The 69,498-nt window shown below is 48.8% G+C and overlaps 5 protein-coding genes across 7 annotated transcripts; 2 read left to right on the plus strand and 3 right to left on the minus strand.

Moving 5' to 3' along the window:
- Nucleotides 1–1,068: 1,068 nt before the first annotated feature.
- On the plus strand, nt 1,069–9,961 carry GFAP (glial fibrillary acidic protein; the record flags this gene model as incomplete). Of its 2 annotated transcripts, XM_082861395.1 has the most annotated exons (10): nt 1,087–1,535; nt 3,616–3,676; nt 3,872–3,967; nt 4,919–5,080; nt 6,252–6,377; nt 6,581–6,801; nt 7,366–7,409; nt 7,772–7,897; nt 9,164–9,249; nt 9,880–9,961. In XM_082861395.1, 10 exons carry the CDS (start codon nt 1,087–1,089, stop codon nt 9,919–9,921), a joined length of 1,413 nt encoding a protein of 470 aa, XP_082717521.1. In that variant the 3' UTR covers nt 9,922–9,961. The 2 variants fall into 2 exon arrangements, with proteins under 2 accessions (XP_082717522.1, XP_082717521.1); XM_082861396.1 differs by lacking the exon at nt 7,772–7,897 and having other exon boundaries at nt 1,069–1,535.
- A 2,300-nt stretch (nt 9,962–12,261) lies between these two features.
- Nucleotides 12,262–13,506, minus strand: FAM187A (family with sequence similarity 187 member A; the record flags this gene model as incomplete). Its single annotated transcript, XM_082861397.1, has 1 exon — nt 12,262–13,506. The coding sequence occupies one exon, from the start codon at nt 13,504–13,506 to the stop codon at nt 12,262–12,264; it is 1,245 nt and encodes a 414-aa protein (XP_082717523.1).
- Nucleotides 13,507–14,533: 1,027 nt separating this feature from the next.
- DNAAF19 (dynein axonemal assembly factor 19) lies at nt 14,534–17,783 on the minus strand (the record flags this gene model as incomplete). The annotated part of the gene is made up of 4 exons (XM_082861409.1): nt 17,759–17,783; nt 16,173–16,324; nt 15,640–15,772; nt 14,534–14,965 (listed from the first exon to the last, which is right to left on the minus strand). The coding sequence occupies exons 2-4, from the start codon at nt 16,313–16,315 to the stop codon at nt 14,534–14,536; spliced, it is 708 nt and encodes a 235-aa protein (XP_082717535.1). The 5' UTR covers nt 16,316–16,324; nt 17,759–17,783.
- Nucleotides 17,784–18,134: 351 nt separating this feature from the next.
- EFTUD2 (elongation factor Tu GTP binding domain containing 2) lies at nt 18,135–51,383 on the plus strand (the record flags this gene model as incomplete). Of its 2 annotated transcripts, XM_082861378.1 has the most annotated exons (28): nt 18,135–18,203; nt 21,241–21,349; nt 24,039–24,204; nt 24,840–24,918; nt 27,425–27,500; nt 27,982–28,047; nt 28,810–28,845; nt 29,983–30,073; nt 31,002–31,084; nt 33,071–33,237; nt 35,873–35,997; nt 39,449–39,512; nt 39,897–39,987; nt 41,444–41,579; nt 42,604–42,731; nt 43,629–43,822; nt 44,789–44,900; nt 45,311–45,451; nt 46,100–46,201; nt 47,388–47,470; nt 48,010–48,096; nt 48,312–48,438; nt 48,644–48,731; nt 49,331–49,449; nt 49,588–49,682; nt 50,145–50,298; nt 50,469–50,576; nt 50,908–51,383. In XM_082861378.1, exons 2-28 carry the CDS (start codon nt 21,245–21,247, stop codon nt 51,001–51,003), a joined length of 2,919 nt encoding a protein of 972 aa, XP_082717504.1. In that variant the 5' UTR covers nt 18,135–18,203; nt 21,241–21,244. The 2 variants fall into 2 exon arrangements, with proteins under 2 accessions (XP_082717504.1, XP_082717503.1); XM_082861377.1 differs by lacking the exon at nt 50,908–51,383 and having other exon boundaries at nt 50,469–50,681.
- Nucleotides 51,384–51,420: 37 nt separating this feature from the next.
- On the minus strand, nt 51,421–53,447 carry HIGD1B (HIG1 hypoxia inducible domain family member 1B; the record flags this gene model as incomplete). The annotated part of the gene is made up of 4 exons (XM_082861413.1): nt 51,421–51,548; nt 51,862–51,972; nt 52,588–52,722; nt 53,348–53,447. The coding sequence occupies 4 exons, from the start codon at nt 53,445–53,447 to the stop codon at nt 51,445–51,447; spliced, it is 450 nt and encodes a 149-aa protein (XP_082717539.1). The 3' UTR covers nt 51,421–51,444.
- Nucleotides 53,448–69,498: the final 16,051 nt, after the last annotated feature.

Raw genomic sequence — 69,498 nt, forward strand, 5'->3', positions numbered from 1 at the left:
CCGGGGGACCAGATAGAAGGTGTGATTGGATCTGAAATCTCAAGGGGCAACAGGGCCCAGGCCCCAGGCTCCCAATTCAAACCCACTGGCTCCTAGGTTCCCAAACCCACCGATTCCCCAGAAGCCTTTCCCAGCTTCTCAGCTCGATGTGTGGGAACTTGAAGGAGATATATCTCCAGTGTGAGAGTGAGGTGGCCAGGGAAACGGGGTGTTACAGGAACAAAGATGGGAGTTGCGACAGCCAGCTCATTCATAAGTGCTTTGTGGAGCTGTCAAGGCCTGCGCTCTGGGAGGGGGTGTGGGGAGGCTGGGCAAGGAAGGGGTGAGCCCGATGAGGCCGAGGCTGGGGCTTAAGGGTGACCCAGGGGGAGGGCCAGAGAGTACAGCGCCTGCCTCCACTTACCCTGTAAGGGGCTCCACGTTCCTTCCATCATTCCCCCACTGCTAGACAGAGGCCTCAATTGACTGACCCTCCAGACAAAGGGCGGGTTCTAATTCCGGCCCACAGCCCCGCACCTGCAGATGGGGAGAAAGCAGGAATGCAGAGCACCTGTATTCAGAGGGGCGGACTCCAGGAATCTGTTGGGAATGAGGCTGGCAGGAAACTGTAACATAGGCTGCTCCTTGAAGATGTGGAACAGGTTTGTCTTCCACCAGATTCCCAGCATCTAACAGGCACTGAGTGTGCCTGAGAATGCTGAGTGAGGAAAGGCCTGGGTCATAGGATCTAAAAGTTAGAAGATAGGTCAGAGGTCATCTGGTCCAGCCCTTCCTTGACCCACTGTCCCAGTGAAAGGGTCTCCTTGTCCAGTGGTCAGGGTCCCAGACGCAGCATCGGCCCCGGAAACTGCCCACTAGCACCTCTGTCTGGAGCCAGGCTGGGGCTGGCATGCCCAGGAGGCTCTGTCTCTGGGCACAGTGACCTTGGTGGGCATGAGAGGCACTCTCCCCATGGCTGGGCTGCGGCCCAGCCCCACCCACTTAGGCTATGCCAGGGGGTGTTGCCAGGGGCAGCCTGGGCCGGGCCAGGCCAGGTCCTCCTCCATAAAGCCAGCACATCCCAGGAGCAGGCAGAGCCAGGACAGGATGGAGAGGAGACGGGTCACCTCAGCGGCTCGCCGCTCCTATGTCTCCTCCTCAGAGATGGGGGTGGGGGGCCGCCGCCTGGGTCCTGGCACCCGCCTGTCCCTGGCTCGAATGCCGCCTGCACTCCCGGCCCGGGTGGACTTCTCCTTGGCCGGGGCGCTCAACTCCAGCTTCAAGGAGACCCGGGCCAGTGAGCGGGCGGAGATGATGGAGCTCAATGACCGCTTCGCCAGCTACATCGAGAAGGTGCGCTTCCTGGAACAGCAGAACAAGGCGCTGGCTGCCGAGCTGAACCAGCTGCGGGCCAAGGAGCCCACCAAGCTTGCCGACGTCTACCAGGCGGAGCTGCGCGAGCTGCGGCTGCGGCTTGATCAACTTACCGCCAACAGCGCCCGGCTCGAGGTGGAGAGGGACAATCTGGCGCAGGACCTGGGCACCCTGAGGCAGAAGTGAGGAGGGGGCCGCAGAGGGGCGTCACGAACAGGGAGCACTGAGCCGCCCCCCACCCCCAGAGAGGGAGCACCTGCAGGCCTGCAGGGTCTCGGGCAGGGGCTCTGCCTCCCTGCTCCCCAGTTTCCCACCTCTGGGAGGAGAGGGTGGCCCTTGCTCCCCAAGATGAGGGTGGGCCCGGGAGGAGGCCCAGGATCTCAGGGATAGGATTCCCAAAGACCTTCGGGTACTCTCAGCACCTCCCCGCTGGGGCAAGCTGTGTGGGACAGTCAGGGACCCCCAGCGGGGCGGGTCTCTGCGTCTCACTCACTGCAGGGCCTTGTTACTGTGGTCGGGGAGCGCACCTATTCTGAGCCTGGGTCTGTCTAGAGGGGGAACCGGAGGGGAAGATTGGTATGCACCAGAAGGACTGGGCTGGGGCTACAGGAAGAGAGGGAAAGGGCAGGCAGAATACCGGCTTCAGAATACAGGAGACTCTGCCTGTCACCAGCTTCTGACCCTAGTCAAGACACTTCAACTTGCACAGCTGTAAAGCGGAGATCTTAATAAAACCCATTTCCAAAGGTCAGAGGAAACCCCAGGGGCATAGTCCTTGCTGGGCTGGCAGGGCATGCGTGTGTGACTTCCAGTGCGGGAGGCCGTGTGTGTGTGTGTGTGTGTGTGGTGTGTGTGTGTGGTGTGTGTGTGTGGTGTGTGTGTGGTGTGTGTGTGGTGTGTGTGTGTGGTGTGTGTGTGGTGTGTGTGTGGTGTGTGTGTGTGGTGTGTGTGTGGTGTGTGTGGTGTGTGGTGTGTGTGTGTGGTGTGGTGTGGGTGTGTGTGTGTGTGGTGTGTGTGTGTGGTGTGTATGTGGTGTGTGTGGTGTGTGTGTGGTGTGTGTGTGGTGTGTGTGGTGTGTGGTGTGTGTGTGGTGTGTGGTGTGTGTGGTGTGTGGTGTGTGTGTGGTGTGTGTGGTATGTGTGTGGTGTGTGTGGTGTGTGTGTGGTGTGTGGTGTGTGTGTGGTGTGTGTGTGGTGTGTGTGTGGTGTGTGGTGTGTGTGGTGTGTGTGGTGTGTGTGGTGTGTGTGTGGTGTGTGTGTGGTGTGTGGTGTGTGTGTGGTGTGTGTGTGGTGTGTGTGTGTGGTGTGTGGTGTGTGTGTGGTGTGTGTGTGGTGTGTGTGTGTGGTGTGTGGTGTGTGTGGTGTGTGTGTGGTATGTGTGTGGTGTGTGTGTGGTGTGTGTGTGGTGTGTGTGTGGTGTGTGGGGTGTGTGTGGGGTGTGTGTGTGGTGTGTATGTGGTGTGTGTGGTGTGTGTGGTGTGTGTGTGTGTGGTGTGTGTGTGTGTGTGGTGTGTGGTGTGTGTGGTGTGTGTGGTGTGTGGTGTGTGTGTGGTGTGTGTGTGTGGGGGGTGTGTGTGTGGTGTGTGTGTGGTGTGTGTGTGGTGTGTGTGTGTGGTTTGTGTGTGGTGTGTGTGGTGTGTGTGTGGTGTGTATGTGGTGTGTGTGGTGTATGTGGTGTGTATGTGGTGTGTGTGGTGTGTGGTGTGTGTGGTGTGTGTGGTGTGTGGTGTGTGTGGTGTGTGTGTGTGGTGTGTGGTGTGTGTGTGTGTGTGGTGTGTATGTGGTGTGTGTGGTGTGTGTGGTGTGTGTGTGTGTGTGTGGTGTGTGTGTGGTGTGTGTGTGTGGTGTGTGGTATGTGTGTGGTGTGTGTGTGGTGTGTGTGTGTGGTTTGTGTGTGGTGTGTGTGGTGTGTGTGTGGTGTGTATGTGGTGTGTGTGGTGTATGTGGTGTGTATGTGGTGTGTGTGGTGTGTGTGTGTATGTGGTGTGTGTGCAGCAGTGAGTGTACATTGGTGGAAGCGCCTGTGTGAGCAGGAGCAGGTGCGGCAACCCTGATAAGGCACCTTGGTAATGAGTTAGAGCAAAGGCCCTTGTCTGCTCACCCACCTGGCCAAGTCCATCTGCCCCTCACTCCTCTTGCCACTCACATTGGTCCTGGGAGGGAGCGGGGGTGGTTCTCTGGCAGCCACCTCCAGGGAGGTTAGGGCAGGGGTCCAATAGTCCTCAGAAGAGCCCGGACCCAGGAATGTGTCCCCCTACCCCAGGCTCCAGGATGAAACCAACCTGAGGCTGGAGGCTGAGAACAACCTGGCTGCCTATCGACAGGTCAGGGTGGTAGAGGGGAGGGGCCGGGGAGGGGGAAAGTGTTGATGGCAGCCCACCCAAACACAGCCCCCAAGCCCAGCCCTCCAGAGCAGTGTGCTGCTCCCCGCAGCCACAAAAGGAGGGATCAGATAAGACTAGGGAGTGGGGAGGAGGAGTCTGGGGTCAGAGGGGCCCTTTGCTTCCTCCCTACTCCAGGAGGCAGATGAAGCCACCCTGGGCCGTCTGGATCTGGAGAGGAAGACTGAGTCTCTGGAGGAGGAAATCCGGTTCTGGAGGAAGATCCATGAGGAGGTAAGGCCAGGGCAGAGGGAGGAAAGGCCAACACAGAGATTGGAACTGAGGAAAAGAGACAGAGAGACAGAGACTGAGACAGAGATATTCAGACATAGAGAGGAGACAGACTGACAGAGAGAGAAAGAAAATGAGAGAGAAAAGACAGAGAGAGATAGAGAGAGAGACTAAGGGAGATAGAGATAAAGACAGGGCCTTCCCTGGTGGTTCAGTGGTTAGGACAGTGTGCGTCCACTGCAGGGAGCACGGGGTCCACCCCAGGCTGGGGAATTCACATGCCTCGTGGTGCGTCCGGGGTACAAAATGATAGACAAGAGAGCATCTCCCGCCCCTGGTAAAATGCACACAGACACACACTCCACTTACTGAGAATTACAACGGGCCTCGTTGCCTCCTGTTTTTCTTCACTACAGCCGTGTGAGATAGGGACCGTTCCAGTGTTATCTCCTTTTCACAGAGGAGGACACTGAAGCCCTGAGATGTTAAAGAACTTGCTAAGGTCACACAGTTAGTCTCTCTGACTCCATTCCCTCTGCCATCTGTCTCCATTTAAATGAGAGCCATACATAAAAACACACACACAAACGAACAAACCCCCTACCCCCGCTGAGCTCTGACTTCAGATAATGGATGCGGAATCCAGGGCCTCAGGGAACCTGGGAACCCACAGGCACACCCACACCACAAGGACTCAGTCACTCTCCCACGAGAACACAGGCACACTTTCAGTGCTCCTGCCTTCCAGGCCTGGGAGGAGGACACCATGAGACCCCCAAACTACCCCCGCCTCCCTTAGCCTGGGCCATGCCATTTCCTCCAACTAGGAATGCCCATCTCCCTTAGCCAACTTCTGTGTCCGAGGGACAGACAGAAGAGGGCATGATGCTGTGGGGAAACCCCAGGTGCAGCCTGGTCCCTGAGCCCTGGCATCCCTTCTCTCACCCTGGCCAGGAGGTGCGGGAGCTCCAGGAGCAGCTGGCTCAGCAGCAGGTCCACGTGGAGATGGATGTGGCCAAGCCCGACCTCACAGCAGCCCTGAGAGAGATCCGGACACAGTACGAGGCAGTGGCATCCAGCAACATACATGAGGCGGAGGAGTGGTACCGCTCCAAGGTAGCCCTGACTTTGGGCCAGCCTGCCTCCTCCAGGCAGCCCTCCTGGCTCCATACAAAAGAACTGGGGAAGGAGGGTGGAGGAAGCTGGGGGAGGATCCTCTCTGAGTGACTGACCTTCACCAGAGAAGTGAGGTGACTTGCCCGGGGCTACACAGGCACTATTATTTCCAATAAGTACTTATTAGTACTTATTGCTATTACTATTAGCCAACACTGCAAAGCCAACCCTGTGCTTTGCATGGATTATTTTACCATGAAGTAGGTACTGTTCTTTGATAGATGAGAGAACTAAAGTCCAGAGAGGTTAACCAACTTGCCCAACGTCACACAGCTCCTAAGCAGTAGAGCTGGATTTCTAACCCTAGCTATCTCACTTGGAAGCCTGCATTCTTGATGTGTCTGTATCCTGGGTTATTGAGCATCTACTACATCTCCAGCTCTGCCCAGGATACAGAGACATGTCTGACCAGGGAGATGTTATGTCACTCAATAATGAGGTCTACGGAGAACACAGCAGGGCAGAGTTTATATACAATGTGGGGACAGGAAGGATATCATAGAAGGGAGGGCACTGGGGCCAGGCAGGACTGGAAGCCTGTGAACATAAAGTAAAGAGGAAAGGGGCGTTCAGAGTGCAGGACAGAGCCTGAGTAGCGGCCGAAAAGCACAAAGAGGTAGGGGCCCAGAGATCCTGGGCCAGGGCGTGGAGCTGAGGAGTGTAAGTGGCAGAAGCCAGTGATAGTTCCGAGCAGGGCAAGACGTGATGGAGCCCTGAGGGCTTCACTGCAGCAGGGCTATTAGAATACAGAGCTCTGCTCCAGAATCCCCTGTGTAAGGTGGAGAAGGACAGGGTTCGGTCACGCGGATGGAGCTGCCAGTGCTGGAGATTCTGGATTCCGCGGCAAACACTGTTCATTCCTGCATTCCCTGACCAGTCATTGTGCTATGTGCTAGAGGCGTAGCAGTGTCTTCTGTGTCCCCGGTCCACGGGCCGCAGTCGCTGCGAATAATCCCACCCAGGGCCATTGGCTGGGGTGAGCTTAACAACAACCCTGGGGTCCCGCCCATCTCCCTGATCCTCCAGACATCTTCCTCCCCACGGGCCCGCACAGCTCCAGCCATAAGCGTCCCCAGCCCTCCCCTCAGCATAAAGCCCTCTCCCCATTTAGTTTGCGGACTTGACGGACGCCGCTGCCCGCAACGCGGAGCTGCTCCGCCAGGCCAAGCACGAGGCCAACGACTACCGGCGCCAGCTGCAGGCCTTAACCTGCGACCTGGAGTCCTTGCGCGGCACGGTGAGCGCGGGCAGGGCCAGAGGCGGGGCGGAAGGGGTCCGCGAGCGGAGGCTGGCGAACCGGAGGACGGGACCTGCCGCCCTAGGAGGTGCTGGAAAAGGGCCAGGGTCTGGGACCAGGGCTGGGGGCGGAGCTCTGAAGTTACTCGGGGCGGGGCGGGGACGGGGGCGGGGCCTCGAGAAACCAGCCGACTCCACCCACAGAATGAGTCCCTGGAGAGGCAGATGCGGGAGCAGGACGAGCGCCACGCGCGGGAGGCGGCGAGTTACCTGGAGGCGCTGGCCCGGCTGGAAGAGGAGGGGCAGAGCCTCAAGGACGAGATGGCCCGCCACCTGCAGGAGTACCAGGACCTGCTCAGCGTTAAACTGGCCCTGGACATCGAGATCGCCACCTACAGGAAGCTGCTGGAGGGCGAAGAGAACCGGTGAGGCCTGCCTAGCAGCCCTCCCTGCTGGCCCCTCCCTGGAGTTGCTTTGCTCCCTTCAGGGACTGTCTCATTCAGTCTTGCGTCCAGCTCCCTCCTATCCCAGTGCCCAGCACAGTGCTTGCCTGACACACAGTTGGTATTCAATGAATGTCTGATGAATGAGTGAACGGATTCAATTCAGCCCATGTTGATTAGGTCCCAGAGTAAGGACTCGGGTCACCTCCCAAACTGAGGCTCACTCCCCACCCTCCCAACAAAAATCGGACTTCTTTTCCCCTGACCAGTGTCTTCTGCCTCCTGGGAATTCTCTTCGCCACTCTTCCCTCCTCTCTGCCATCCTCCAGGCATCCACTCTCTTTTGAAAAGAGATGTTCCCCTCACAATATCCAGGCCCCTTGCCGGCTTTGGTAGCTCCAAGGAGTGTGTTTGCTGCTGGGGAAGCTAAAAGATGGGGTCGGCCTTTCCTGGCAAGGAAAAAAGCCTCAAAGCTGTCATGAAATCCTGGCCTGGGGATATCCTCGGGCAGCCTGGTCACCCCTCTCTCTCTCTGCTGTCTTTCAGCATCACCATTCCTGTGCAGACCTTCTCCAACCTGCAGATCCGAGGTCAGTAGAACAGGATCTTGTGGGCAGAGTGTTGGATTCCTGCCCCCTCCCCCAGGTCTGTGGGTTGCTGTTCTGGCCTGGGGCCCAGGACCAGGGCAAACGGGCCTGGGGCTCTCCATGGGGACCTTCATGATTCACCGCAGAACTTCTAGCCAGAACACACCATCACAGAGCATTCGAGGTGGGCCTTGCAGCCTGCTCTGCCCTTTGTCCCACCCCACACCCCCATCCCCACCCCCCATTCCATTGCAGAACTGGGTGACGGTCTCAACCTCTGTCCTGTCTGCAGATCCCTGATTAAGCTCTGCCCATCCAAATGTTTGATGTTTGTGTGTTTTTTTTTTAACTGCTTATCACTACAGGGGGCAAAAGCACCAAAGAAGGGGAAGGTCACAAGGTCACAAGACACCTCAAAAGACTCACAATACAGGTTATACCAATACAGGCTCACCAGATTGTAAATGGAGCCCCCGCCGGCTTGGCTCTCGGTTAGCTGCCTGCCCTGCCTGCCTTCTAGACACGGTGCTCTTCCCAGCTTGATAGGGAGCGAGCCTCACCAAGCCCACTTTCCCCATCCTCTTGGGCTCCCTCCTCCCAGGTTTCCTTAAAGGGCCAAGCCTGTGTCATTTTCCCAGCAACCTCAGCACCCAGCCCAGGACCTGGCACAGGGTAAATGTAGGTTAAAGTAGCAGAGTTGGCCGGTGTTCAAGGTGATCAGTCCTCGGATGCACAGATGAGATACTCTGGGGCCTCTGAGCAAATGCCAGCCTCTGCCTCACCTCTTTCCCATCCCTGGGAGGGCCCCTAGGGTCTCGCTGTGCCCGGCAGCCAGGCTCTCTGCCTGATTCGTCTGTCCCTGAGGCTCCATTGCTCAGCTCAGTGATGATTCAACCTAGAGAGTTATTTCCCCCTGGACTGCTGCTCTTGGAGTGAATAAAGTTTTATGTCCCCTGCTCTTAATTTTAAATATTAGTGAGTGTGACATGTTATATTTTTCTCTCTGAGGAGGGGAAAAGAGAGTGTATGTGGCCCTCAAATGATTCTTAGCTAAGGAAAAATAAATTCTTCTTTCTTTTGGGCTAGAAATTTAGGAACACTAGCTATGCATGTCCCAGGGCTTAGTTCAGCATCAGAAGGGTTAACCAGGCAGACCAGGTAGAGGCAATACTGCCAAATGCCAGATAGAAAAGGGTCACTAGGGCCCAGAGAAGCGGCAGAGAGAAGTAGGAAAGAGAAAGGGGGACAGGAAAGGGACCCACGTGTATTGAGCACTAATGTGTGCCCGTTGTTTAACAAACATTATTTCAGTTAACTGACTCCTCACTCCCACGTAGAAAAGTAGACAACAGCATCCCCATTTTGCAGATGAGGACACTGAGGCTGGAAGAGGTAAATTAACTTGCCCACAGTCATGTGGCTGAGCTGGGACTCAAGTTCTGGCCTGCCTGACTTCAAAACCCACGTGCTCCTTCCTTGGTATGGCGCTGGGTCATCAGGAAGCCAGGGGCCAGGTGAGGGCTTGCAGAGGGGCTGAAATGCAGCCAGGCCAGGAGAGTGAGCAGGGCAGCAAGGACTTGCCCAGCACCATGGGGACTTAGGAGGTTGCCAGCCCCTTTGGAAGAGCCTATGCCCTCTCTGCCTGATTGGCTAGGCTTTTGTACTCATGATTGGGGCTTTCATGGTGAAACCGAGGGTGGGAGAGGATGTCTAGTGCCCTGAAAGCCCATGGAGGCCTCCTCTCCTCATGCCTGCAGAAACCAGCCTGGACACCAATTCTGTGACAGAAGGCCACCTCAAGAGGAATATCGTGGTGAAGACCGTGGAGATGCGGGACGGAGAGGTGAGGAGGGTGGATCCCAGATTCTGGCCCCAGCAGACTCTGGAAGAAAGCCTGACTGGCACATAGAAGGTTGTTGATGATTCACAAAGCGCTCCTCTGGGAGGCTCTGCAAGAGGGGAAGGAACCCGGATGTAATTCATTTCCCCAGCCCCTCCACTGGCAGTTCTAAGGGGAGCCTGGGTGCCTAGACCACTGGATGGGGTCCTGACTCCAGCTTTCTCCCTGTCTCACCCTCAGACTCAGGTGCCCCCATGCCAGGCCTGGGGGAGAGAGAAAGAAAATTAAAGTTAGTAGCTTTCACTCCCAACTTTCAACTTGCAGCTTGGTGAAAGGAACCTGGCAGAAGAATGGGATGGGGGGATTGGTCATAACCCTCTCCCCATCACACCAGCAACAGTACCAGCTAATCTTACAAGATCAGCTCACCATGTGCCAGGCACGGTGCTAGTTGTTTGCCCGTGTTACCTCATCTCCCCCTCTGACTGCTGCATGGGGGTGTTCCGGCTACTATCATAGAAAAGATGACCCAGGAAGGCGGGGGACTTGTCTAGGTCCATAGCCTAGCTGTGGTGGACCTGGAGTCTGTGTGAGCTCCTAACCTAACCGTGGCACCTTCTCTGTCCCCTGCAGGTCATTAAGGAGTCCAAGCAGGAGCACAAGGATGTGATGTGAGGCAGGACCCACCTGGTGGTCCCTGCCCCACAGTATGAGGGGCCTGCAGCAGGAGTTGGGGTAGTTGCCTCTCCTCTGCTAGTTAATTTCCCCAGACTTGAGTTCCCACCCACCCCAGCTGCTCCTTTTCCCCCTCAGTCTCTATGTCAGCTTGCTGCCCTAGGCTCCATCAGCATTAAGCCTATCAGACAGCACCCACCCAGCACCCAGCAACTCTAACAGGGCACTCACTCCAAAGGGGCAGCCTGGAGGGGCATGGCTAGCAGCTTGGGTTAGAATTGGGAGGGAGGAGAGAAGTTGGGGAGGGCAGGGAGACCTAATAAATCACCCTCCGTATCCCGAATCCCTGTTGTCATGGCAACTGTTGCCAGAGCCGGAGGTGTCTGGGGGTATCTGGGAATGGGGCCTTTGAATTTCCTCAGGCTGGTGGAGGAAATCCGAGACTCTGAGACAGGCAGGGGAATCCCCACAGGCAAGGAGGCCTTGGCCAGGGGCTTATTCTTCTAGACTGACTCTGACCAGTCTGAGGATGGGTGGGGCTATCCTGCCACCTGGAGTAGTCGCCGGACAGAATTCCTGGGCTGCCCAGATTGCAGAGGGGCCTCCTGAGTGATGGTTCAAGTGGTTCAGCCCCACTGAGCTGCCACGTGGGCATGCCGTGGGCATTTGGGGGAACTACAGTGTAAGTGGTGAGGGAAGGGGTGCTGGGAGGGAGTAGAAGGGGGCCTGGCCCCGAGCTGTGGGCACAGAGAGGTCAAGCCCAGGAGGACCCCCCCCACCCCATACAGGCTGGAGGGGGGGCAGGTAGAGATGGTAGAGGAGGCGGTTGGGACGAGGCCAGACCTCAGAGTGGGGGGCTGGGAGTGAGCAGTTACACTTGGCCTCTGGGTCGTGGGAATCAGGAAAGTGACTCATCCTCCTGAAGATGGTGAAACAGGAAAGAAAGAGGCTGCTGGTCCTGGGGACAGGGCCCACTTTGTCCCAGCTCTAAAGGCCCTCTCCTGGCTGCGTAATCCCTGTCCACCCAGGCCTGGGAGCCGCTGCAGCTGCCGCCTGACCCCAGCAAATACTGCTAGGCAAAGCCTCTGCTGCACGCCCGAGCCCCTCCTCCCCACAGTGACCGCTGCTCTCTAAGCCAAGGCCCCTGTTGTCCCCTCGTAGTCAAATACAAAACGTACCCCCGTGTTGTAGGTAGCACCCTATTTCATAATTTGGGAACCCGAGACGCACGCAGAGTGAAGACACTGGTTTGTGTTCCTGAAGTCTAGAGGCAGGACAGCTTGGGGCAGAGACTTTCACCCCGAGCACCTGTTCTGCGGCCCACGGGAAGACTGGCGGGCACGAGATGATCAGTGCCCACGAGTGGAGCTCAGAGGCCCGCTCCAGGGTCCCCATCTCCCTCTAAGGCAGAGGGAGGGAGAAGTAGGAGTCCCTCCCTCTTTCCAAGACTGGTGCCCTTCCCCTACTCCCTCCTGCCACCCACTGCTGCTAACCTTCGGGGCACCATTGCTGCCTTTAGTCACTGACATAAATAAAGACAACTGCTGTGGCTTTCCCCAGAGTGGACTCTGATCTGTTCGGCAGAGGCTGGGGCTGGGGGAAGGGGGCAGGAAGTAGCCTTGGACAAGACACAACTTGCTTCTTATCACTGATCATCTTGGGACACCCAGCCACCCCCAGCAGTGGCCATATGACAAATCCCATCTCCAGCCCTGCTCTGCCCTGCAGCCCTGCTGCCGGCCCCCCACAGCCTTTGCTTCCCACCCCTCTTCTCACCCCCAGCCCCCAGCCTGGGTGCAATCTGGCAGGAAAGTCCTGAATTCAGTCTCCAATTTCCTCACCCATTTCCCCTGTTGTAGTCTCTACCTGTATTCCCAAACTCACCATTTCTACCTGCCAGTCCCAGGATGAGGCTGGGAAAGAGGATACACACCAGGTACCCCGACTCTTTTCTTCCTCCCTCTGCTACCCCCAATTCAAACCGCCCACTTAGCAATCCTCGAAGGCAAGAAAATAAAGCACGTTAAACACTGTTCAACACCAGACAGGTGATAAATGTTAGGTTCACAAGAATTCTTCCTTCTCTGAAGTCAGAAGACACGTGCACCCTGGCTACTTCCATCTCGCTTCAGTCCCCCATCTCCCACCAGCCTCGGGCCTCCCCACTTCCCAGATTGGGTCTCAGACTCGCTCATGACAGCAGGGAGCAGGTTATAGCTAACAACTTTGTCCACATGCCCTGCCACACATCCCAGCTCAGGATGCCTATCCAGAAGCATCTGGTACCATTTAACAAACACATTTGAGCACAACTGGTCTTCAGAGCTGGGAAGAGAGAGCCTAGGGGGAGAAGTTGGGATAACAGCGGAATAAGTAACAGCAGCAACGACAGAGGTGAATAGTGATGAAGACTGCCGTGATGAGCAGGTAGCCTATCAGGGTGAGCACCAGGGCAGCCCGAATCTCGGGGTTGGAGAACGAGACTGGGTAGCGGCCTCGAGATGTCACGCCCAGTCGGAGCCCAGCGACGCGCACGCCCTGCCGCCAGCAGTAGTAGATGCCCCGGTCTTCCAGCTGGGTGAAGCGGATGTGGAGATGGTTGCCGTGGTCGATGAACACCCTCATGGACCTGTTGACGCCCTTTAGGTACTGCGTGCGGTAGAGGTACTGTTGGTCCTTGTCCCAGGCCACGGCATGCTCCGGCCGGGCCCCGGGACAGGAGATGATTAGCCCATGGCCCAGCCTCTGCTGGTGGAACTGAATGGGCACCGGGGGCAACCAGGGCCGGCTGCCCACTTTGGCCACGTAGCTGAAGAGGGCCATCACACCCTCCTGGATTTTCTTCTTCTCCTCGCAGGGCACCAGGCAGCTCCGAAGCAGCAGCTCGGGGACGTGGTCTCTGGCCTTGGCCCGGAGCTGCCTGGGCACAGCCCGTGAACCACAGGACACCACGTCGGGCAGTGTCTTGCGGTAGCGGGGGGAGAGGCCTGGGCTCTGCAGGTAACACAGGCCAATGCGCCACTGCTCCCCGCGCACCCCGCAGCGGTCGCAGGGGGTCCACTCCCAGAAGGTGGTGAAGACACGGAGGCTCCCGTGGTACTCATCTGCGAAGGGCTCCTGGCCCTGGTCCTCGAAGGTGGCCACCATCCTCTCACTGCTCTGGATGTCCACGTCGTAGGCGTAGAAGTAGTCCCCCTTGTGGGTGCCGCAGAAATACAAGCCTGAGTCCTCGGGCTGCGCCCGGAAGACCAACAGGCTGAACATGTGGATGCTGAAGCGGACCAGCATGTCGCTGCCCACGCGCACCTGGGCTGCCTCCGTCAGGACCCACCCATCAAAGTCCGTCAGCACTTTGGTGTGGCCGCTGCCGAGGTGCTTCTGATAGTACCAGACGACAGCGGACACCTCCTCGGGCTTGCAGTGGCAGGGGAGCTCGAAGCTCATGTCAGCCAGGTAGGCTGCATTGTCAAACATCAGGAACGCTGGGCAGGGGGTCCTCTGAAAAATGTTCTCCTTCTCCACGATTTCAAAGGCCTGGAGGCTCCCCAACACCCACAGGAGCACAGTGGCCTGGGCCAGGTTCATGCCTGCGCGAGGGAAGAGTCAGAGGGGGCGGGGCAGAACCTAGGCACTAAAGGCCTATGGGGCTTCTAGAAATCACTGCTGGGAGGAGGCATGTAGATGACGAAAGGATTCAGCAGCCAGGAAAAGAAGCAACAATCTGCAGAAGAAGCTGCCACAGACAAGGCAATTTATTCCCAGTGGATGTACAAGATGCCCTTCTAACGTTCCGGACGTGATCTTGAGGGAAAACCATTCTAGAACCTGGCCCTTTGTCCCCTTTCTAGAACACTGGCACTCACTCAAGAATGGATCAGGGGAAGCCAGAATAAGAAGCGAGGGCCAGGTAGCAGGACAGGGGAATCTCTGCCTCTCTGTTCCAGGCCCTGCCCTGCCTGCCCGGTGGAAAGGTCCTCCCTTTGGTTAATCCAGGAGTTGAAGGCAACCCTCCTACCTGCACATCTGGCCACCCGAAAATGCCTGGGAGGCTGGCCAGGCCTGAGCTGATGGCTTGGGGTTTTTCCAGGCCCAACCTGCACGGGAACTCAGCCCCTGGAGCTGGAGAAAAATACTGCACCTCAAATGAGGTAGCATTTGATCATTTATTGATTAAATGTCCATTCTGTTGGTTTCCAGTTACAAATACTCTTGTTAAGAGCTATGGAGATCAGTATTAATTTATCATGGAAGATTAACAATTTTGCTTTTTCCTTTTTTTGAGTGGAGGCTATAACTGGTGGTACCGGTGTTTGGTTGGGTGCTCACCCACCTCTCAGGGCCATGGGCCAGCAGACTGGCAGACTCTAAGGGTGGGAAGCAAACGTCTTTCAACTTCTTGAGCCCTTGACCATCCTATGGATCTACACAGTTCAGAATATGGAGCCCCAAGAGGCTGGAGGAAAAGGGAAAATTCAGTTACTGCTTTTGTTGTGAAACTTCCAAGACCAGAGGGAGTTAGGTGTGGGCTTTTCACCACAGTCTTGCAGAGCCCTCGAGACAAGGAAAAATGCCTCCAATGACCACTGGGGGCCTCTGAAGGTAACTGGTCCCATCAGTCCACATGGTACAGCCTCAGCAGCTCTTGCAGAAGACTCTCCTCCTCCTGAAGCCCACCAGGCTGCTCCCCCAGATCCCGCCCCTCCAGGCTGGGGGTGCCCATGGCCTGCAACTTCTGAAACAAGGCTCTGCAGCTCTCTCTCTCCGCATGGCTCATCAGGCTCAGGTTCAGGGTGAAGCGGCCGGTGCCGGCCAGGCTGTGCAGGATTCCCAGCACCACCCACCGGTCAGCTGGCCTCACGTGATCAGCCAGCGCCATCAGCATCTCCCCTAGAAGTCCAAACCCCACATCCATCTGGAAGAGGCGGCCCAGATTTGGGCCTCCGAGCTGCAGCAGGGCCTCGTAGCGCTCTGACCCACTCCGCAAGTATCGCCGCCAATCACGGTAGAACTCAGCCGAGGTCTCGGGCTGGAGGAGTGTTTTCTCCTGGATCGCAAAGGAAGGAAAGAGAGTACAGAGCTCCTCCAGCTGCTCTGTGACAGTGAGAGTGAGGGGAGCCTGTGGATTTTCATCTGAGCTCTAGTATCACTCTCTGAGCGCTGGCAAGGCTGCGGTCCCTGTGGGCCTCATTTTCAGATGAGGGAACAAGGGATGGGATGGGGAGGGAGGGTCCCAAGGAACCCAGGCTGTGATTTGAGACTCTCAGTTGTACCAGACTTTTCCTACTGATGAATGTGGACATAGCCCTGCTCTGCAAGACTAAGTCAGAGTTTACTCTGGGCAGGTCAGGAGAGGGGGTAATTGGAAACCTCGGGAGGAGAGAAAGGAACTCAAGATGAGTATTAAGGATATGACAGGCTGGATCTCCTTCCCGACACCGCCAGAGGATCATAGGCTCTGTACCATATAACTCGAGGCAGAGCAGCCCAAATCTGCTCTGGGAGTGGGACAAGGACTGACTGACAGGGGCCTGCCGAGCCCACCTTTCTGACTTGTTCTGGTTGGTTTTGGCCTCACCACCCGTTGGTTGCTTTTCTTTCTGGGATTGGAGGCAGAAACCTGCCTCTGTTGGCTTTACATGAGAAATAAGGAAAACATATGTGTTATAAGAAAACAGGGTTGGAGGTTTAAGGCAGAGAATCCTGCTGGGCCTCACCTACCGGGGAGATTTCAGTGGTTTCATCCTGGGAGGGCCTTCCCTGAATAGTGTGACAGTTCCAGGGCACAGTCCTCTTTCCTCCTATCTTGTCCTTCGGCTCCAGCGGCTTCAGATGTGATGCAAGGACAATACCCCTACAGGCAAGGGACAGAGATTAGGGGATGGACCTAATGCCATCTGTAGGTGTGAGGTGGCTGGACTTTGCGTGATACCGGCTGAACCTGTTGGCAGGCCAATATGACAATGATAATAACAACAACAGCAACAATAGCTGACAACTTTTGAGCACTTTCCACGTGCCAGATATTGTGCTCAGAATCTTATGTGCAATAACATTTAATCATGACAGTGGTTACTCTCTCTTACGGATGAGGAACAGAGGCTCAGATAGGTTAAATAACTTGCACAGGATCACACAGGTAGCAGAAGGTACGGCCAAGATTGAGCCCAGAATTGTCTGACTTCAAGTGCACGCTCTTATCCACTATGGTAAACCATAACAGGAGAGCCTGAGAAAAGTGGCAGTAAGCCGACCTGAACTCCTCATAGGAAGCCACCCTCTGTTCCACTGCCCGTAACTTGGCAGCATTTTCCCGTTTGTACTTCTCATCAGCAGTGAGTGCAGCCTGCAGCTCTTTCTCCAAAGCCTTGAAGTCAATGATGTCATTCCTTTTCATGGCCTGTGCCTGGGAAGGCAAAGGGAATGAATGTCAGCAGAGGGTGAATATCAGGGGTGGGGGGTTGCATCTGGATTCTTTGCCAGCCCACAGAATGACCCCAAAGCACTCTAGATGTCTAGTCACTTATCTTGAGGGGGGTGTTATAAAAATCTAGCTCTCTATTTTACAGAGGGAAGCTGAGTTGCACAGTGAGGTCTTGCTTAAGATTTGTTGCCACTGAAAAGTCTTGACTTTCAATTTAGTGCCATGTCTTAATTTTGCTCTCTGCCTCTGAAAATATTTTTTTAATTAAAGTATAATTGACATACAATGTTATATTAGTTTCAGGTGTACAACATAGTGATTCGACATTTATATACATTACAAGATGATCACCACAATAAGTCTTGTTACCATCTGTCATCATTTAAGTTTATTACAATAATATTGACTATATTCCCTATTCTGTATATTACATTCTCATATATTTTATACCTGGAAGTTTGTGCTTCTTAACCTAGTTCATCCACCCCACCACCCCCTTCCCCTCTGGCAACCACCAGTTTGTTCTGTTTTGTTTGTTCATTTGTGTTTTAGATTCCACATATAAGTGAAATCATACAGTATTTGTCTTTCTCTGTCTGACTTATAATATCCTGTAATGCTGTATAATACCTTAGCATAACACCCTCTAGGTCCATCCATGTTGTTTTAAACGGCAATTTTTCATTCTTTTTTATTCTGCCTCTAAAAATATTTTAGCATTGGTGCTTTGGCTGAGGAAGCACTTGGATTTCAGAATTCAGCCCCTTCACATTTCCACATGGACTCACTCTATAGCGAGTTGTGATAGAGGCCCTCACACAAAAGCAGAACTATTGTAATCTACTCTTGAGCCCTGGGATAAAATTCCACTCATTGTTAAATGTCTCTAACGAGGAATGATACTTTCCACCCAAACCAGATGCAGTGACTGAGCAGGAAATCAAGTAGAGGTGGCAGAAGAAGGGGCTCAATGATCCCCGTTTCCAAATCCCTCTGTCCAGCCAGGGCTGGAGCACAGATTCCTAGGTTCTTGGGCAACCTCTTTAGCTCTGCCACTGTACTTCTGCAGCCTCCGCATATCTGAGGCTGATTGACCCGTTCTACACGGAGATCACCTATATGGGTTCTAGTCTTGGCTCTAGCATTTCCTTACTGTGAGACCCCTTTGACCATCAGACTCCTAGTGCACTAAGCTAGATTACGTGGTGAAGTCATCATCAACAGCCCTAGGGCCGGGAAGCTTGAGGTCTACAACCAACCCCGTGCCCTCCCCCTCCACCCCAACATGGGTAAGCTTGAAGACCAAGAAGGAGGCTGGGTTGGCCAGGAACTGAACTCAGGTGTCCTGGCTCCTGTCTAGTTCTGAGCCCTTGCCAGTCACTGAATAAATAGAACACCTAATCCTCCTACCCCGACCTTCACCCCAGCAGCCAGCGCCCTGGTTTCCTTTCTTTGGGGATCCCCAGTTACCGCCAGACCACGTCTGCTCAGCGTAGACCACGCCCAGCAGCTGTGGTTGCCCAGCAACTGCTCTAACAGCCTGCCCACGTGACCTCCCCGAAGGCCCCCGTCAGGGTAGCCCCGAGGCGCCTGATCAGATTCTCGCCTCCTCGGGCCTTGTTTTCTTTGGAGCAGCCCACGCCTTTGTTTGGGGACCCACAACTCCGCCTCGCAGGTTCCTGTGTCCGCGGCCGGCATTCTTCCGAGCTGGTCCACAGGCAAAGGGCTGTCCTCCGAGGTAGAAACGCGACCGCGGCGCCTGCGGGGTCCTTCCGAACAGCGGGCGCAGGCGGTGCGGCGGCGTTGGACGGAAGCGCGGTCTCCGGCGGCCTACTCGGAGTTTCTGGCTGAGCAGCGGGAGGTGAGTTGACGCGGGTCCACGGCATGGGAAGGTTGCTCCTGTGGGATGGGAAATTAAATAATGGCAGATGTGGAGGAGACGTTATATGCTATCTCCTCCTTTCACTTTACAGATGAGGCGGGAAAGGGAATGAAGGCCCTACCACACCGCCCTCACACACACACACACACAGATTCCGGGGTTCCCTCCTGTCCATCTTTAAAACCCTTTCCCGGGGCAGGGGTCGTTCTTGCACTGTCCATGCACCTGTCTCAGTCCCTCTTCCAGCTGTGCCGCCTTCACCCTTTCTCTACCAAGCTCTCTCCGTCCTTACTCTGTTTTTCTTGGAGAGCCTGCGTTGTAGCGGGAAGCTGCGGTGAAGTTTGGTACCGAAATAAACTAATTTGTGCAACTGTGGGCAAGTCAGCTATCTTCTGGGTGCCTTGTTGGAGTCACTCATTTAGTCATTGAGCAAATACTGATTGAGGTTCTATTTTGTGCCAGGCACCGTTCTAAGTGAAAAAAAACACTCCTTACTTCAACTGTAGTTGGAGAGATGACAGTAAATACACGAATAGATACGTGTCAGTTAATGATAAATGTTAATAAAAATAATAAAACAATGAAAGTGGGGGTTGGAGAATGTGTGTATAGGTGGAGCTTTTTTTTTTTTTTTTTTTTTTTTTTGCGGTACGCGGGCCTCTCACTGCTGCGGCCTCTCCCGTTGCGGAGCACAGGCCCCGGACGCGCAGGCCCAGCGGCCATGGCGCGGCATGTGGGATCCTCCCGGACCGGGGCACGAACCCGCGTCCCCCGCATCGGCAGGCGGACTCTCAACCACTGCGCCACCAGGGAAGCCCAAGGTGGAGCTTTTTTTAGAGTGACAAGGGAAGGCTTCTCAGAGAAGGTAACGTTTTATATAGTAGAGACCTGGGTGAGATGAAAGAACAAGGTATACATGCCCAAGGGGAGAGCATTTTGGAAGAGAATAGTAAGTGCAGTGGCCCTGAAGCAGAAATGAGGTGGGTTGTTCCATGGACAGCCTTCTGTAAAAATTTCTGCAGTCATTTCATGGGTGTCTTGGGAGAATGAAATGTGCACAGATGTGGTAGCTCTTTGGAAGTAAAAAGAATCTCTATGCATATGAAAGTTTCTGTAATAATTTACATTTAATTATTAGTGCTTGGAGCTCTTAATTCTCTATTTTATCCACAGTTAGCACTCAACAGGGGCATTGAGGGAGGTGGCGGGATTAGCCTCATGAAAGAAGTATCAGTATTTCAAAATTAAACATTCTGTTCAGTTAACATTTATCCAGTTTCTACTTAGGTGAAGCGCTGTCTTGGTCATTGGCAGGTGGGCACAAGGAACGCAGGGTTCCTGTATTCAAGAATGGCCAAAAAATAATGCTAGCTGACATTTATTGAGCCTGGAACTGTAATAAATTGTTTACACAGCCTATTTTGCTTAATTCTCATAACCCTTTATGCAATGGGGATTAATCACTTTATTTTCCAATTAAAGAAACAAGCTTGGAGAGGTGAAATAACCTGAAATGACATAGTTATTAAGTGACAAAGTTGGGATTCAAATCTAGGTCTTCCAATTCCAGAGCCCTGACCATTAACCCACACTCTGGTCTGTTGCCTATTACTGTAAGCTGTAGAGGTGTTGGTGAGGGTAATTAGTACAGTTAACTACCATTCATGACAGAATTAAATGCTGATAAAGACACGAAAGGCTACAGCAGTATAGGAGAGTGAGAAATTGAGGCTATAGGAAGGCTTGAAGGAGGTGGTATTTGACCTGTTACTTTGAGTAGAATTTCTAGAATTGAAGTGGAGACAACCCACAAAATACTTACTAATTACAAAGAGAAAGCATGTAACTTTACAATGGAAAGGCCTGGTAGGCACCACCATAATCAGTGGTGAAGTTAACATCACCACTGATGGGACAAATTAAAATCATATGCCACTTGTTAGAAGATGCACTGAAAAGAGCACAGCATCACTTCTGTGATATTCTTGCCAAAAAATGCATAACCTGAATCTAATCATGAGGAAACATTGGCAAACTTAAATTAAGGGACATTCTACAAACTCACTAGCCTATAATCTGCAAAAGTGTCAAGTCATAGAAGTCAAAGGAAAGACCAAGGAACTGTTCCAGATTGAAAGAGACTAAAGACATGACAGCTAAATGCAAACATGGAATCCTGGATTGGCTCCTTTGCTGTGCAGGAGATTACTGGAACAGTCTGTGAAACTTGAATGGGGGCCTGTGGGTTAGGTGGTAGTAATATGTCAGTGTTTTCTGATTTTGATGGTTGTATTGTGGTTATGTAGGAGAATGTCCTCGTTTGTAGGAATCACATGCACTAAAAGCAGGGGTTGGCAAACTTTGTCTGTCAAGGGCTAGATAGTAAATATTTTAGACTTTGTGGGCCATATGGTCTCAGTGGCAGCTACTCTGCTCTGCTGTTACAGTGTGAAAGCAGCCACAGACAATATAAAAGAATGAGCATGGCTATGTTCCAATAATGCTGTTTTTATAGACGCTGAAATTTGAATTTCATATAATTAATTTTCATGTGTCATGAAATATTATTCTTTTGATTTTTTTCAACTATTTAAAAATAATAAAAAACATCGTACCTTCAGGACTGTTTGAAAACAGTTGGCAGGCCAGATTTGGCCACAGGCTATAGTTTACCAACTGCTGCACTGAAGTATGAGGAGGCGATGAGACATTGTGTCAGCAACTTATTTGCAAATAATTTAGGAGAAAGAAAGTTATGTGTACTATTTTTGCAACTTTCTGGTATTTAATTATTTTAAAATTAAAATTTGTTTAGTATTAGAAAAAAGAAGTGGGTGAAGTATATGTAAACAGAAACAGGAGTGGAACAGACAGGAGGGGAAGATACAGGACTTTGGAGGAGCAGTCAGTGGGTTGATATAACTGGAGAGGAGACTGTGTGTGGGATATGGTCAGCCACAGGCTAGGGCGGAGGCCTTGATTACCTTGCCAGCATCTAACTCTTCTTGAATTTTAGCATCATGGATACTGACTTGTATGATGAGTTTGGGAATTATATTGGACCAGAGCTTGATTCTGATGAAGATGATGATGAATTGGGCAGAGAGACCAAAGATCTTGATGAGGTAAAACAAATATATACTTTTTTCATCTCTCTTTTTTAAGAAAGCAATAAAGTAGTAATCATAAATTTGTTTTCTGTGTCTGTGAGTCTGTTTCTGTTTTGTATATAGATTCATTTGTGTTGTGTTTTAGATTCCACATATAAGTCATATCATATAATATTTGTCTTTCTCTGTCTGGCTTCACTTAGTATGATATTCTCTAGGTCCATCAACACTGCTGCAAATGGCAATATTTCATTCTTTTTTATGGCTGAGTAATATTCCACTGTATACATGTACCACGTCTTAAATCAGTCATCTGTTGATGAGCACTTGGGTTGTTTCCATGTCTTGGCTGTTGTAAATAGTGCTGCTATGAACCTGGGGGTGCATGTGTCTTTTTGAACTAGTGTTTTTGATTTTTCCATCATCCCTTCTCATTTACTCTAGATGTTCACCCCAGCAATTCTCCCCTCTCTCCCATGTCATTAGTTTTCTCTCTCTACTAGGTCATCCCCATCAGCATACAGATATGCTGTTGTTTCATCATAAAATCCTTTCACGACCCTATAGCCCCCTGTCGTTACCTCCCATTTCCCTGTTTCCCAATGCGGCACATCACAAAAGAGTTGTTACTTGCTGTCTCCAAATCCTCTCCTCCCATTTTCTCTGAATCCAAGTTTTGTTGTTTTGCCTCTTCCATTCCACACAGACTGCTCTTGTCAGGGTCATCGGTGACCTCTGCCCCAGACCCAGTGCTCATCCTGCTTGACCTGTCTGCAGCATCTGGCCCAGCTGATCCCTCCCTCCTTAAAATACTCTCTTGCCTTGGCTTCCAGGGAATCCCCTGGTTTTCCTTCTCTTCTCTGGCCGGTCCTTCTCAGTCTTTGCTGCTGGTTCCTCCTCATCTCCCTGACCTTTTAACTGTCAATGGGCCCCAAGACTCCATTCCTAATACCTGTTCTCTATCTACACTCACTCCCCTGGTCATCTTATCCAGTATATCAAATCCCTTCTATTCCCTGAGGACTCTCAGATTTATATCTCCAACCTGGACCTTTCTCTTGAACCTCAGGTTTGTATGTCTAGCTTTCTACTTGGCATCGCTACTTGATGTCTAATGTGGCATCTCAAACTTAGCATATCTAAGGCTAAACACAGAGCTTCCCCATCCCCTGTCCCCTGCTTCTGCCTCCAACCTCCTCTTACAGTCTTCCTCATCTAGTAAAGACAGGGCCATTCCCCGGTTGCTCAGGTCAAAAACCTTGTCTCTTTTTTTTCACTCCTACTCTGAATTCACTAGAATACATTTTTTACTCTTTTTAAAATATATGCAGAATCCAATCTCTCCTTCCATCTTCACAGCTACTCCTCTGGGCATAAGCCACAATCACTGCCATCTCTCTCCTGTATCACTGCAGTAGCCTTCCAACTAATCTCTCTCCTTTTAGTATATCTCAGTATGGGAACCAGAGTGAGTCTTTTAAAACAAAAGCCTGATCATATTACTCCTCTGCTCAGAACTGCTAGAACAGGACTTCTTAGCCTCGGTACCATTGAGGTTTGGGGCCAGATAATTCTTTGTTACAGGGGCTGTCCTGCGCTTTATAGGATATTTAACAGCATCCCTGGCTTCTACTCACTAGGTCCCCCACACACAGAGCCAGCTGTGACAACCAGAAACGTCTCAGACATTGCCAAATGTTCCCTGGGAGACAGAATTGTCTTTGGCTGAGAAGCACTGTCATAGAGTAAAGTTAGATTACTTAGAATGATCCAGAAGATCCTACATGATCACCTCCCATGAGATCTCAGCTTATACTGTTCTCCCCATTATTTACTGAACTGGCTTCCTTGCTAATCCTCAAAGTTGCCAGCGTACCCTTGACTCAGAGCCTTTGCATTTGCCGTTTCAGCCAACTAGAATGCTCTTCCCCACTTACTTGTAGAACTTACTCTCTCTTCCCTCAGATTTTTGCTCAAATGTCATCACCTCTCTTTTTTGCATTGCTATATTACCAATACCTAGAACAGTGCCTGGCACATAGTAAGTGCTCAGTAGATATTTGCTGAGCGAATGAATTAACCAGGGTGTTTTGGAACATAAAGGGTTATGTAGTAGCCACTTCTAATCATTTGAAAGACTTTTTAGGAGAAGAGGGCATAGCTTTGTTCAGTGTTGCTTGTGACTGTGGGTTTTAATTTATAAGGAGGTGAGTTCGATGTCATTTACGAAGACTCACTTTCCAACAGGGAACTGGGCTGTCTTGTGAGTGAGTACTGTTGTTATTGGAAGTATTCAACAGGGACAGGAATACGTAGAGAGAGTTCATTCATTTAACATGCTGTGTTCCAAGGACACAGAGATGAATAGTGCTCAAAGAACTCCCGTCCTATGGGATTCCTAATATGTGAGGCATAGGGCAATATCCAGAAAAGTGCCTCCAAGCTTGATCCATTTGTGACCAATGGCCTGCATTTAAGAAAGGGTCCATTTGAATCAGGAGAGCCGTCCATACCCATAGCTTACAGTCTTCTCTTTGTGAAGGATCATGCAAGAGTGGAACCTGCCCCACTGACGGTAGCACAGAACTCAAAATAAGAAGCTGTCAGGCATGTGAAGTCATTGCTCTTAACTTGTGTAGTGTATGAGTCATTGAGCAGGAAAAGTGCATGCCTCTTCCAACCTCCTTCCGTCTCTTGCTTTTAGGTCGATGATGATGATGATGACGACGAGCTGGGAGATCATGATGAAGACCACCCTGGGATGGAGGTGGTGCTGCATGAGGACAAGAAGTACTACCCCACAGCTGAGGAGGTATATGGTCCTGAAGTGGAGACCATAGTTCAGGAGGAGGACACCCAGCCTCTCACAGGTGAGTCTGGAGGCACTGGGCTGTGAGAGGTGAAATCGAAACTAGAAAACTTCATTTCATAGCCATCAGCAGTCTTGAAAGTTCAGTGAATGAACTGACTAGTTTTTCTTTCAGGTGGTATTTCTGGATTGAAATTCAATTAACCCTGTTTTGATATTCAACAGAACAGCTTGTTACCAAGCAAATAAGTGTTACTTCTTTCTTTATCTAATACTTGTTTGGGTTCTTGAAGACTGTTTTTAAGTTCTCCCTCTGGTCTGATACGTTTTTCCATCCAAATAATACCAGTTTCTTTAACTAGTCCTCACAATGCTTATTTTCCACTTCCTTAATAATTTTCATTGATCTTCTGGGAAGGAGAGATTTTGAACTGACATTGACCTCATCCTATATCCAGTCCCTCTCCCTTCCTCCCACAAAATGAAGTCCAAACACCTCAGTCCACAATTCAAGATCTTTCAGTGTCTCATGCCAAGCAGCGTTCCCAGAACTTTCTCAACCTGAGTGGTCCTCGAGAACAACATAAATTGATGTCGTATATCATCCATTCTGAAAGCTCAGTCTAATGGAATAGGGCTCTGTATTTTTATGCTTTACGCCTACCTGCACATCACTACTTTTTTTTTTCCTCCTAGAACCCATTATTAAACCGGTGAAAACCAAGAAATTCACTCTGATGGAGCAGACATTACCTGTCACGGTATATGAAATGGAGTAAGTTATAAGGTCTTGCAGCCTCTCTGCACGAATATTGTAGGTTCAGTTTGTTCATGGAGGTAGGAGGTGGTTTGTGGTTGAAGTAACCAGGGAATTTTTGGGGCGGTGGTGGTGAGAGCAGTGGCATCCGTTTGTGCCTGAGTCATTTTGCCGACTTCTCTCTATGACCAGGTTCAGCTCTGTCGCTGCCTGCTGCCAGATCTAGTCTGACAGATTTCAACTTTATTTATGTATTTATTTATTTTGGTGGGTAAAAGGGCATATCCCTGAGCTCTTTATTATTTATTTAATTTTTAAAAGTTGAGGTATAGTTGATTTGCAATGTTGTGTTAGTTTCCACTAACTAACTAGTTGTACAGCACAGTGATTCAGATTCTTTTCCCTTATATGTTATTACAAAATATTGAGTATACAATATACAAATATTACAAAATATTGTATACAAATATAATATACAATATACAAATATTGAGTATTTGTATATAATAAATTGTATATAATAAATTGTATATAAAAATTGTATATAATATACAAATATTACAAAATATTGAGTATACAATATACAAAATATTGAGTATAGTTCCCTGTGCTATACAGTAGGTCCTTGTTGGTTATCTGTTTTATATATAGTAGTGTGTATATTTTAATCCCCAACTCCTAATTTATCCCTCCCCTCCCCTCCTCTTTCCTCTTTGGTAACCGTCAGTTTGTTTTCTCTGTCTGTGGGCCTATTTCTGTTTTGTAAATAAGCTCATTTTTATCTTTTTTTTTTCTTTTAGATTCCACATATAAGTGATATCGTATGATATTTGTCTTTCTCTGTCTGGCTTACTTCACTTAGGACAATAATCTCTAGGTCCATCCATGGTGCTGCGCCAGTGAGTTATTGTGAAAGCAAAAATCTCTTCCTACAATTTGCCAAAATTTTCCTTCAGCTTATATCGTTGCTGAGATATTTAGGCTCAGTCTTAACTTTCTTCTTGGCTCTCATCCGGATCTCAGCCATTTTCTCTTCTTCCAAACCTTTAGTTTGGTATTAGAAGCCAGCCTTTGAGACAGAATTGGGTATTATAATTGTCAGTGTTGGGGCCACCAGAGCCTGTTTTGACACGGTATGGTTGCTAAGTGTTTTGGGAACATAACAACTCTATTTTGAAAAGGAGGCACAGGTAGGTAGATATGTGTAGATTAATTTAGACTCCTCAAACTGCAAACTGTTTTTGAAAATATTTTCATTGATGAAATGCACTTATAAGGCCCTCATATATTGAGGAGCTTGTGGCCCGTTATTAGATAATGAAACTTTTTTTTTTTAAACATGTTGACATCTTGTATGTCCGAAGGAGTAAGGTCCCTTCTGAAATGGTCAGCTCACCTGCCATCATTCACACTTTTTTTTTCTTTTTTAATATTTATTTATTTGGTTGCACTGGGTCTTAGTTGCAGCTCACGGGCTCCTTAGTTGCGGCAGGTGGGCTCCTTAGTTGTGGCATGTGAATCTTATGTGGGATCTAGTTCCCTGAGCAGGGATCGAACCTGGGCCCCTTGGGAGCGCGGAGTCTTAACCACTGTGCCACCAGGAAGTCCCCCATTCACACTTTTTTTTTTTTTTTTTCCCGGTACGCGGGCCTCTCACTGTTGTGGCCTCTCCCGTTGCGGAGCACAGGCTCCGGATATGCAGGCTCAGCGGCCATGGCTCACAGGCCTAGCCGCTCTGCGGCATGTGGGATCTTCCTGGACCGGGGCACGAACCCATGTCCCCTGTCTCGGCAGGTGGACTCTCAACCACTGCGCCACCAGGGAAGCCCCATTCACACATTTTTGAAACAACCTTTCAGTTTTCTTCAGAACTTGCGTCACATTCTTTTGTGTTCTCAGTGGTGATTTTTTAAAAAAATCTCCAGTCTTTGAAAGCAGGCTTGATTTTTCAGAGCCAAAAGTCATCTGAAGGCTATTTACCATAAGTAATGCGGATGATAAGCAAGAAAGGCAGGGTTGGTTTTGATCAGAATGGAACTCCTCTGCTCATCATTAATGAGATGAGGTTTTCTTTTCTTTTTTTTTTTGAGATGAGGTTTTCTTGAAAGCCTTGTTAACCAGCTGTGACGGCAGTTTCAGAAGCAAAGCTCCCAAAGTGATTTGAAGTCCCCTTGGCATCAGTGGTATAAATGTATAACATCTAGCCTGAATGTTTTGAACTGACCAGTACTCATGTGTGTGTGTGCTGGTATTTGGTTTTTTCTTCTTGCTTGCTTTTCAAATTTCATTATTTTACTGTTGAAATCTCCATGACATTTCACAGGTCGTGTCTCCTCATGAATAAGTCCGTTCCGTTCCCAAAGACAGAACCGTATAGAGGTGGAAACTCACTTCTGCCTCTGAGCATTCTCCAGTTGGTCTGAAAGTTGTTCCTGGCCGAAAATACCTAAAACACCTTTGTACCACCCCCCCATTTGAAAACTTTTGGCAAAGTCCCTTTTGCTCTTTTCCCTTCTCCTTTCAGTTTCTTGGCAGACCTGATGGATAACTCGGAGCTGATCAGAAATGTGACCCTTTGTGGTCATCTCCACCATGGCAAGGTGAGAGAGCTTTCGGCTACTTGGAACAGGGTTGCTCTTCGTTTCTGCTCATTTTTTCAGCCCTCAGAGTCACACGTTGGGGTCTGAGGCCATAAGACTGGACCTCCTCACTCTGGGGGGCCTCCATGCCTATTGTGAAACTGAGCTGTGAAATTCTAGCCTTTCCTGAGCGGCAGATGGAAAGCTAAGCCACTTGCATGCCTGAGCCTTGTGTCTACATCTGGACAGAAGAGGGGAAATTGAGCCTTACTCTGATTTTATAAGTTTTCATTTCCTGGGGGATGGTTGTCTAAGAAAGATTTCATCTTTCATTTGAAAATAATCCTGTGGCTTCATGTTAATTCTTTGCTGTCCCATAATCCTCCCTGCTCTCTTCTTCCTCTCTTTATCCCTAAATTATGTGGTGTAGTGGGAACTGGGAGAAGGGTAGAGTAGATTTTTCTCTGTGGTTTGCAGAACTTAACTTTCTCTTCCCTTTCAGACATGTTTTGTAGATTGTTTAATAGAGCAGACTCACCCGGAAATCAGAAAGCGCTACGACCAAGATGTGAGTAGAAATTCTGTTGAAGGTTTAGGATGAACCATTCAGAATATACAGGGATGGGTATCTCTGTCCTTCCCCTTTCTTCTACCTTCCCACTCTCGCTGTAAATAATGATGCATATAATACGCTGCTTTATAATTGTAATTTCTGTTAATAGACCTTAAGAAAATAACTTCAACTTTCTCAGAAACATAAAAATACTAGTGTGCAGTATTTTTGGATGATCTGTTCTGTGCTTGGGATCCCTCCTCTGTTCTGATATATCCTGACTTCGATAGCCTATTCTTTCCTGTCATAGTATTAATAGCCTCTCTATAAGTATAATACAGTTGGACCTTGTTTTCATGATAAAGTTAAGCGCCTGTGAATGAGGCCAAGTGGGGCTGCAAGTCTCAGTGCAATAAATGTTCAATCTTGGCCAGATTGACTGTTTTGACGTTCAGGGTCCCATGAAGGCCGGATGTGTCTCCCTGTACCACCGTGAAAAATTCAGTGCATTTGATATAATTTAGCTCTTCCGTCATACCTGGTCTTTAGCGACTTCCTCCACTCCCCAAAAAACCACACACCCAGGAGCATTTTCCATCTGGGAGGGTGCTGGTCTCATTGTCTGAAATTTCTGTAGGGGTACCCTGTTTTCTTCCATCTATTCTCCTCCTGAGGCAGAGACCCTTGAGCTGGGAGGTGGTGAGGGAAAGTGATTGATGGTTTGTGTGGGAGAGGAGTCTGAATTCAGGAGGTAATTACAGTTCTTTTTTTTTTAAGCTGTGCTACACTGACATCCTCTTCACAGAGCAAGAGGTAAGTGTGCCTTTGGAAGTCTGATTGTTGTCCACAGCAGGCCCAGCGGTAGTAGTTTTGTAGGGAATGTAGAAGAGCTTTACGGTAACATTTTGGTCTATACCACACACCTCCCCACCCTCACTCCCACCCTTCATCTCTTTATCTCCCTGCTTCTCTCGGTCATCCTATGATCTATAACTTGAAAGAGAGCTGGGTAGGCAAACTGTAGGGTAAAAGGGGGGACCCTCCTGTCCTGGGCTGGATTTAATTTAGCCAAGTAGGGCAAATGCTAAGAGGTCATGTGTACGTTTATGCTGTAAGTTCTGCAGAAGCTAAACATGATTTTTAAAATGACATCGTCCTTAAAATCTGTAACGTGACTCCATCCATATGTTGATCTTTCTGGGAGTAGCTTCTCCTGGAGAATGGGTTCGTCTGTCTTTGTGCTTCTCTTCTGTATAAAGGAGTGAGCATACATTTTTGTCTTTCCCATTCCTACTGGTTGGTCTTCCTTTCCATCTGGATCTTTGTCCCTCCCCTCGAATCCCTTGTTTCCCCCTCTTCTTTATTTCTGTCTCTCTTAAATGACCACATGGAAAGCACAAGAGTGTAAGTACTGTGATTAACCAAAGGAGCCTTGAATGGTGCTGGCATATGTTAAGCACTCAACAGATACTAACTATTGTTTTTTTATTTATATGTTTGACTGGAGTTGTTTTAATACTTATTTTCTGTTACAGCTTTTATAATATATTTTTAAGAAAACCTAAAGTGCTGCAGATTGTTTCTTTTTACTTGTACCGTGCTAAATTATTTTTGTTTACAGTGTATGAGGAGGATAAGATTTTAGGACTCTGGATTCTCTATTAAGGTTTAATACTGCTTTGCTAGCTTGTTCATTTTTTTATTTTTACTTTTTTGTATTTGAACCAAATCCCCACCCTGCGCCCCCGCCGCCCCAGTGCTTTTTAACATCAAGATTGTTCATCTTTAAGGTCATTCTGGTTAGAGACCTAGGTAAAAATCATACCCATTACAAGGAGAGACATCAGTGTAATTTACTAGCAACTGGAAAGATCCAAGAGCAGAATGAATCCCTCCTGCATAGGAAGAAGCCTTGATCACTCTCACCCTCTTTCTCTCTGCGACTTTCAGAGGGGTGTTGGCATCAAGAGTACTCCTGTGACAGTAGTCTTGCCAGATACCAAAGGAAAATCCTACCTCTTCAATATCATGGACACTCCAGGTAGGACATTCCTTGACTTTTTACCATCAGAACCCTGTCCTGTTTGTTTCTTTTGCTTCCAGAACAGAGCAGAGCATTATGTCTTTGTTTTTACATTCCCTTGCCTTCATTGAGTTAATTTTCTTTTTTAACTGTCTCCTTTGCTTCTAACTAGTTCATTAGCCAGCAGTGTACTGCAGGCCTTCTATTTTGTTCCTCTCTTGACTCTGCTGTAGAAGATTTAAATTGGGGGGAATCTTATTCACTTACTCATTTCAGCCTGTGTCAGCCCATGCTAGACATTGGGGCAACAAAGCTGAGTTAGACATGGTCCCAGCCTCAGGCAGTCTCAGTCTTTTGAAGGAGACTATGGGAGCACGCACCGATGGCTGAGGGACATGCAGGTTACCATAGAAGCAGCATACCTCACCCTGTGGCTGACTTTCTCTTTGGGAAGGACCAACTCAGGGTTCCCTTTTTTTAAATAGGAAAATTTGGGTTTTGACAGATTGGCCTTTGCCCCATCAGATGCCCGATGCCCTCGTACCTCTCAGCCCCTGACCCCTACCCGCACCCACCAGCACCACCTTGCCAGGAACTGGCTCACGTGCTCCAGGCCCTCCTTTGCCCTGTTTCCTGCTTCCAAATTGTCTTCTGTCCCGCAGAACTCTGTTCACTGCTGATTAGACTGGTTTAGTCTGCGAGTTGAATGTGTTGTGTCCTCCTTGATAAAATGCTTTCTTTATGTTTGGGGGCCTCCTGTATAAAAGCGTAATCCAAGGATGTGACTCTAACTTAGAACTTGGCACACTGCAGGGAGCTGTGGGGAGAAGAGAAGGCGGTATTTGTGGGTTCACATGCTTTGCAGTGCCCCACAGACCACGTACAAGTTAATCGTGCCTCATCCTGCCACCACACAAGTGGCAACTTACTTGGTATTTGCTTTCAGGACACGTGAATTTTTCTGACGAGGTCACAGCTGGCTTGCGCATCTCAGATGGAGTGGTCCTTTTCATCGATGCTGCTGAGGGCGTAAGTCTGCGTCAGTTCCCTCAGGACCCCTCTTCCCTGTCATGTTTGCCGCACACAATGCCCAGAGCTCTGAGTGAGCTGGGAATTAGAGAACGTGAGAGTCTGTGGGATTAAGGCTCACCTTTGCTCTAAAATTAGGGCAACAAATGAAAGTCAAAATTAGTTCTCAGTGAGTCCCTCACTCCCTGCCCAGTGAAGCTCAAAATGATAGGACCCATTGTCATTCAGAAACACAAAAATGACAAAGGTAAATAAAAGGGAGGGAGGAGAGTTTTAAATGTTAATGAATTTGTCTAAGGTAAAGAGAGATCAGAGTTAAAAGGCCCAAAGATTAGGTAATTTGGCTAACCTCATTCATGTCATCGGTGAGATAGCCAGCAGAGGGAGCCAGGGTTACCTTTTTAAAAATTGACTTCATCCTGGAGTAATTTCAAACTTACTGAAAAGTTGCAGTAGTACAGAGAACACCCTTATTTGTAATTCTGTGTCTGTACATGTACATATGCACTCAAACGTATGTGTTTTCCCCTTGAACCATTTGAAAATAAAATATTTCAGAATGTATTTCCTAAGAACAAGGACATTCACTTACATAATCATAATACACTTACCAGAATCTGGGAATTCAACGTTGATACAATATTGTTGTACAGATCTTTTTCTGTAGACCTTAGTCAGTCTCACTAATTGTCCCAATAATGTCCTTTATAGAATTTTTTTTCCTAATCCAGGATGATGCATAACATTTAGTTTTCATGTCTCTTTTAATTGGAATTCGTCTTTTACCTTTCTTGGTCTTTTATAACATTGGCATTTTTGAAGTATATAGGCCATTTATTTTGTAGACTGTCTCTCAATCAGGGTTTGTCTAATGTTTCCTCATGATTAGGTTCAGGTTATTTGGGGCAGGAATACTATATCAGCACAGTTGTGTTCTTATTAGTCCATCACATCAGAAGGCCCATGATGGTGATGTTAACTTTGATCACTTGGTTAAGGTGGGTGTGCCAGGCTTCTCCAATGTAAAGTTACTGTTTTCCCCCTTTGTAATAACTGATTTGTGGGGCGATACCTTAAGTCTATGTATACATGTTATTCCTTATCAGACTTTACCAGTTTTATCATCCATTGGTCATTCCTAGCTTATTGATATAATAGTTGCAAATGGTGATTTTCTAACTCTTACTATTTGTTCTATATTTATTGGTTGGAATTCTGTTGTAAGGAAGAGATTTCCCTTCTCCATTTGCTTATTTATTATCCGTATGGATACACGGATTTTTATTTTACTCGGTGGGTTATAATCCACTAGTATCTTTATATCTTTTGATACTCTAGTTATCCCAGATTTGGCTAGTGAGAACTCCTTCAGGCTGGCTCCTTTATCCTTTTGACATGCCCTGTCTTTTTTCAGGCACAAAAAGATGTCCTAGACTCATCTTGTACTTTCCCTGCCCCAATCCTGGAATCAGCCGTTTCTCCATAGAGCTTCGGCTCCTTATAGTGAGGACAGATACTTAGAAACACAGATCAGAGTATGTTCATTGCTACTGGGACACATTGCTTCTAGGACTTTCCACTGAACACAGATAATATACACCCATACGTATCTGTAACTGTTTCTACACATACATATTAAAAACTATTAACACAGTAGGAGAGAAGAAAAAATCAATTTATCCTAATACCCACAATTCTATTTCAGCACCACAGCTTCTTCCCAAGCCTTCCTTGGTTCCTTCTCTGGCACTGAGAAACCTGGCTCCCAACATCATCAGTGTATTTATTCATTTCTCAATCCTGCAAGGTCACCTCTTAAAATTCCTGAATGTGCCATTGGGCAAGATACCCTCTGCTTCCCCCCAACAATCTATTTCCTCTTTTCCACATTCTTCATATTTTTGAATAGCACCTTTTTTGGCTCTGCTCTGGACTGTTCTGCCCTCTTTGCTCTCATCGCCACCTTCTGAGCCTTGTATCTCTCAGGTGATGCTGAACACAGAGCGGCTGATCAAGCACGCCGTGCAGGAGAGGCTGGCGGTCACCGTGTGCATCAACAAGATTGACCGGCTGATCCTAGAGCTGAAGCTGCCCCCCACTGATGCTTATTACAAGCTGCGTCACATTGTAGATGAGGTCAACGGACTAATAAGGTAGAGGAACCCTGGGAGTGGACCTCCTGTCCTCGGCACTCTGGTTTTTATAAGTCTTAACCTTGAACACCTCTGGGGGCAACTCTGATTCCTTGGCATGCATTGACAAGCTTGTTGGACACAGCTAGAGGCGCATTCTGTGGCTCTGCAGGGATTGACTCCACCGCCTTGGCCTCGTTAACTCTGCTCCTTAACCAGATATGCAGCTCGCCGCACATCCTCAATTTAGTACTGCAGTCAGTACCCTGAGCTCTAGAATCAGTCTCGTCTTCACAGAACCAACCATGTAAAGTTGGGCAGAGTCCTTAAGCTCATAGAGCCTCAGTTTCTGCTTCTGTAAGAAGGGAATAGTAATATTTGCCCAATGAGATGTTACAAGAAATTAAAGACAGCCAATGTAACACACTTAGCACAGTGCTCAGCAGACAGTAGCTGATTGGTGAGTAATGTTAGCTGCTATTATCTTACTGGTACAGACTCAGTAAGAGAAGGAACTGTTGGCTTTTATTTCTTGTTGAAGCTGCTTTTCAACAAGATGGATTTGGGGTTTATGAGTGATGGTTGGGAGACCTTAGAATACAGTACCAAGGTGGCTTTGAAGAATAGCTTAAATATAGTTTTTTTTGGCCACACCGCACAGCTTGTGGGATCTTAGTTCCCCCACCAGGGATCCAGTCCGGGCCCCTAGCAGTGGAAGTGTGGAGTCCTAACCACTGAACCGCCAGGGAACTCCCTAAATATATTTTTAAAGGCAGTTTTATCTGTAGGCTGAAGGATGTACTGGATGACTTTTTGAGGCCTGTTGAAGGACCTGGGAGGAGGCTGTCCTCCTGAGAGAATTCCTCTCCAGCTGAGGATCAGGGACAGTACTCTCGTGGCCGGGGACAGGTTCACCTTCAGACACCCCACCCCCGCCACCCCCCAGTTTGTAATGCTGGTTCTCAACAGGGGTATCTTCTCCCTGTCACTGGAAGGGCTGAGAATGACTGGAGCCCGTATAATGGCCGGAGTCCAAAAGATGAAATGATAAACTTCTCTAAAGGGGAGACGGCTTGGACAGGGCTAAATCCTGATCTACCAGAGTAGGAAGTCAAGAAGTCACATCTCAACCACCAAACAAGAAATAGCAACATGGGGCTTCCCTGGTGGCTCAGTGGTTAAGAATCCACCTGCCAATGCAGGGGACACGGGTTCAAGCCCTGGTCCGCGAAGATCCCACATGCCGCGGAGCAACTAAGCCCGTGCGCCACAACTACTGAGCCTGCGCTCTAGAGCCTGCAAGCCACAACTACTAAGCCCACGTGCCACAATTACTGAAGCCCGCCACCTAGATAGAGCCTGTGTTCCGCAACAAAGAGCAGCCCCCACTCGCCTCAACTAGAGAAAGCCCGTGCACAGCAATGAAGACCCAATGCAGCCAAAAAAAAAAAAAAGAAATAAAAAGAAATAGTAACATGAACATATTATTTAGAAATATCGAGGTGAATGCTCTAGAAGCACCTTTAAAAGAGTTGAAAGCAATTGCCTCTGGGGACCATAACTTGGGAGTATGGTAGGGGAGTACTCTTTATAAGCCAGTACTTTTTTTTTTTTTTTTTTTTGTACGCGGGCCTCTCACTGTTGTGGCCTCTCCCGTTGTGGAGCATAGGCTCCGGACGCGCAGGCTCAGCGGCCATGGCTCACGGGCCCAGCCGCTCCACGGCATGTGGGATCTTCCCAGACCAGGGCACGAAGCTGTGTCCCCTGCATCAGCAGGCAGACTCTCAACCACTGCGCCACCAGGGAAGCCCTAAGCCAGTACTTTTATTTCTAAATTAAGAAATTCCAGGGACTTCCCTGGTGGTCCAGTGGCTGAGACTCTGTGCTTCCAACACAGGGGGCCCGGGTTCGATCCCTGGTCAGGGAACTAGATCCCACATGCCGCAACTAAGAGTTCGCATGCTGCAGCTAGAAAGGTTCTGCACGCTGCAACTAAGACCTGATGCAGCCAAATAAATAAATATTTTTTAAAAAGAAAAGAAATTCCGTAAAGCAGGGTGTCAGAAAGGCTAGGGTTGTGGATTTGATCCCTGTGTACAGCTGGTTTTGTTATAAATGCTAGTGAACTTGGGGTGCTGTGGCTTCTGCATGGCTTTTAAGACCGAACGTTTTAACGTCAATTTGTAAAGCAAAGCCAAACAACGCAATAAAGAGTAGGGCAGTGAGAGCAGGGGGCAGAGTTGCTTTTTCTTCATTCATTCATTTACTTACACTGGTGTTTCTGTTTGTGAAATTGAGATTTCTCTAAAATGTTGGATTTCTCTAATCTTATCACATTAGATTAGTTTCCTGTGTTCCAAGGTCTTTGTCTCTGTCCTCCAAGTTTCCCCTTGCCCGGCGCAGTTAACTTCTTAAAGATCACGCAGAATGTTTCCAGCTCTGGGAAATCACTTTGTTACTGGGGGTTAGGGTACAGCTCCATCATGTCACTTTCTTGGACTAGGCTGTTGGCAAAGCTGAGTGTATTACGCAAACCCCTTCTGAGGGTGAGGGCTGGAAAGAAGCTGTGATATTGAGTCCCTGCGCCCTTCACCCTTGGCATCGTGCCGGCATTGCTGCCCAGCTGGCTCTGCACTCACGGCTGTCTCTGTTTCAGCATGTATTCCACTGACGAGAACCTAATCCTTTCCCCGCTCCTGGGCAACGTCTGCTTCTCCAGCTCCCAGTACAGCATCTGCTTCACACTGGGCTCCTTTGCCAAGATCTACGCTGACACCTTTGGTAAGCTCTGGCTGGCAGTCTGTCTCTCCAGCTTCCCCAGAGTCATGTGTGCCTTTCCTGCTGAATGGCTTAGAAATGGGCTTCATGCCAGAGTTCCCTGTCGGAGGGAGGCATTTTATCAAGTGTTGTCTTCACATCTGGGGCTCTTTTTGGCACCTAGGCTCCTTCCTCAGGCTAACTGCTTTCCAAACAATAAATAGAAGGATAAAGGTGCCTGGGAAGAAGTGGGTGAAGAGGGAGCTCAAGTTAGGAATAAGAATCTCTCCTAGAGTGAAACAGATTTTGTCAAGAAGGAATTATCCATGGCCCCAAAGCCATTCAGGCCTCTTTCTCAGAGATGGAATTTCTCTCACTGGTTGTGCTTCTAGCTGTCTTTCCAACTGTATCCAGGCAGAAGTTTTGTAGGCCCACATGAGAACTCCAGTTGGATTTGCAGCCCACTCCAGTTGGATTTTGCAGTCCAGTGGAATGATTTTATAGGCCCCTGGAGCCACAACACCAGAACCCTGGGACCAGCTCCCCAACTTTCAAGAGGTTCCCGTGCGCTCCACCTCTGTGCCTCCCCAGTTCCCTCAGATCTAGTAGGAACCATGTCCTGGGTGTCAGTCTGCAGCCTGTGTATCTGTACTTCCTCACAGAGGTCTTTGTCACCCCCATTTTTGGAGCTGAGGAGACAGGCTCAGTGAGAGGCCTCACAGCTAGTCAGCACTGGCGCTGGGGCACCAGTGTTCTCTCCAGTCACTGGTCCTGCCTACTCTAAAACGTGGAAGCGTTTGCTCTGGTGAACATAATGGACCAATTGAAACTTGGTCTTTTTTAAAATACGTACATATTTACTGCATCCTTATTTAGAAAAGTGGAAAATACAGTAAAATGTGAAGGAAACAAAATTCACCCATAACCTCATTACCATAACCACTGCAAACATTCTGAGATAGTTCCTTCTTTCTCAGTTCAGTGTTTTACATAAAAGAGATCATAATATATATATATACATATAGTATAATAGCATAAGGTAAATATTCACTTAGCATTAGATCACAATAATTTGCCTATTAAAATTTATTGATAAAAATGATTTTTTGGGGCTTCCCTGGTGGCGCAGTGGTTGAGAGTCCGCCTGCCGATGCAGGGGACACGGGTTCGTGCCCCGGTCCGGGAAGATCCCGCATGCTGCGGAGCGGTTGAGCCCGTGAGCCGTGGCCGCTGAGCCTGCACGTCCAGAGCCTGTGCTCCGCAACGGGAGAGGCCACAACAGTGAGAGGCCCGCATACCGCAAAAAAAAAATGATTTTATGTAACTGTCTATTGGTCCGCTGTATAGATGTACTATAACTTATTCGCTTTCTCATCATTAGACATATATTTTGGTTGTTTCCAAATGGCCCTTTTTTAAAAAATGTGTAGATGGACAGACAGTAAATGAAATTCACCTGAACAAAGTTCCAGGTTATGTTTCTGAATGTTCTTTGTATCAACATATGAAGCAAAATCCAAGATTGTTTCTATAATTATAATGTATTGACGGTTCAGTTTCTGACTGAAAATGGCTCTGAGCCTCAGGAGAGATTATTACTCACCCTTGGAACCCACTGTTAGTTTCCGAAGAAGCCAGCTGTGAGCCCCAGCATCATTATGAAAAGCCACGTATGGACTTCTAGAAAGTCAGCACTGGAAGGACTCAGAGATCACTGAGTCATTCCCCATCGTTTTACATGTGGGAAAACTGTGCCCAGGGACACAACTTACTGATGGGGTTGGGACTAGAATCCACTTTGGTGCTTTTTTTATCACATCATCCTGCAAAATTGATACCATGTCTTCTTACTAGGAACACAAGGCATGATGAATAATCTCTGACTCCTGGGAACTTCATCCAGTGGGTAGACAGAATCCCACAGTGATGAATGACAGTGTAAGGTGGTGTAGGCTGAGTGCCTGGTGGCTGCCGTAGGCAGGTAGAGCTCCAAAGGCCCAGGGGAGGCTGCGTGAAGGAGATGGGGCTTTGACGGTGGAGTGGGGAGCCAGGATGTCCAGACTCGCTGGGCTGGGAGGGGAGGCATGGAGGCAGGTGGTGTTGGCCCACGGGCGGCTGTTCAGGAATAGTGGACTGTTCCGTCAAGGAGAAGAGTTCAAGTAAAACTACTGGGAGGCTGGGTTGGGGCCACAGTGGGGAGGGTTGGAATGCGAGGTTAAGGAATTTAGACTTTATCCTGTAGGCAGTTAGGAACTAGTAAAGATTGGGGTGGGGTGATATGTGCAAAGCTGATGGAAGATAGGCCAGAGAGGAAAGGATGAGGGAAGGGACACTTATTTAGACATTTTCGCCAATATGCAGATACAGGATTGTGATTATTGGCCGGATGTTATCTTTGAGGTTGAAAGGGGGCAGGGGGATTGGAGAGGTGTTCACTCATTCTTAGCGTAAGCATGTATTAAACGTCTGTGACGCACTAGGCCTGGTTCTTGTGAGTGCTCGGGCAGCTCACTCCAGTGATTATTACAGTGTACGTTAAGTGCAGTAATAGAGGTGTGGAAAAGAAGCAGCGGTTCACAGAGGAGAGAGGGTGAAAGTAACTAATGTGGGAAAGAAGGGGAAACGTGGTCATTAACCAAGTGGGCAACAAAGATTTTGAGCTTGGTTGTAGTGCCGATGATGGCCTCACTGAAAGGGAGCGAAGTCTGAGAGAACGTGGCTTTAGGGAAAAGGTGATGAATTTCCTCTATGGCTTCTCGAGAAGGAGATTGCAGTCTGACATCTGGGTTAGAAACATCCATGAGACAGCTGGTGATATCAGGGAGCTAACTGAATGTTAGAGGAGCTCTGGACTCAGAAGATCTTGAATTTTAAAAGCCACAATTGCTTACTTCAGTCTGATGAGGATCAGCAGTTGCAGTCAAGCTAAAAATATCAATTGGTAAAAGATGACACCACGGTTAGCTTTGGTGTTTTCTCTCCAGAGGGCTGGGTGTGTGCCTTCTAGAGGTTGAGGGCTAGTCGGAGCCTCAGCGTGGTGCTGCAGCTGGGAGGTTGCCCACACTGGCAGCGGAGTAGAGCTTCTGTGGGTCAGGAAGGAATGAAGGAACTACTAAGATCCACTGCAGGAAGGGGCGGTAACAGGTGCACACAGAGGATAGCATGTAGGCAGTTGAGCCTGTTGCATCAAAGGAAAGGATATAAACTGTATCCTTGTCCATAGCTCAGGCACAGGCTTGCTGGAGATGGAGCTACCTGAGTGCTCATTTTGGCTCCAGCATCGCCTTGTTGACTTTGGACCAGTCGTGTCCCTTGTGCCTCAGTATCCTTGTCTGCCTGCCTGGGTTGAAACAAATGTCTGGACCTTGGAGGGGAAGGTGCAAGAATTCCTCAGCTAGAAACCACTTGTGGCGCATGAAACAATTTTAAACAGTACTTTGCTAGGTAGACTATAATTGTATGGCTTCTCTTATAGGTGACATTAACTACCAGGAATTTGCTAAAAGACTCTGGGGTGACATCTACTTCAACCCCAAGACGTAAGTAGAGTGCAGGAAGTGACTCTCCAGAGGCGTGATCCATTTTCCCAGTAAGTGCAGACAGACAAAGAGTTCCTAAGATTAAAACCTACTTTTTTATTAGATGTGAACTACCATCTTTTCTCCTCTAAGTGAGCTGACTTCATGAGCTCTAACATGGTGAGAGGCCATTTCCCTTGAAGTCTCCACAGCTCAGCCCAGGCATTCATGAGCGTCATAACCTATGCCCTCTCAGGAGTCTCTGTTTGGAGATTGTATGATCTCACACATTCCTTCCCCTCAAGACTTGGCCTTGCCCAGATTCAGAAGTTAGGAAATACACCCTTGGGGTTGGTGACACTGCCTTCTCCCTCCTGGGTCTCCCATAACTCTTGATCTCTTCAGGCGAAAGTTCACCAAAAAGGCCCCAACCAGCAGCTCCCAGAGGAGCTTCGTGGAGTTTATCTTGGAGCCCCTCTATAAGATCCTCGCTCAGGTGAGTGTGTCAGGCCCCTGGCTCAGGTCTGCCCTTCTAAGCGCAAGGTGGAAGAGCTGGTGAGCTTGGTCTTCACCCTGCCCCTGAACCTGATCAGTTTTATATTAACTCAGTATGAGGGAGGTTGGTCACCAATCTTCTGGATCTAGAACACTACAGTCCTCTAAGTGCTGTTGAGATCAGAGTAAAGGGGGAAGATAGAAAAGAAAAGGCACAGCCTGGAGAAATGTACAAAGATTTTGACTATTCGAAAGAATGTGACACTTGAGAAATTATAGTTTCAGTTATGGGGATTTAACTTAGATATAATTGTTTCACGTGAACGTCCTCTAGTTTTTACTTTTATACACATATAAAAATATATTTAAAAAAAATATATATATATGTTATAGTGTTATTTATACCAGCAGGAAAAGGGGAAAAAACTGGAAATACTTGTTCATCGGTGAGAATCTGATTAAATGAATTACGGTACACCCCATAAAATGAAGTATTTTGTAGCCATTAAATGAATGGCTGTATGAGCTTGATTCTAATGACTATTCTGGGCACGTATGTATGTGATGTTTGTCAGATTGAAAAGGGTGCATCAGACGGTGGTAATGATGTAGTTAAACATGTGGGATGCTCCAAGCAACTATACGCCAATGAAAATAAATAAACAAACATGTGGGATGCTCCAAAGAAAAGAATATAACATTGCATTTGTATGAATTTGTGCTACCTAAAAGGGTAATAATGTTATACAGGAATTTTCATACATACCTTTCTCCCAAGACAGTTATACTTTATGAATGTTATGTGTTTATGCAAGTGTTTAATAAGCACTGTGCACAGTGAACACACACACATACACAAAATGTTGTGTGGCCATTCCACTGACAAAATAGTAAAACATAGCAACAAGACAAAGTACCACGATTAAAATTTATTAGTGCTGGAAAATACTTCGTATCTTGTGTGAGACCAGAATGGATTAAAGAAGAAATTTATAGAGTCCGTCTCCGTAGAGTCCTTGAGTCTGCTGAGGACGGTTTAGCTTGGCCCCATCCTGACAGCCGATGGACTGCTAGGTGACCTTTTTTGGTTCCTTCCAGTGCAGTGATCCTCTAAATCTGAGAAATCTCTAAATAGGGAAGGAAGGGTAAGGGATTTCCTGAGTGAGGTGAGATACTGCTTTTTGGACACCAGGGGGCAGTACTGACAGTCCATTTGAGAGGGCCAGGTTTATTGGCTGATGTGGGCATTTAACTGAGCTTGCTACACCCACTGTTGGTTTGAAGTGTAAGTACCAAAGATTTCCCTGAAACCAAATTGATATCCTTGCCAAGAGCTCTCCCTATAGAAGAGAACCCAGTGCAGTGACCCTTCCTCCTGCCCTTTGGCCCCCCTTGTCCTCTGTACCACCACACTGGGGCTATCATTCGAGCTAACATGGTGTCTGTTTCTGTCACAGGTCGTGGGTGATGTGGACACCAGCCTCCCGAGGACCCTGGATGAGCTCGGCATCCACCTGACCAAGGAGGAGCTGAAGCTGAACATCCGCCCCCTGCTCAGGCTGGTCTGCAAAAAATTCTTTGGCGAGTTCACAGGTAAAGAGCTCGTCGTCATCACCATTTCCTCCACGTGTATCATGGGGACCTTTTCCTCACCCCACAGTGGTGTTTGGAGATCGGAGCCTCTTTTAAGTAAACTGCAGGTCAGGATGCAGGGCACCTGGGTTTCTTCCTAGCTGCTTTGCTTAGAGGATGGTACCAAGAATTCTATCTTGGGAAAACAAAAGCAATTAGATTTCCCTACCAGGAGGAACATGCAAGTAAAGGGGATGGGGAAGCAGATTCTGAGGTTCTGGTATTTTTGCCAGAGGGCAGTCAGGAAGGTGGACTCGTGGGTGTGGTAAAATAGTGGGGAAAGCCCCCGGCTGGGACTTGGGAGATGGGTTATGACCCCAATCTCTCTTCCCCAAGCTTCTCTTTCTTGTATTTTAGTCACGCAGAAGGCAGGTGCTGTAGTAAAACAAGCCCCAGACTGGTTGGGAAAAGACCTGAGTCTTAATCCTACTCTGGCCCCGTCCCATGGGGTGATCCCAGGCCAGCCACTCAATCCTTTTGTCACTCTAATTTCTCATCTGCAAAATAAGGGAGGTGGGAAAGGTGATGGCTAAGGGCCCTCTCAGCAACCTCTTGATTCCGAGTCTGGTAGGAATTAGGTATCTGAATCCCTAAAGCGCATAATTTTAATGGTTCATTCTGGGCTGGTCATCATTCTGACGTAGGAGACCCCAACTAAAAGCAGACATGCTAGGCACCTCAAGGTGCCAGTGCAGGTTCTCGCTTGTGTGGCTTATTGGCTGAAGTTTTTGTCACCTGAGTTCCAAGGAACCCCTTAGACCTGCTTCTTGCTCTTCCCTGGCATCAGTGTGATTCCAAATCTCTTAGCAGCATATGCCCAGGAAACAGGGTATCACTTCTGCCTAGAATCATAGGACCATAGCTTTTAGAGCTGAAAAGCAGTCCCCTCACTGTTAGTTTTCTGACCATCATGAGTGGATCAGAACTCCCCACTTCCTTCCCCCATGAGAGTGTATAGTAATGGCTTTCTCTTCTCCCTCCACAGGCTTTGTGGACATGTGTGTGCAGCATATCCCCTCTCCAAAGGTGGGCGCCAAGCCTAAGATCGAGCACACCTACACCGGAGGTGTGGATTCCGACCTCGGGGAGGCCATGAGCGACTGTGACCCTGATGTAAGGGAACGTGGCCCCCCGGTTCTCTGATTTCCGTCCCCTACTGTATGGGGAATACTGTTTTCCAGTCACAGGAGTAATGCCTTCTTTTCCATCCTTACATGGCCTTCCCAATGGGCGTAGTCAGAATGACCTGAATTCAAAGCCCGATGTTACCACTAATGCTGGTGTGATCTTGAGAACACTGTTTAGGCTTTCTGAGTCTAAGGGTCTTGGTCTATAAAGAGATGATAATAATTTGTATGTGGTAGTTATGAGAAGTAAGTAAGATTAAGCAAGTGTCACGGTTGTGTTTAGCGTGGTGCCTGACAGGTAGTAAAGATTCAACGAATGATAACTGATCTTGTCAGTCCTGGCTTAATTTTTGATTGATTGATTGCCGCATAGCACACGGGATCTTAGTTCCCTGACCAGGGATTGAACCCGTGCCCTGTGAAGTGGAAGTGCGGAGTCTTCCACTGGACTGCCAGGAAAGTCCCAGTCCTGGCTTTTAAAAAAACCTTTCCTAGTCATTCCTTAGGCAATCTAGTTTCTTGGCATAAACGTTACAGCCAGTCGAGAATTGTGAGTTACTTCTTTGGAGGAAATTTGGGGCAAGTTAGTCTTATAATCTTGCAAGTTAAAAGTGCCATTCTACCATCCTAAACCTGCTTCTCTTTCCCAGTGTCCTCATCCCCCCCAAGAAAAAGGAAGATTTATTTTGCTATGCCTGTGACATCTATTAACTAAGCAGGGGTGGGCCTTGGTTGGAATTTTCCCAGGAGATTGCCACATCTTCTTCTTGGTCTGGGCTGCCTTCTCGTGGAGCTCACGTCATTGCTAACAAGGAAGGTGGAGACAGTGGTGCTTACGCAGAGAGTCTATGTGGTTGAGGCTGCACCCTGTCCCCACCTCCAGGGTCCCCTGATGTGCCACACTACCAAGATGTACAGCACAGACGATGGGGTTCAGTTTCATGCCTTCGGCCGGGTGCTAAGTGGCACCATCCATGCTGGGCAGCCTGTGAAGGTACTGGGAGAGAACTACACCCTGGAGGATGAGGAAGACTCCCAGATATGCACCGTGGGCCGCCTTTGGATCTCCGTGGCCAGGTACTGCCAACCAGGGCCCCTAGGGGCATGCCTGGGCCTCTGCACTGGAACTGCCCCAGCGAGCTGAAAGGGGTGGTCCTCCTTGGAAACACAGTAGCTGCCTGGCCCTATCTTACCCCCCTATGATGGGGGTAAGATGGACACTCCTTCAGCAGATGTGTTGACTTCTGGTTCTTACTGTCCAAGGTTGCTAGGGTCACAAGGCAGCTACTGTTGAGATAATGCCAAGGGCCCTGCCTTTGCCTTTTGGATGGTTTGTATAAACTTGTAGCAGGATTTCCATGTTCACTCATCTTAATCTTGTCTTCCTCTTCTGTGTTCTTTAAATCATAACCTTTATGTTTCTCCCAAAGAAATTATTTCCCAAACTCCACTGACTATTTTTTGACTAAGATAAAGACTTTGCTGGATCTCTTGTAGCATCCCAGTCTGCAGAATTAAACTTCGCTTGCGTGTCTGGGCTGCTCGTCAGTTCCTCAGTTTGGCGTTTTAGCTAGAAAGCCGAACCGAGGCTGTCCTGTTCCTAGGGTGGCTGCTGCACCTTGCCAACAGCCCCTTTTCCCTCCAAGTTCACCCCATTCTCTAGAAGGCAGAAGAAAATTGAAGAGCTAGGAGAGTTGCAGTATCTTCTGTGCTGCTTTTGGCAACTCCTTACATTCTACCCCTTGGGCAGTGGTTTGCTTACTACCAACATCTAACTGGAATTAGATTTGCCTGTTCTGTCCTCATGTTATACCTTGCATTTTTCTTTGATGGCATGTATCAGTTTGTAACCACGTATATGTGTGGCCATATGATTGATTGTTTATCGCATCCCTCCCCTGCTAGAATGTATCTGTTTTACTCACCCTGCTCCTGGCTCAGTGCCTGGCACAGAGCGGGTGCTCAGTAAATTTTTATGGAATGAATAACTACTCTGGAATACTCTGCCCAAGTTCCATTGCTGCTTATTGGATGCTGCTCCAGGTACCACATCGAAGTGAACCGTGTTCCTGCTGGCAACTGGGTTCTGATTGAAGGTGTCGATCAACCAATTGTGAAGACCGCGACCATAACTGAACCCCGAGGCAATGAGGAGGTAGAGTTTTGGAAGAGGCAACTAGATTGGCTTAAGCTAGAGGGTGACAAGGAGCCGCAGCACACGTGAGCAAGAAGCAGCAGAACACGCAGGGGGTGAACCTGGAGTCACTGCTGCTTCCTGCTGCCAGGCCTCAGCATGGGCTCAGCCTTCCAGATCTGACCCTGCTGGATTCTCCTTGTACTGAATGCTAGGAATTAGAAGGGATCCTTTTATTCTTTCCCTCCTCTTTTTGTTCTGCCAACATATGTGGGAATAAATGGCCCTTCAGGTTGCCTCCAAGCAGCGCCCTGGCTCCAGGTGGGGGGGATAGTCCGCTCCCCAGCAGGTCCTCAGCTTCTCCCTGACCTCTGCACTGTCTGTGCCTGCTCAGGGCAGGTGTCCTCACTGCTCTGCATTTTGGGTCTCAGGCTCAGATTTTCCGGCCCTTGAAGTTCAACACCACATCTGTTATCAAGATTGCTGTGGAGCCAGTCAACCCCTCTGAGCTGCCCAAGATGCTGGACGGCCTCCGCAAGGTCAACAAGAGCTATCCGTCCCTCACCACCAAGGTAGGCCCGAGGCAGCAGTCGCTGCCGAGCCCTGTGTGCCCAGGCTGAGGAGTCTTTGCTTGTGCCGCACTCTGCTTCCTGTCCATCGGGTGGCTCTGACCTGCTACTTCTGGCAGCCTACATCAGGGACTGGTCCCTGTCTGTTAATTGTCATTTGAAGGCAGTACAAGACCTCTGTTTGTGTGTATGGGCCTGTATGCACGTGTGTGCATCTTACACAAGCGTCTTTAGATAGGAAAGGTGATTCCTGGAAAGTACACTTTGAATTGATTTTCCAGAAAACACAGGGAAAAGTGAGTCACTCTGAGCCTGCCAGCATAGCTTTCTGAGGAGTTGGCCAGGGCTACAGGGTCAGCTTATATCCACAGACAGAGCAGGGTTTTCCCTAAATGGCTAAGATGTTAATTCAGTCCGTGACCTCACACCCAGTAGCACTGTGCTCAGTGGTCCGGGTGTCTTGAGGACTGACTCATAGGTCACTGCTCCCCACTGATCCTTCCTGAAGAGGCTGGAACCAACACTGACAAGTGGCTTTTCTGATAGTGGGCTTGGGCACCTCTTCCTGGGTTCTAGCCTTGATGCTGTCTCTGTCTGTGTTGCTGCCACAAGAGAGTCCAGGCTGTGACCACCAGGGTCCTTGTGTTTCAGGTGGAAGAATCTGGTGAGCACGTGATCCTGGGTACTGGGGAGCTCTACCTGGACTGTGTGATGCACGATCTGCGGAAGATGTACTCGGAGATAGACATCAAGGTAAAGCAGCCGCTCCTTTCTTTGGCGCCTGCTTGGCCAGGAGCTTGGCTCACAGCTCCAGGCTGATTTTACAAGCAGCCAAACCCTTGAGTCCCCAGGAAGGCCCAAGGGGAGCAGGGTGGTCCAGGGGAGGAGATCTGCATGGGAAAAGCATGACCTGTTGCTCCCTGTGTGGGAAGGATTGGAAATCCGGTTTGCCTCCTTCGGTGGGGATTATTCTCAGTGTCAGACGTTCAGAGTCAAGCCTCCCAAGCCAAAGTTATTCTTGATCTTTTGTTAAGAAAATGGTTGCACAGCTAAGCCATCTGTGGTGATTAGGGCCCAGAGTGGATGGTTTCGAGGAGAGCGTGGGGACTGGCTCTTCTGGACTTGTGGTGAGGTCTCAATGTAGCCCCTCAGTTAAACTGCCCGTCGCACAGCCTTGGTCTCAGTGGACAGACACATTTTCTCCAGGGCCGTGGGTGGTGGTCGTGGGGGTGAGTGCCCTCAAGTGCCCCTCGTAGCCCAGGGCTGGTGCCGTAGAAGACGCTGCGTTTTTCCGGGAGTGGGCTGTGTGGGGGCTGCTGGGAGGAGCTGTGCCGCCCGAGGTCGTGGGCTGAGGATGGAACAGGCGCTCGCCAGTCAGTCTGTCGAGGCAGAGCTCTGACAGACCCACGGTGTTCAGTGAATGCTGGTGGGACGGCTATATGGTTGTTGGAAGATACCTTGGGAGACTATAATTTAGGCCTTAAACTGATCTCCACTTACTCTCGGCTCAGGAATATAAATTGTGCACTACACTAAGTTTGCCAGGCTTCTTAGTTTAGGTGCAGACTTTTAGCCTCAGGCTGCTGTGGTACTTGTCACTAACACTGATTAAGACGGGGGTTCTCTGGGCTTCCCTGGTGGCGCAGTGGTTGAGAGTCCGCCTGCCGATGCAGGGGACACGGGTTTGTGCCCCAGTCCAGGAAGATCCCACATGCCGCGGAGCGGCTGGGCCCGTGAGCCATGGCCGCTGAGCCTGCGCGTCCGGAGCCTGTGCTCCGCAACGGGAGAGGCCACAGCAGTGAGAGGCCCGCGTACCGCAAAAAAAAAAAAGACAGGGGTTCTTGCAGAGGTAGCGTCAGGGGAACCTTGGAATCCCCTCTGGCAGAAGGTTGTCCTCCCAACAGTTAGACCTTGCCTAACAGTTTACTTTGTTTCTCAGGTGGCTGACCCCGTTGTCACGTTTTGTGAGACGGTCGTGGAAACATCCTCCCTCAAGTGCTTTGCTGAAACTCCCAATAAGAAGTAAGCTGGGGGTCACAGTGACCCTGGGACTTACAGGGGTCGCTTTCCCCTGCCCCCAGCTCTACCCCAATCACCAATAGAGGCCCCTAAGTCTAGGGATGAGGGTGCTTAGGACACCTGAGCTTTACCCCAGCCCTCTCATTATGCCTTTGGACATGATGCTGTGGAATTCTTTGCCTTAGCTACTCCCAGTGGTTTCGTAATTGCCACTTTTTCTCTCTGTATAACATGACCATCTTAAAATTTTCCCTAGCAGCAACTCTACTGTTTCACCGTTTAATAACTAACACTGTTTAAAGCTTTTTTAAAAAATGCCCCAAATTTTACTTTTTTAAAGAGTGATAGATTCAAATGTAAGAAGATGAGCCCTTTTTGCTCTACTCTGCTCCTGTGGCTTTCACTGATGTCACTGCCTTAGCTCTTTCCTGTGTCACCCTTTCTTAGGAACAACCCTTCTGACCCTGCTCAGAACCCACTTCCTTTCTGACTGGAGGGTCAACGTGCTGACCCTCCTCATTACCCGTTTCCTTTCTGACTAGGAACAAGATCACCATGATTGCCGAGCCTCTTGAGAAGGGGCTCGCTGAGGACATAGAGAACGAGGTGGTCCAGATCACGTGGAACAGGTGAGAGTGTGGCTCTGATTCCAGGGCCGAACAGCTTACCTGATGAGTCTCTAGCACGACACATCCCTCCCTCTAGGAATTGATTTTTGTCTCCACTGTCCTGGCACAGTGTAGGTGGGCTGAGGCGACTGTCATCCAGAAAAGCAGGATCTGTGGCCTCAGGAACGGGCAAGCATGGAGCTGTCTGACATGACCATTTTCTCCTCCTCCTCCAGGAAGAAGCTGGGAGAGTTCTTCCAGACCAAGTACGATTGGGATCTGCTGGCTGCCCGTTCCATCTGGGCTTTTGGCCCTGATGCCACCGGCCCCAACATCCTGGTGGATGATACCCTGCCCTCTGAGGTACAGAAGAACTAAGGGAAGCCCTGCGGCCTTCTCTTAGCTCTTGAGTGGAAGAAACTACAAAGTGTTCTTATTTTTCCCAAAAGTATTTTGTATCTTCTGGTGAAGAAGAGTATTGTTTTACTGGTGTACCTACCTCCTTCTCCCTCTAAACTCTTCGGCTGTTGCCAGGGTCACTGCTAAGGGGCCCTCGTGTTTTGTGCAGGTGGACAAGGCTCTTCTCGGCTCGGTGAAGGACAGCATCGTTCAAGGTTTCCAGTGGGGAACCAGGGAGGGGCCCCTCTGTGATGAGTGTAAGTCCACCAGCGCCTCTAGGGTCCTTGCATCTGGGTGTATGAGGTGGGATGGGCTCATCTTTGGGACCCAGCAGAAGCAGCAGCTTGGGGCCCACAGGGCCTTCCCATGTCCTGGGCCAGCTTCCTCCCTTCTCCTTCCCTATTCTGGTGCTACTGCTTGGTACATCTTAGAAATGGAAGTCACGTCTAGATTGACATTTGCTCCTCATTTCTGGAATGTGTTTCAGGAAGAGTATCGGGGGGATGGGATTGGAGTGGTTTATAGACCAGAACTGGACTTAGTAGGGACAAATGTACAATTCCTAGAACTTATTCTACATCCCAAAATAATTAAATATCTGGAAAAGAAACACATAAACTTCTAGGGACACGTTATGCTGTCTGAACGTGGCCTGAAACCAACTCTGAGAACATATGCTTACCTTCACACCTCCGCATATGCTATTAGAACGCGCATCTGCAGGCTGATTCTGTACCATATCTTTCATGGCTACAAGATAGCTGCAGTGCTGCAGGAGGCTCCCTGCTGCTCTGCCCGTGCGCCCTTGACTAGCACCAGAAGCACTCAGCGGTCAGCTCCCCCTTCTCCTTTCCAGTGATTCGAAATGTCAAGTTTAAGATCCTGGATGCAGTCGTTGCCCAGGAGCCCCTGCACCGGGGTGGGGGCCAAATCATCCCCACGGCCAGAAGAGTTGTCTACTCTGCCTTCCTCATGGTGAGCGAGTAGGGCTGTCCTGCTGCAGGGCATTAAGTGGGGCCTTGAGGCTGCTGTCCCCCAGCCTTCTCTTTACCCGGGTTCTTGGTCCTCAGCCTTCCCCAAGCTGAGGAACCCTTCCTTCTGGCTCTCTTGCAGGCCACCCCTCGTCTGATGGAGCCCTACTACTTCGTAGAGGTTCAGGCCCCCGCAGATTGTGTTTCTGCTGTTTATACTGTCCTGGCCAGGCGCAGGTGAGCCGCCCAGGCACGTAAGGGAGGGGGCAGCGAGCAAGCCGCCCAGCAAGAGGGAACCTCGCTGTGGAGGAGGAGGGACTGGACCCCACACTCTCCACTTCTGAAACCAAGGTTTTTAGAAGGAAGTAGGGAAGGAATGAGGCAATCCCCAGCTTTACCACAGATTATAATTTGAGATTTCTCCTTGGGCTCCCCCCTCAGAGAGCTCCTGCGGCAAGTATTCCTTGGGTGTGTCAGTGGTGGGAATGTCTACAGGTCCTTGTCTCATCAGTGTTGCGCTGTTGCCCAGAGGTTGCTGCCCCTTTGACTTCCACAGGGAACTATGCCAAGAGCCGTTTCTGCCCTCCGTAGCGCACTTGTGGCTATTCTTTCTTTGATGGTCAACATTTGGGGGTACACTACTTCTCTGCTTTTGGCCTCTTCAGGACTAGGGACTCAGCCTTTGTTTTTCTGTCTCAGGGGGCACGTGACTCAGGATGCACCCATCCCAGGCTCCCCTCTCTACACCATCAAAGCTTTCATCCCCGCCATCGACTCTTTTGGCTTTGAGACCGATCTGCGGACTCACACGCAGGGGCAGGCCTTTTCCTTGTCTGTCTTCCACCATTGGCAGGTAAGGAAACACGCAGGCTGGTCCCCACCTCTGCAGGGCCATCCCCTCTGAGCTGTTCCTCTCCAGGCCCCAAGGGGGATCGCCAGCATCCTAGATAAGGGCCCTGCTTCTAGGCCGGATGCTCTGGGAGGTCGGCCTGGACCATCTGATGAAACCACTTTGCCTTTCAGATTGTACCCGGTGATCCTCTGGACAAGAGCATTGTCATCCGTCCCTTGGAGCCGCAGCCAGCGCCCCACCTGGCCCGAGAATTCATGATCAAAACCCGTCGTAGGAAGGTACGTGTCCCTCAGACCCACGGCCTTCCCTCCACCCACAAGGGTCTTGCCAGGAGTTGGATCTCTCTTCATTTCTTGCTTTTGGAGCCTTCTCCCAAAGACTGAAAGCATTTCACAGCACAGCGTGGAGAGTCACGATCTGTATAGGCTTCAGGCGATCAGACCCGGGGCCGCGTGCCTGGGAAGGGAGCGCCTTCCCCTGCCCTGGGACAGTACCCTAGAGGCAGGGCTCCCGAAGCAGCTCAGCTGACACTTGGCCCCCGCCCGCTCCCCGCACTCAAGCACAGCTCGGTCACGCAGGGCTCATCCTTGCATTTGCCCCACTCTGCAGGGCCTGAGTGAAGACGTCAGCATCAGCAAGTTCTTCGATGATCCTATGTTGCTGGAGCTCGCCAAGCAGGATGTTGTGCTCAATTACCCCATGTGAGCGCCCGGACACCTGGCAGCTCCTCCTGCCTGCGCGGGGCTGCATCCTGGACTTCGGAGCTAGGACCTGGTGGGGCTCGGACTCCGTGCTGTCAGAGCGTGTCTGGGACTGCTGTGGCCGCCCTTAACAAGCCCAGAGCCTCCAAGCCTCCAACCCAGACGGAGGAGCATTTGGCTTCCTGGTTCCTCCTGTGGCTTCTGCCTGGCTCCATTCCCAGAGAACAGAGAGGAGCTTGGGCCCAGGGAACGAGAAGGGGATGGAAGTGTTGAAGCCCAAGGGGGCCCTGTCCTCAGGATTTACGTGGATTTTTATTTTATTTTATTTTTTTTGTATAACAGTTTGACCTTAGACATGGTTTATAAACGAACAGAACATTCTGACCTCTGCCTTGCTCCGTTCTTTTCATCCCTACCGCTCCGCCCCCTTCCCTCCAGCACAGGCTCATCCTGGCACTTGGGTTCTGGATCTGTGTTGTCTCCCACGAGGCCGCACGGACTCTGCTCCCAGCTGCAGCCTTCTTCCTGCCTGGTCCCCAGGGAGGCGGCCTGTGGGGGGAGGAACGCCTGCCTCTTCACTCAGTGTTCCCATGAGCACTGGGGCCTCTTTACTGTCCCCAGCTCCCATTCCTGGTGGATGGCACCTGAGGGGGCTTGGGAGTTGTTGGGTCTCTGGGATCAGAGGGCTGCACCTCCTCCCCTGGCCCTGAGGATTCTCCTTGCCCTGGAGCTGGTGCCAGAACTCCGATTTCCAGCCCTTGGCTCTAAGTCCTCCTACCAGCCACTACCAGTCCCTTACTCTGCTCTCGTCTACATGAAGAAGAGACTTGATTTGCCTCAAACTCCTTTATCAGGTGCATACCAGGGGTTGATCGAAGAGGTCTGACTGCCCCAGGCCTGCAGGAGTCCCACTTCTCCCCAGCATCCTGCGTGGTTCTCTTGACGTAGTCTCTGTACATCGTGTACTCAGCACCTGTGTGAGGGAGAAGGGAAAAGGCCCCATGACATCGCACCCTCCACCCATCCTCTGGCTCTCTCAGGTGTCCCAGAGTCCTGGGGGTCCAACACTAGCTGTCCCCTTGAGAGTCCAGCTTTGCTGCTTATTTTCCGCCCTAGGTCACAACAGCTGCTAACACCCCATTTAACACTTGACAAAGTACTTTCATGTATATTATCTGTCTGAGAAACCTCACGGCAGTACGTGAGGGAGGCAAGCTGGGGTGGTTATCATCATGTCGCACGTGGGGAAACTGTGAGAGAGATTTGTCCACTGTCGCACAGCTAGTAAGCAGCTGTCTGCCTTTTGATCCAGAGAGGAAAAGAAATTCAGCATGGGTTCTGCTGCATGGTTTTTCTCATTTCTAGGACAAACTCACGAAACAGACTGTGCATCTTCCCCTGGAACACAGGAAATTAAACAGGGAGCCCTGAAACTGTCTCGGTATGAGGGCCTCACCAAGGACTTGCTGTGGAGCCTGGTATAGGGAACAGGGACTGAACTCATGGTCCCTTAACTGTCAGGACTCACAGCCGGATTTTGCCTAATCAGTTTTGCCCTCATTCTCCCATGACCCCACCAGCTACTTACCCAGCATGATCACACCCACAGCACAGGCCTGTGCTGCCACTCGGGTGTGAATCAGGTGTGTGGACATCTTGGTGGAACCACGAGGCTTCAGCCGGTAAATCCTGTATGCTGCCACCACCACGCAGCCTCCTAAGCCTACGTAGGCAGAGAACGTGACCCCTTGGACCTCAGTCACCAAGTACGTCGCTCTCCTGGTGAAGAGACCCCTCACTAGGCAGGCTGGGCACCTGGATAATCAGCTGCCTTCCTGCTGCTGCTTTGGGGCTGGCAGTGGGGTGAGGAGAGGCTATCATTAGAACACTGAGTTGTTTCTTCTCAAAGATATTTACAAAGTGCTTCCCTCCAATGACTCCCCTCCTCCCTGTACAAATAGCCCATCATCGTGACTCTCCCACCCCGCTTAGCTCTTCTCCAACTGCTGCCGGCCCCCACAGCTGTTCTCACCTCCCAGGGCCGGGGGAAGGGAGCCCTGGGGGACCCCAAACTGCTCTGCCCATCCTGAGGCTGGTGTTGGTATCCCATGCGCTTGGTTGGCTGCCACCTCCAGCCATCCAGCCATCCAGACTCCTTCGTTTCGTCGTCAGGATGTGTCCCTTAGTCCCTCGGCACCTTTGCTGTTGGCTCACTTCTCTTCTAGCTGTTGATTATTTGATGGGTAGGACCACTTGAGTTCTGTGCTTCATTCTTTGAAAAGACTAGGAGACATGCTCTCTGAGAGAAGGCCCCCTCTTCGCCTCCCATTCCTTCGTCTCCCACTCACCTATAGGCACCAGCAGAGACTCCCTGGTCTTCCTCAGGAACTTCTCAGACATGCTGTCCTCACCCTCAGGTGGTGCCCACCAGCCTTTGTTAGCAGACATGATCCTGCCCCCAGATGTTAGCAGCTGGGGCTCCTAGGCTTCAAACCAGTCCTAGAAGGAGGCAGGAAGAACTCCAATTCCCAGTCAATGGTGGGAGGGAAGAAGTGGACTGCTGAGACCTCTCTTACCATGCCCAACACAGACACTACTTAAAAAGATGTCCTGGGTGTCCTGTCTCAGACGGCTGGAGCCATTTCTCGGTCTCTTCCTCCCAACATCTGCCTCTTGTCCAGATCATTCCAGCTTCACTGTTTTCTCTGCCTCCCCCTCTACCATCTGTGTCCCTACGGGTGTGATCCTTGGGCCAAGAAAAGCAGCTGGAAAAATCCACAGATGAGGGTGGGAGGAACAGGCCTTTAACCTTGGGTCCCCCACTGGCCTTGAGTCTGTGATGGTTGTCCCTGATGGAGCTGCAGAGGAAGATCTGGCCCCAGGCAGCCAGAGCCATCCCAGTGTTACAGCACCGGTTACCGAATCACCAGAGCCAGAGATTGAAACGATTAGGCATGGATCTGTGTATAATTTTTTGTGTAGATTTTGGATGTTAAGGCTAATGGAACAAATTCTGGTCCCTGAGCTGTTCCCCTGTCTCTAAGTCCATCTCTTGACAGGTTCTTTGCAGGTACAAACCCCCTGCCTTATCCCTGCGCTGGAACCCCTATGGCTCTAATTGCTAACCCTGTAAATGTCTGCTCTGATCAAAAACTAGATGGAGTCCCAGAGTCCTGGTCCTTAGACCAGGGGTTCTGCCTGCCCTGCCGGTTGCCTTCTAAGTCTAACCACGAGACAAAGTCCCTGCTTGAGGCGACTTCTATTCCTAGTTGCCTCTCCTCTCCTGGAGGAGCAAAGACTGCTGGCCCCACAGGTCCTCAGCACGCCGGTGCTTACCCTAGGAGACGGCTAGAAAGTGGAGTGCAAGCAGCCCAGCCAGGGCTCAGCGTCTGCTGTTTTGAATCGGCCAAGAGCTGATGATGGAGCTGCAACTATAGGGGCAGGGAAGCAGTGTCTGGCTTTATGGAGACTTTGAAGTCAGGAATGGAGAGGGGAGGAGATAGGACAGGGCATCAATCTTAACCCCCCATCTGCTGAGTTCCAGGCTGGAGCTCCAAGCACTGGAAAGTAATGAAAGATCAGATGGAGGGGAGCCCTTACCTCAATTCAGTCTTTTCATTCCTCTGGACGTAAGTGGCTGGATCAGAGACGGGCTTGATTTGGAGAACTGAGATGGGAATATACAGGCAAGGATGGGTAGAGATCCTGGGTTCTCCCGCAAGTTGTACTGCCTTAATTGTGCCTTAATTGTGAGAGACGGGCTGTCTGGTCTTGGTCTTGATCCCTCCAAGGATGTTTTCTGGGCCAAAGAGATTTGTCCAGGAGTTTGAAACAACTGGGACTGCCCTCACATCTCCAGACCCCTTCATACTGCCTGTGGGGTGATGCTCGCTTGGGATACAGAGATGACAACGACCGGCATTAGCACCTATTCTATTTCGAGTATTTATATTTCAGACCTTTCCACTATTCTACACAGTAAGTAGCAGCTTGTTCATAGACCAGGAACTGAGCTTCTGAGAGGCTAAATGAATTATCCACGAGTACACAGCTAGTAAATGGCAGTGTCACGATCTGAACCTAGGTCTGGCTGGCTCCAAAGTAGCTTCTTGCTAAGAAATGGAGAAAGATCGGATGCACTGTGGAGAGTCCCACTCCATCCCATGCCTTTGTTCCTCTCCTAGCCCGTGTGTCTGTCCTAAAGGGGCTTTTCAGCACTGGAAATGTGTCCAGCAGCTGATGTCTTTCTTTTCTCTCCCGAGCCCTCACTGCTTCAGGGAGAGACCCAGGGTCACAGCATCTCCCCAGGGCCTCCGCATATCCCCAGCGTCCATGGGAACTCTCCTCCCAGTCATTCACACACACTCCTGTGTTGCCTCTCCTGGTCCCAGCAGTGGCCTGAATTCTCCAGAGATCAATGCTCTAGGCCACAAGTGGGAGGATGGAAATGTCCGGATGAGACAGTGCAAGAATCAGGACCAACTCCAAGCCCTTTAGAGAATGGAGGCCAAGCTATGGAGAGCGAAGTTCAACTTCTCCCTGTTGAGATGATGTCGATGCTCCCACAGCATCTCAGCCCAGAACCAAGAAAATAATAGTTGCTATGATCTTCTGAGCACCTGTGAGCCTAGAAATGTGCTAATTGCTTTAAGTAGGTTATTTTATTTAATCCTCACAACTATTATTCTATTAGGTATGTGGTAGGTACTATTATTTTTATTCCTATTTCAAAGATGAAAAACTGAGGCTTGAGTTAAACATCTTGCTCAAGGTCACAGAAAGTGACAGAGAAAAAAGGACCATATTTCTAACCATTCCTAAAGTCAAAGCTCACTACTCTGGACTAACAGGAGAATGACTGTAAAGTGGGGGGAAAGTCTTTAAATAGAAGAAACAAAATTGCTTTTTATTTCAAGGACCTCTGAGAACACACAGTAATTAAAACTTCAAGGACCAGATTTCGGTAGAGTCCTGTTTTAGTAAACAGATAAGATAAAATTATGATAACACTTTTGTTTAATATGCCAAGTCTTTAATAATTACTTTGATTTAAGCCTTTCTACATTAGTAATTTGCTTTAATAAACCTCTTCCAGATCAGGTCACACTAATAGAAATTCTATTAGAGGGGTCTAATTGAATGATGCAGACAGACTTAATGGATCCGGAGTGCAGGCCAGAGTCAGACGGGGGGTCAGCTGCTTGACCAACCACTCTCTGAATACTTGGACTTATGCCACTCAACCTCTTTTGAGTGTGTGTCATCATCTGTAAAATGGAGGTAGCATCTACCTATAGGATCGTTGTAAGGGTTAAATAAGATGATTGTTAGAATTCCCCTGCACACTGCCTGCTTCTCTTCCTCCAGAATGAGCAAGTGGCAGGGATGGGTAACAGGCTGGGGGAGAAGTGGAAAGTCCCTGACAACAGATGGGAAGGTTCTCATGTTCTGGGTGGTCCTGAATTCAGTACACTCTCATCCCTCTCCAACCCCACCTCCTCCTTGTTGGAGGGGCTTCCCTGCCTAACTGGAAGCTTCAGCCTTGTTCTCCTTATTGTGTGGGGGGAAGGGAATGGGGAGGGGAGGGGGACTTGGACTTGAGGCTGTACACAATCTAAGACACAGCTGTGCTATATATAGCCTGAGGGAGCTGAGTGACAAGAGGGGGGAGGTGAGGGACGCGCAGCTTTTGCCTTGAGCTAAGGAGTGCTGTGAGTGAGGGGATGATGATGAAGGAACTGGACAAGGAACAGAGGATGCTCTGAGTTGGGGTTGGAATGGGAAGGACCCAGGCTGAAGGGCTGGGGTAATCACAGGGGAGAAAACATTGGGCCATATAGTAGTATCTGGGGGACTTGAGGGGCAAAGAGGGGGTAGCAGGAACAGGCAGAGGCAGTGGAAGTTTCCAGATGATGTGGCTAGGCTGAGGCAGCCTCTAGAGGGTGCCTGGGGTGGGGAGGGTGGGACACCCCCTCTCCTTCTAAAAACAGGCACTGGGTTCCGAGGACCTCGCAGTATTTGTCCAAGGACAGCCTCAAGAGCCACAGGCTTGGGCCAGGACAGTGCCTTTGGTACCCACTAATCATTCTGGAGGGACTGCTCCCATATTTTTAAAGATTCTAAGAGGTGTGGATAATAATAGCAATTTGGAAGGCTGAATCAGACTGTAGCGATGCTGACACAGAATCATGTCTTGTGAAGGAATAATTCTGAGCTGCAGAAGACACCAGTATAGACCCCTGTACTAACAAATGGTTGCTCCAGAGGAGTTGAAATGTTTTGCTGAAGTTCTTGTGTTGGGTGTTTTTGAATACCCAAATTACCCAAAGTGCACTATGGGAGGGAACTAATGTCTTGAGAGCCTACAAGATTTAGGGTACTTCATATATTTAATCTTCACAACAGCCCCAACTGGTAGATATCATTATCCCCATTTTATAGATGAGGAAACCGAGGCTGAGAGAGGTTAAGTAACAGCCATATCACACAGCAGGTAAATGGCTGCACTACCCAGACAATGATGATAACCACTACAGGGAATTCCCTGGTGGTCCAGTGGTTAGGACTCCGTGCTCTCACTGCCAAGGGCCTGGGGTCGATCCCTGGTCGGGGAACTAAGATCCTGCATGCTGCATGGTGCGGCCAAAAAAAAGAAAAAGAAAAAAATGATAACCACTATAGACCACTTTACAATGAAAAATTAACATATGACAATGTGATTTCCTGTACATTTCATCACATTCTCACACCATCTTAGAAATACACATAAATGAAAGCACACAGCTGGGCAGAGCAGACCTCTGAACCCAGGGCTTCCAGACACTCGAGGACTGCACACCCACCGCACTGCCTCTCACCAAGGCAGGGTAGGTCCTGAGCCAGCGCACTGTGTGTTTTTTTTTTTTTAATTTTTATTGGTGTATGGTTGCTTTACAATGTTGTGTTAGTTTCTACCGTACGGCAAAGTGAATCAGCTATAAGTATACACATATCCCCTCTTTTTTGGATTTCCTTCACATTTAGGTCACCAGAGCACTGAGTAGAGTTCCCTGTGCTCCACAGTAGGTTCTCATTAGTTATCTATTTTATACATAGTATCAATAGTGTATATATGTCAGTCCCAGTCTCCCAATTCATCCCTCCCCCCCACTGTGTTCTGAGCGTGTCCAAAAGTCCTTGTTTGTGGGTGATACCAGAGGAGGTCTCTTCAACTCCCATACCCTTTTCCCCACCCCTAATTCCTGAGCATACTTGACCTACCCTTCATTTGCAAGTAAATTGACCTTAACTTGAAATCCAGCATTAACTACACAAGAAACAGCTAGCTGGGCTCTGGGAAACACTGGGGGGAGTCATCTTACTGTTCCTTCTATACTACTTGCATTACCTATTCCAAAAAATCTGCTTCAAACAACATCCCTGTGGCAGGGAGGAGCAGTATAATGTGTCTCACAGGTTAACCGAAACTGCTGGGGATTATGGGGGCAGGGGGTTGTGCTACTAACACCCCCCACCCAATAGCACAAGTAATCAAGAACTTCTAATCCAGCCAGTCTGGGGCAAGCAGGGCTTCCTGTTGCCAGCCGGGAGCTTTCCCAAATCCTACCTCTCTGGGCCTCTGCTCCCATCCCCCTGGACAGAAGAATCTGCTCCGAGTTTACCAGCCAAGTGGGGACCCTGGAAAATGTGTAATGGAAATAGTGACACACTGCAGCCTTCAAGTTGACCCTACAGTTTCCAAACCACAGAGCCCCAGGGCGACTCTCAAGTTCTCAAACTGGGTTTTGATTCTTTCCTGCCTGGGCCCCACGTGAATAAAAAGTGACATGGTTCTCACAGCACCCGGCTCTACCACTCCCTGCCAGAGGATGGAAACCAGACCCATTTCCCTGTTTGAAACTTGAGGCTTTTTTTCTTCCCTCCCGTAGCCTTTCTTATGTTAGCAATGGCAAGCCTTCCTTCACTCATGCACTCTGCATACACTTGCCAGGCTCCTACTGTGTGCTGGGCTGGGCTCAAGGAGCTGCGACACAGCAGCCCTGCCTTCAGGGAGCTCACGTTCTAGCAGTTGCCCTGGTTTGCTCCGGACCATGGTGAATGCCTGGACCTCTGGCTTAGGTTTCTGGCCTTAGCTTCCCCACCTGTAACTGGATTAAAGGATGTCAGTAGCTGGCAAGGTGACAGAGGAATGGACGAAGAGTCCTGACTAGGAGACAGAGTCTTTGGCTACATTTCTGTTTTTTTAACTATCTGCAGTTAAAACAACTTAGCTTCCCTGGGTCTCATTTCCATCTTTATTTTTCTATTTTATTTTGAAAAAATTATTTATTTTTTAAATTTATTGGCTGCATTGGGTCTTCGTTGCTGCGCGCAGGCTTCTCATTGTGGTGGCTTCTCTTGTTACGGAGTACGGGCTCTAGAGCACAGGCTCAGTAGTTGTGGCACACGGGCTTAGTTGCTCCGCAGCATGTGGGATCCTCCCAGACCAGGGATCGAACCCGTGTCCCCTGCATTGGCAGGCAGACTCTTAACCAGGGAAGCACATCATTTCCATCTTTAAAAGGTTGCTCTTGGGAATTCCCTAGCAGTCCAGTGATTAGGACTCCACACTTCCTGGCAGGTTCATCCATGAATTTATAGGAAAATAATACCCAATAAACATTTGAGTATATATATATATATATATTATTTATATATAATACACAATACATATTTGTTTATAAATATTATATATACATATATAACCAAATATTTTAAAGGTTTTTATTGAAGTCAACATGCCACAGAAAAGTGTACTATCACTATCAAAAGAGAACGGCTCAAATGTGGCAACTAAAGATACCTGTATATCGTGTATTCAGCATCCAGCTCAAGAACAGAACAGGAACAGGCCCCCAGAAGTCCCCTCAGGCTCCCTTCCGATAACTATCCTTACCCTAGGATAGCCACTATCCTTACTTCTAACAGCACAGATTAGTTCTGCCTGTTTTTGAACTTTATATAAATGGAAAGTCTTGTGAGATTCATCTATCTTGCTGCGTGTAATTGTAGATTATTCATTCTCATTGCTGCATAATGTACCATTGTCAGCATATAACATTTTATCTACCCTTGCTATGGTTGATGGGCATTTGGGGTAGTTCCCAGTTTTTTGGCTATTACAAATAGTGCTGCCATGAATATTCTAGAACAAGCATTTTGTACACATTTCTGTGAAATTTTGGATTCACAGTGCATTCCCAGTTTCGGCTTTAGTAGACACCGCCAAAGAGTCTTCCAAAGTGATTTGTAGCGATTTACACTTGTACTAGCAATAGATGAGAGTTTTAATATTGTAGTCAGTATGGATGTTGTCTCCTGTGTCATCTTAGCTAACATGTTCTTTATTCCTGTTTTCACATATTTACAGGGTCTTCACACTTGTCATTTTAAATACATTTGTAGAGAGGTAACGTGATAATGGGGAGGGGACGGACACTGGGGCATGGCAAGTATAGGGGGAATATAATTTAAATACAGAAGCCAAGCAGCTAACGAAAATCATTCAAGCAGCTAAGTGGAGACAGCGCCTGCCCTGGATGGAAAGATGTTACTCAGAAGTAACTGTCACGTGAAAAGAGAGGCTCAAAATGAGCAAAACTTTTGACTTTTTAGAGAGAAGTCAAAAGACAGATTTTTAAAATGTGGCAACTAATTCATAATTTTGGAAAACATCATACTAGCCAAACAAAACATCTGTCAGTGGGCCAGATGCTCAGCCCTCAAGTTTTCAGCCACTTGACTGGCCATAAGGGCCTGGCTTTTCGTAGAGGGGGTGGGGTTGAACTGTAGCAAGACACCTCACTAGTTAAGAGTTTAATTTCCTCTGTGGTCAAAAGGGTAAAATGAAAACCTATCCTTCCGCATAATGATGGTCAATAAGATAATTCAGGAGCACTTTACAGAGTAAAGTATTCTCCCATCTCCTTAGTACGACTTCTGTTGTTATGCACGGACTCCCTCTACTTAAACCATTTGAGGAGTTTTCACATTCCTACGAGGCAATTCAAGGCTGGAGATTCCTATGCAAAGTCCTTTGAAAATGGGATCCTGTTGGGATGCAAGGGGTTAAAAGGAAATGGCCTATTAGGGTCTGGCTAATCGGAGAAGTCAAGGATTTCAAAAGTATCTAGAACAACACTAAAAGCTCAGAGGCCAAGGAATTCGGACGATTAACCCGACGGAGGCCAGTAGGATCCTGGAGTAATTGTAGAGCAGAACCTAGAACGGGGAATCAGCATCCCGCGTTACACTGGACCCAGGCCTTGGCGGAGTGCACAGAATACAACTCCGGGGCTCGTTGGACCAGCAACCCAGGATACCCAGGTAAGGCGTGTCCTCACTGCGCCGTTAGTTGCCCGCTCGAAGTGAGGCACTGCCCACGGCGGAGTTCCTGTTCTGAGGATCAAGCTGGAGGAATGAACTGTCCGGGAGGCGAAGGCTGCGCCCACTCAGGGCCCAGACTCCACGCGCCTGGGTAGTTCCTACAAGCGCCGCGCCACTGCCCCGTCCGGGAGCGCGCGGACCCCACCGCGGAAAGTTGGACGCCCGCGCCTCCGCCCCCGCGCTCCGGACGCCCCCTCCTACCACAGCTCCACGTGCAGCGCACCCCCGGCTCCCAGACCTCGGCGGGACGCCCCCGCCCCCACCGCGGCGCGCAGTGCGCAGGCGCCTCCCTGTGGCTCTGGGCGGCGGGAGCGGCTTTGGCCGCGGCCGGAGACTGAAGCGAAGGCGGCGGTGGAGGAGGAGAAGGAGGAGGAGGAGAGATGACGGTGGCGGCGAAGGCGATGGCGACGCGGGGCACATGAGGCGGCGGCCGGCGGGACGGGCCGAGGCCCGGTGGAGGAGGCGGTTCCGGGGGACCCCGCCGGCAGGTGAGGGGCGGCCACAGGGCCGGCGGAGAGGCGGCGGGCCAGGGGCGGGGCCCGAGGGGGTGTGTGGGAGAACTTGTGGGGAGGCCCGAGAGGGGCAGGTGGGCCGGCGGAGAGTGAGGCGGGGGCAGGGGGGAGGGAGAGGATGCCACCAAGAGCTTCCCTCCGAGCCCGAAGGGGCGTCGCGACCCGCTGCCCCCGGCGCGCCCTCCCTCTTTGTCCCCAGGCGCGCGGTTCCCAAATTGGGAGGGAAAACGGCTCGGGGGTGGGCCGGGGCTGCGGATGCGGCGCCGGGTGGGCGGGGAGCCCGAAGGACCTGGGCTCGCTCTTGGGCGGTGCTCGCAACTCTTCGGGCTGTTAGGGGCGCAGGGCCGCGCCGGGGCTCTTCGCGGGCTGGTCTTTGTCTCCCGATGCTTGGCTCCTGACATCTCTCCGGGCGGCGTGCGGTTCGTCTGGCTCTTTCCTCTAACATCCCTGCCGGGACTTCTGTCTCCTTGAATGTTTGAGAGATTTAGTTCGCGGGCTGGTAGTGGGAGACGGGGAATGCAGTAGTCGCCTCTCGGTTAACACGTTTTCTTTACTTAAAATGATTTTTTTTCCTCTTCGTGAAACTTTGGATGACTGGTGTGTTGTGGTTTTTTTTCCTTCTGTCTCCAGATTCAAAATTACGAGAAGGCGCTAACGCTGTGATTGTGGCCAGTTGTGTGGTTGGCGGCTGCTCTTGGAGCTTTGAGTTGGAAAGATTTACATGATTGTGTGGTTTAGGATTGTTTGTTCTTTTTTTATTTCTTTTTTTTTTTTGCGACTGTTTCTAAGATTGGGATTACAGTTTCTTTGGGAAATGGGCGAGTTTGGTTTTTACCATTTGAAGGAATTTTTGTTCGTTGAGAACCAGCAGTGTTACAGATTTCATTGTGCTCGAGCTTTATTTTGTTAGCATCGAGATTACTTTGTGGGATCGAATAAACCAAGTTAGAATAAGTTCTGGATAAGCGTTATCTTGTAGGCCTGATTAATCTAAAATTATTATACGTTCGTGTAGTGTATACGTTCCGGTTTAAAGTGCTGTAAAAATCAAACTATAAATGAAAGGGATTTTAATTCCCTGATAAACGGAGTACATTAATATCTGTAGAAAAAAGGCTTCATAATGTAATTTAGGGATCAAATCCTTTACCCCTGGAAGAGGGCTTAGGTATTTTTCAGAATAAGAATGCAGAAAAATAAACTTAACTGCAGAGCTCCTGATTAAAAGTATGTGAATTGTGATTACATTTGCTGTTTTTTTGTGTGTTTTATTGTTTTATTTTTTGGATTTTAGCAGAGTTTTGTATATTGCAGTTGCTTTGGATTTCTTAAGTGCTATGTAATGGCAGAATTAAAGAAACATGAACTGTTCTGGGTAAAAGGTAAAAAGCTCTGGTAAACAAATCTGTGTCTTAGTTTTCACCAGATCTTTGTGAGCAGGGTGTTGTAGGCAAAGGACATTTTGAAGAGAATACATGGTGGTTATGTGAAAATTCTCCTTTTATTATTTGTCCTGATTTGTAATGGTTTGATACTATTTACTAATAATCTTAAACTGTTGTGCACTTTTCCAGAGCATTTCCAACATCCTTTCCAAAAGTCAGCGCTTTTAGCTTCCTTTTAGGTTGTGTGACTTTTGAATTGGTTTTCTACTTGTGCTAGTAGCCACAATGCTCTTAAAAAGGAGCAAAGGACTCAGTAACTTTCTATTCAGTTCATGAAGGTTGAATTGAGTTTCAATCTTTAATTGAAAGGATTTAAGAATTCCTCCCAGCTTTCTCCAGGTTACATCAACTAAATACGGATCAAGATAAGGAGTTCACCTGTGGGGGCGGGGAGGGGGGGAGAGGGAGGGAAGATAGATGTGTTTGGTTTTTTTAATTGTGGGAAAATATGTGTAACAAAATTTACCATCTTAACCATTTTAAAAAAAGGAAAAAAAAGAAAGGATTTAAGAAGTTAACATATCTTCAACATAATAATCTTACTTATAAATGCCGCTGTCTCTTAATCATTTTTACTCTTATTTCGTATCTGTATAAATTAGCCAAAGTGAAAGGATTCAGGGTGGGTCTCTGATTAGCTACACCCTCCCTCACTTCTAGCTTCAGGCTTACCTATCAATTCATTAATTGGGATCCTAGAATACAAAACATATAATTAAAATTCAGAGCATGACTTTCTTAATAAATACATAGTTTGTTCCATGACTTATTCAGTGCAAAGTGATGAGTTCCAAAAAAGCTGGGTTTTTTTAGTTCACATTTCAAAATAAATGAGATGTTTTCCTTTGTTTTGTTTTTAATATTAATCTTGATAGTTAAGTGCACCTGGAGGTATAATTACTTATTTCTGAACTTGTGCTTTTCTTGTGGCCATAGAACATGTGTGGCTCCTATCCAAAATATCTAGTGAAGATTTAGGCAGAGAAAGGATGGGTTTTTTGCTTTTGTAGACCACTTCTTTGAGAATACATATACGATAGATTTTGGTTATTATCATTAACCTGAAGCTTACACATAGAAAACAGTTATGAACTGTTAATATCAGCAAAGTGTCAACAGTTGTTTTTCAAGCACACTACCGCAGCTGATGAATTTAGTTTGTGTGAAAGTAAGGACCTATTTGGTTAAGTCTGAGCATTGCTGTTTTCTACAGCTCTCAAGAATGAATGAGGGACTTCCCTGGTGGTCCAATGGCTAAGACTCCAGGCTCCCAATGCAGGGGGCCCGGGTTCGATCCCTGGTCAGGGAACTAGATCCCACATGCTGCAACTAAAGATCTTGCATGCCCCAACTAAGACCTGGTGCAGCCAAATAAATAAATATTAAAAAAAAAAAAAGAAAGAAAGAATGAATGATTAGGGACTTCCTTGGTGGTCCAGTGGTTGAGACTCCGCGCTCCCAGTGCAGTGGGCCCGGGTTCCATCCCTGATCGGGGAACTAGATCCCGAATGCCGCAACTGAAAAAGAGCCCACGTGTCGCAACTAAGACCCGGAGCAGCCAAATTAATTAATTAATTAATTAATTATTCAAACTTATTTAAAAGAAAAAAAAGAATGAATGATCAGTCAGTACTGGTTGGCATAGGGTAGTACATTCTTGAGTTTTGCAAGCATTGCAGTGGCTGACAGCACTTGGATTTACCATTCAGACCAGTGGAATGTGTTGCCCCATGGGGTTTTTTTTTTACCATAAGACAAGGATGAGAGATCTTTATTTCTGTGGAATGAGTAGAACTCTCAGTTAAAGCCTGTTCCATGAGGCTATATATGCTGTAGCACTAGCACAGTTTGGACAGAAGTGTTCTGGTGGCCATTCATTCAGTTAACTGTTTTTTCCGTCAGGTACTTATGTTAAACACTGAACTGGGCTGAAGATTCAGTTCAAAGATGAATGTTATGTGGGCTTTGTTCCCAAAATGCTTACAGTTTAACACGGCGGTCCCAACCTTTTTGGCACCAGGGACTGGTTTCGTGGAAGACAATTTTCCACAGACGGACGGGGGTGGGGTGGGGATGGTTTCAAGATGATTGAAGTGCGTTACATTTATTGTGCACTTTATTTCTATTATTATTACATTGTAATATATAATGAAATATACAACTCACCATAATGCTGACAGGAGGCAGAGCTCAGGCGGTAATGTGAGCGATGGGGAGTGGCTGTAAATACAGATGAAGCTTCCCTCCCTTGCCTGCTGCTCATCTCCTGCTCTGCAGCCCAGTTACTAACAGACCAGGGACAGGTGTCAGTCCGTGGCCCAAGTGTTGGGGACCCCTGTTTTTTTTTTTTATTTTTGGCTGTGTTGGGTCTTCGTTGCTGCACGAGGGCTTTCTCTAGTTGTGGCGAGTGGGGGCTACCCTTCGTTGCGGTGCGCGGGCTTCTCATCGTGGTGGCTTCTCTTGTTGCGGAGCATGGGCTCTAGGCATGTGGGCTTCAGTAGATGTGGCACACGGGCTCAGTAGTTGTGGCTCGTGGGCTCTAGAGCGCAGGCTCAGTAGTTGTGGCGTCCAGGTTTAGTTGCTCCGCAGCATGTGGGATCTTCCCGGACCAGGGCTCGAAACCCTGTCCCCTGCATTGGCAGGCAGATTCTTAACCACTGCGCCACCAGGGAAGTCCAGATTTCAATTTTGGACCCCTGGTTTAACATGCTAAAAAGGTTTAGCAATCTGGAAATTATCTAAAAATCTTTGAAAGAAAAGAAATGTATAGGATTTCGGGGTTTTCATTTTTTCTCTACAGAAATGGAATAAACTCCACATCCCTGTTTTCGACTAATCTCTTAATTGTATTTAAGTCTCAAATAGTTAGAAAAGTTTTCATCTACATCTTGGAAGGATTTATCAGTTTTGATGGAATTTATTGTTACTTAACTGAGTTACAGCATTCCTTTTGGGAATGTTCAGAGTAAAGTGGATCTAGACTCTTGTCTATTTATAGGGAATTCCCTTTGACTCATTCTTGAACCTTGGATTCCTAAGTGCCTATCTAGAGTAGGTGTTTAATTGGGTTCGAATTTTCCCTCCTCGATCTCTGGCTATTCCTTCAGGTCCCCTCCACCCCAACCAGATCTTTAATTGATGGTCTTTCTCAGGTCTTGGTCCTTAGTCTTCCTCCCTTCTCACTCTAATCTTATCCATTCTGTGGTTTCAGTTCCCATGTATATTTTGAATACAACCATTTTTTAATCTGTATTTCAGACCCCTTTTCTGATCCAAGCTGCCTGCTCAATGAACAGCTCCACTTAGATACTCAGAGGTATTTTTAATTGAGTTGCCCAGACTGAGCTCTTGATCTTGGCTCCAAACCTAGACCTTCTTCACTGTACTCAGTTTCATTAAGTGGCTCTATCAACAACTTACTGAGGCTAGATTCTTGCAGTTTCTCTCCACTCTAGTCTCCCCATCCTAGTCTAGGCCACCTTTTCCCAAGACGATTTTTTAAAAAAAATAAATTTATTTGTTTATTTATTTTTGGCTGCGTTGGGTCTTAGTTGCTGGGCGCGGGCTTTCTCTAGATGTGGCGAGCGGGGGCTACTCTTCGTTGCAGTGCGTGGGTTTCTCACTGTGGTGGCTTCCCTTGTTGTGGAGCACGAGCTCTAGGCGCGCGGGCTTCAGTAGTTGTGGCTCACGGGCTCTAGAGCTCAGGCTCAATAGTTGTGGCGCACGGGCAGAGTTGCTCCTCGGCATGTGGGATCTTCCTGGGCCAGGACTGGAACCCATGTCCCCTGCATGGGAAGGTGGATTCTTAACCACTGCGCCACCAAGGAAGTCCCGACAATTATTATAGTCAATTTAATTAATTAATTAGGCTGCATTGGGTCTTAGTTGTGGCATGCAGGATGCTTCATTGCAGCACGCGGGCTTCTCTCTAGCACGAGGGCTCTCTAGTTGTGTTGTGCGGGCTCCAGAGTGCGCAGGCTTAGTTGCCCCATGTTACGCGGGATCTTAGTTCCCTGACCAGGGATTGAACCGCGTCCCCTGCACTGCAAGGCGGACTCTCAACCACTGGACCACCAGGGAAGTCCCTATTATAGGTCAATTTTAAATGTTCCTTCCTCGTTCACTCTTGTTTCAAAAATAATAATAATAATACAATATTATCAGTACGGTTGAAGTCTTCTCTGTTTCCCTACCTGATTGCACCCCCATACCCCAAAGAACCACTGTTGTAGGCGTCCTTCCCAGAGGTAATCACCAACTTGAATTTATTATTCTCTTGCATTTCTTTGTACTTTTACTATGTATTATATACACCTAAGCAATATACCCTCTTGTACTCTTCTCACAGCAGCTAAAATTATCTTTAAAAAAAATTTAATCGAGTCACTTACCTGAAAACTTCTGTTGTTTTCCCTTCGCTCTTCATTTAACATGATGTGATCTGGCCTTGCCTGCTTCTCGAGCATCGTTTCTTTTTACTTGCTTTCTTGGTATATATGGTCTAGCCATACTGATCTTTCTTTTTCCCCCCATTCCCTGAAGGTTCAAAGCTCACCCAGCAGTCTTTGTACATGCTGTAGCTGATCCCTCTGCCTGGAAGACAGCTCTTCATTCTTCAGAATTTGCTTAAATATCACTTCTGAAGAAAAACCTTCTCTGATTCTCCTATATTAGATTAGGGACCCCTATAATACACTCTTATAGCACCCTGCACTTCCCTTCTGTAGGACAGATCACAGTTTTAATTATTTGTATAATACCTGTGTCACCATTAGACTATACCCCGCCCCATCCCCTGCCTCCCGCCATGCCCTGGCTTGAGGGATTTTAGTTCCCTGACCAGGGACTGAACCCTAGGCCCAGCAGTGAAAGTGCCGAGTCCTAACCACTGGACCACCAGGGAATTCCCAGACTATACTTTATATTCCATAAGGATGGCCAGTATCCCCAGCCACCCAGCTCATAGTTGATTTAGGTATTCAGCAATTATTTGGATGTTTACTAATTTCTTTTTTATTTGTAGTTATTGATGGTAATGAAGTAACTTCTGACAAAGCTTTTGTTCTGACTAGAAGCCTTATTATTGTATTTTGTTTTTTGTATTTTTGGTCTTACATGCCAATACAGTGCTAGGTCTTCAGTAAATACTTACTGATGTGAACTTACTGGTAGCCATGGCCTGATCAGTCTTCAGGAGTTTTTTTCTTTTTAACTTTATATTGGAGTATAGCTGATTAACAATGTTGTGATAGTTTCAGGTGCATAGCAAAGGGGCTCAGCCATACATATACACGTATCCATTCTCCCCCAGACTCCTCTCCCATCCAGGCTGCCACATAACACTGAGCAGAGTTCCCTGTGCTACACAGTAGGACCTTGTTGGTTATCTGTTTTAAATATAGCAGTGTGTACATGTAGTTCCCAAACTCCCTAACTATCGCTTCCCCCCATCCTTCCCCTCTGGTAACCATAAGTTCATTCTCTAAGTCTGTGAGTCTGTTTCTGTTTTGTAAATAAGTTCATTTGTATCATTTTTTAGATTCCGCATATAAGGGATATGATATTTCTCTTTCTTTGTCTGACTTACTTCACTCAGTATGACAATCTCTAGGTCCATCCATGTTGCCGCACTGCAAGGCTTATGGGATCTTAGTTCCCTGACCGGGGATTGAACCCAGGCCCTCGGCAGTGAGAGTGTGGAGTCCTAACCGTTGGACCACCAGGGAATTCGCTTCAGCAGTTTTAATAGACCAGAAATACAATGATCACTTATGGTGTGGTATACACAGTGGAGACTCTTGTCTCCCAGGAAGATAATCGCAGCTAGGCTTAGGCAGGCTCTCAGATGGAATAAAGAAATTGAAGATTAGTTTTTTTCTTTGACATACTGTACCTAGTTCTAATTTTAATTTCTCCCCATTTGGTGGGCCAAGAGTCAGTATAATTAATGTCCCAAGAAACCTGGCTATATTATGCAGTTATACATTAAGGCTGACATCGACAGTTTGAGTATTTCACTTCACGGACAAAATTTTTTTTTGAAATAGGTATACATAATACAAAATCAAAAGGTATGAAAGGATGTACAGTGAAAAATAAGTCTTCTGGGGCTTCCCT

Source organism: Leucopleurus acutus (assembly GCF_964270905.1).
Source record: "Leucopleurus acutus genome assembly, chromosome: 19".
Classification (NCBI taxonomy): Eukaryota; Metazoa; Chordata; class Mammalia; order Artiodactyla; family Delphinidae; genus Leucopleurus; species Leucopleurus acutus.